The sequence below is a fragment of the Mobula hypostoma genome, chromosome 3, assembly GCF_963921235.1.
Source record: "Mobula hypostoma chromosome 3, sMobHyp1.1, whole genome shotgun sequence".
NCBI lineage: Eukaryota > Metazoa > Chordata > Chondrichthyes > Myliobatiformes > Myliobatidae > Mobula > Mobula hypostoma.
The window spans coordinates 152,650,804-152,722,892 of NC_086099.1; the positions used below are offsets into that span (position 1 = coordinate 152,650,804).

At 40.6% G+C, this 72,089-nt stretch overlaps 2 protein-coding genes across 2 annotated transcripts; one reads left to right on the forward strand and one right to left on the reverse strand.

The window, feature by feature from the left end:
• Positions 1 to 11,265: 11,265 nt before the first annotated feature.
• Positions 11,266 to 33,597, reverse strand: sec61b (SEC61 translocon subunit beta). Its single transcript, XM_063043903.1, has 4 exons — positions 33,445 to 33,597; positions 32,064 to 32,167; positions 23,919 to 24,020; positions 11,266 to 11,629 (listed from the first exon to the last, which is right to left on the reverse strand). The coding sequence occupies exons 1-4, from the start codon at positions 33,445 to 33,447 to the stop codon at positions 11,542 to 11,544; spliced, it is 297 nt and encodes a 98-aa protein (XP_062899973.1). The 5' UTR covers positions 33,448 to 33,597; the 3' UTR covers positions 11,266 to 11,541.
• A 160-nt stretch (positions 33,598 to 33,757) lies between these two features.
• Positions 33,758 to 36,658, forward strand: alg2 (ALG2 alpha-1,3/1,6-mannosyltransferase). The gene has a single exon (XM_063043902.1). The coding sequence runs from the start codon at positions 33,959 to 33,961 to the stop codon at positions 35,162 to 35,164; it is 1,206 nt and encodes a 401-aa protein (XP_062899972.1). The 5' UTR covers positions 33,758 to 33,958; the 3' UTR covers positions 35,165 to 36,658.
• The last annotated feature ends 35,431 nt before the right edge of the window (positions 36,659 to 72,089 follow it).

Here is a 72,089-nt window from a genome sequence, read left to right on the forward strand (position 1 = left end):
CTCATAATATCTTTTCAACGACACTCACCAAACTTCTCCCTATATCCGTCAACACCCTTAGCAAAACAAAACCTATTAAACTCTACCTTAAGTTTACCAGTGTCTTGGCTTCTAAATTCTTCTGTGGTAGCAAGTTCCACAGATTCACCATCCTCTGGCTGAAGAAATTTCTCTTCATTGTAGTTTTGCCTCACTCATAAAGAAGAGAAACATTAAAACAATTATGAGATATCTCCAGAGAACTTCTACCTGCTTCAGGAGTGAAAACACTTAATGAAATGAATGCAAGTTCAGGGAAAAAGGTTGAAACATGAATACACAATGAAGTGCAAATGTAAATCAGAATCAGGTTTAGCATCACTGGCGTATGTCGTGAAATTTGTTAACTGCGGCAGCAGTACAATGCAATAGATAAATATAGAATCATACAAACAAATAAATAAGTAAATCAATTAGAGTAGGTATATATATGTATATTAAATAGTTAGATTAAAAATAGAACAGAAACAGAAATAATATAAAAAAGTGAGGTAGTGTTCATGGGTTCAATGTCCATTTATGAATCAGATGGCAGAGGGGAAAAAGCTGTCCTGAATCACTAGGTGTGCACCTCCTTCCTGATGGTAACAATGAGAAGAGGGCGTGTTCTGTGTGATTGGCATCCTTAATATGGATCCTGTTTTTTTAAGGCACCGCTCCTTGAAGATATCTCGAATTCTATGGAGACTAGTACCTAAGATGGAGCTGATTAATTTTACAACTTTCTGTAGCTTCTTTGGGTCCTGTGCAATAGCACCCCCCCCCACATACCAGACAGTGATACTACCTGTCAGAATGCTCTCCACAGTATATCTGTAGAAGTTTTTGAGTGCTTTAGGTGACAAACTAAATCTCCTCAAACTCCTAATGAAATATAGCCGCTGTCTTGCCTTCTTTATAGCTGCATTGATATGTTGGGACCTGTTTAGATCCTCAGAGATCTTGACACCCTGGAACTTGAAATTGTTCACTCTCTCATCTTCAATGTTCAAAGGCTCATTTATTATCACAGTATACAACTTTGAAATTCTTCCTCTCTGGGTAGTCATGAAACCAAGAATGAAAAGAAAGGCAGCACGATAAACATCCCCTAAAACTCCCCTCCTGTCACAAAAACAGAACAAAATTGGAACTGCCACATTAACCCCCCCTCTGAAGTCCTCCTCCTGTACAAAAAAAAACCGAACAAAACAGAACAGGCACATCAACTCCCAAATCTCCCTCCCTGCACAAAAAATACAAGAAAGATCTGGCGAAAAACACAGAATATAACACTATAAGACTGAAAAATGGTGTATAGTCCAAGTCCGCATCCAAAACACAAAAAACCTGGGCAACACTGTCCAGGCATAGCAGCAGGTTCTCCCCTTTCCAGTAGAGTAGCAGAGCAATCCAAAGGCAGGCAGCTGGCATTCATTCTCTGCACTTGCTCGATGTTTCAATCTCCCTCATTACTTTTATCAGCTTACGCCACATGCCATAGCCTGCCTGCCATGAAGTTCACTCACGCTGCCCATCTCCCGGAATCTTTTTGGAGATTGCAGAGTGCTGAAACACCCAAACAATCTCCAAACTTCCGCATTCTCCTCGATGTATGAATCTCCCTCGTCATTTAATTGGTGAAATGGAATCGAACATCAGCTTGCACCCTGTCCTGCAGTCTGCCCACCATGAGGTTCCTGCACACTGCCTCTGCCTGCCAGAATTGTCTCGGAGACTGCAGAGTGCTGGAACACCCAGACGATCACCAAACTGCAAATCAAAGTTCATTTATTACCAAAGTGTATAATTCTTCAATTCTCTGGGTAGCCATGAAACCAAGAAAGGCAGCACCACCCACAAGTCCCTCCTCCCACACAAAAATAAAATCAAACAAAATGGATCAGGGCGCAGTGGCAGCTCTCCCTTCTCTGGTACATAGCAACGGATCAAAAGGCAAGCAACCGTCGCTCACCCTCTGAACTCGTTTTGATGCTTCAACCTCCCTTGTCATTTTAATTGGTGAACAATACAAGTTATTATCGTTTTGCACCCCATGCTGCCTGCTATTAAGTTCGTGCACTCTGCCTCTGCCTCCCGGAATCCTCTCAGAGACTGCAGAGTACTGAACCACCCAAACGATCTCCAAACAGCAAAACCCAGGCTCAAACACTTCCACAATCACATTCAAGATGAGAAACAAATGTAAAAGACATAAAAGAAGTGAAAAAGATAGTTTCATGATCTATCCAGAGGATGTTGACCAAAAGAATGTTGTACACAGACGCTATCTTGACTGGAAGTGATCCCTCCATGAGGATTAGTTTGTGTTCCCTTACTTACGTCCACAATCAGCTCTTTGGTCTTGATGATGTTGAATGCAAGGTTGTTGCTGCAGCACCACTCAACTAGCTGGTATATCTCACTCCCCTATGCCCACTTGTCTCCATCTGAGATTCTACCAGCATTGATTTTATCATCAGCAAATTTATAGCTGGCATTTGAGCTATACCGATCCACACAGTCATGGGTATAGAGAGAGTAGAACAGTGGGCTAAGCACACATCCCTGATGATTGTCATTGAGGAGAGATATTATCAATTTGCACAGGTACATCGTTACATACATTTGTTATGCATGTACAAGGATTTAAGTTTTTATTGGAATTCCAAGTTAAAGTTGCTGAACTACAATCTTAGACTATTTTTGTGAAGTAAATTACTCATTACTTGCTCAGTCATTACTTAATTTGTTTTTCTCTCAACAGCTTTAACTTCAGTTATTTCCCTCTTTGGGCATTCAAAAGAAAACTTCACAACAGGGAAAGATATACACAGTCCATCTAAAGAATGTATTTCAACAAATCATAAAATTGCAGAATAACATAGAAGGACAATTGGCTATAAAGTCAGTGATGGTTGGTCACCTGACTTGTTTGCTTCCCAAATACTCCAATATTCTCCCTCCTGTTCTGAGCAATAGATTCTATTATAATTTATGGACTCCAATGCAACAGAATTTGTAGAAGAGATTTCCACCTAAGCAAGAACATAATTTTCTAACTATTTATTTTTTATCTTACTATCTTGAAAACTATTTTGATAACCAGAAGGAATAATTTACCATCATTAAATATAAATTCCAGAATATTGAAGGCATTCTTAATTACCACATATCCTTCTCAGAAATTAAGAAAACAGCCTAAGCAATGCTGCCTTTAGTGAATGTATACAAACCAGTTCCTTATATACGACAGACTTGAGATCAGCAATAAAACAAATTTGACTGAGATAGATGTTGTTTTTATGTCAATGCAACATGTGATTAAAATTAATCAAATTTAAGGATCAAATTTTTAATTGTGATTTTAATTGCAATGTTTTTTTAAAATAAATCATTCAACTGTTCTAATATATTTTGTTATTTTTTTCCAAAATGTTGCAGTCTGCAATTTTCGGCATGAAATTGGCACAACCATTTATTTGCCATTCTGCCATCATACCCATACTCCTTTATATAAACCTTAAAATTTGTTATACTCAGTCTGGTGTGAACAACAAATTTCATGGGGGATTACATAGTCTTTTCTAGGAATATTTTTACCTTAATGTTTTAAAATTTGTATATTGCTCCTTTCACTACATGTCAAAGAGGTCAATGAAAGAACATAACTCTTGAGAATTGGTTGGAGATTTGTATGTTCATTTGCCATTGATTTGTAGATGTTGATAGTTTAAGTATAGTGGAGTATCTGCAAGTAACATTTAGAATATTTCATTTACCAGAACTGTCTAAGATATCATTAATATTCAGTACTCCTGTAAGTTTTCCATTTGAACTGAGTCAGGCAGAGATGAACTTATCTTAGGTTGCCCAGCAGGCAGTCAGTGTTATTGACAGTAGCCCTGGCAAGATGTTGCCTCTTGTACTCAGAATCAGGAGAGGAAGAAGATTAAAGGAAGTAGACAGAAGATTACAAATCATCTGATAAAAGAAAAAAAATTACACAACGGAAAACGTGATTTTCTACAGGAATTTTTGCAAGTAACACATGTCCCATAGATTTATATTTTCTTTTGCCCTAACAAACCTGAGTACTTTTCAAGCACATCTATCTTTACTGGTAAAATTTACAAAAAGATTGTAGGAAACTCCATTTTATAATCTATTTTAGAAAGGAAAATTGCTTACAGTTGATTTGATTTCCTACTATGGAACATACCACAATGGCATAGAAATAGTACAATATGTTTGAATGTTTGAGAGATTTTGGTGAGTTAAAATATTTCTTTTCTATCCTAGGAATGTGACTCCTTCTCTTTGATAATTGGCTAAAAATCATATTTGTACCTTAGAATAGATTCTGTTTTGTACCCCACCTTTTTAAAAAATGAATATTTATTAAATATAGAAAATTAAAACTACATGAGCCTGGAGTCATTTCTTTGAAGGGTGGTCAAATTTTGTGTTATCAATAGCTGTGGAATGCAATACCAACCAGGGTCAGTCTGAAAAATCTTTCAGCCCAGGAATAGCAATATTTATCTAATATTTAGGGTCAAGGCACAGGTTAAAGCAAAAAGCTCCACAAATAAAAATGGAAATTTTCAACAGGTGGGGATGCATCTGAGGAGAGAAACATAATAAAAATTTCAAGTCAATTACCATTCATCTGCTCTCACATCTTTGAATTGAGAGTGCGCCTAAATCCACTCTACTAAGGACTCTCAATGGGTAGCAAACAGATTTTATTCCAGTAGTATGGGTTACAGTCAAATCTAGGTCACTGAGGTGAAAGGATTAGGAATTAGGGCTCACACCATGATACTTCAAAAGTGGTGGAAAGGAAAGAACTAATTATTAAAATCCAAGTAACTTCTAAACAATTGTAGGATGCAACCCTGTCCATTGTCTGCTGTTTTAATTCCTACTGGGGATACAGTGAATCAGGATTTGGTTTACTTCCTGCACAATCAATATTCTGTATATGTAAACTGATTATAGTTAGTGAGACAGCATAATGACGCGTTCTATTATCTGAAGGGATAGCATTCTGGAAGAGAAACCTTCCTACAAGCAAAGTAATGAAATAACTGCTCGTCAAAACCACCCTCAAAACTGAAATTGAAACTCTGTAAAATAAAGCAGTGTGATGAGTTCCAAAAGAGAAATCTGGTTAAACTCAGCTTTAAGGGCCCTGGTGCTTACAAAAAGCTATTTTAATTCTGGATTCTCTTGTGAAATAAGTTTGCATTTCGCAAGAGGCTTGAACATGCTTCAAAACATTAACTACTTTCACTTTTCTATACAATTTTAAACATCAACAGAGATCATTTTAACTAGGTTCTTGCAAGTGTGGAGCAAACTAATTTAAATACAACCCCCCCAGTGGAATTAATATGTCTTTTAAATGACAAGCTAAGTGATCTCATTAACTCTCCATCTGGGAAATCCAGTAAATCTCTTCTATTCTCTTTTGGTTCTGGCCATCTCATCAGGTTATTACAATTGAAATGAAAACAAAGTTTTATTTGGAGATTGTCACACATTTTAGATTACGTATTTGTCTTTTTTCAGGATATCTTAGAATTTCATACTCTCTGCCAAAATAAGCTTTCAACTTGTACACAAATCCCATAATGAAGAACTGGCTCTCAGTGCTGTGGATAATTTCTAAGTAACAGAAGAATTTCTAATAATACAAAAACAAAAAAAAAAAATCACATTATCTTAAAGTGGAAAGGAGGAAAAATATCTTCTAAGGCTTTTTTGACCATCAGTCCCTCAGGAGGACAGCCTGGACTAAAGGGTACACATAACAAGGCGGAAAAAAAGTGCACAAAGGCCTACTCAAGACATTGGCCATTTTCTTCCAGATCTTGCGTATTCTTGATTTTTTAAACTTGAATCCCACTCTTCATATATATTTTCATTTACTTTGCAGATTAACAACCCAGTAAAAAAAAACATCTTTTTCGAAGGGGCTCTCAAGAACTCAGCACAAATTGAAACATCAGTTGGCAGTTATAATCCAAATGCTAAAGCTGGCAATTATTCCATGATAGCAATGTGCCAGATCTCTAAGGAATGGTAATTCCCATTCATACAATTAAGGGTCTCAATTATTAATATATTTGAAGCTTACGGGCTCATCTAGTACATTTTATCAAGCCTTGAAGGCTTTTCCAATGTATTCACAAGATCTCCTTCATACAAATGATTTTCTTGTCCAAAGCCGGTGGCTGTGAACTTGTTGATGTGACTGAATATTAATAATATAACTCCACCTTTTATATTTTCAGGTAGGAATGAAGCTCTCATATTAAGCAGTGAAATATTAATTTTTGGTATCCTATAATTCAAAATAATATTGGAATTAAAAAGACAATCAATGGCTTCCCATTTTTTTCCTCGAGAAAGATTAACTTCTACCAACCATTCCCAAATTCCATCAACAAAGTGGCAAAAAACTGGAATTGTAAAGTCCAGGAATTCCAGCATTTATTCCCAGCAACAAAGAGCACTTTGTGGAATATTTCCCCATTAGGATAGTGTACAACCTGGAAAGGAATTGTCAGATGGTTGTGTTACCCATGTGCTTGCTGTCTTTGCCTTTCATAGTGGCATAGATTGCAGGTTTGTGAATAACTGCACTTCATTTTGTAGATAATGCACACTAAAGGCATCGTGTGTCAGAGATAAAAGGCATCAACATTTGGGGTGGTTAAAGGCATCAGAAGTGACAATCAGCAATCCTCCTTTGGCTTAGACCAGGGGTCGGCAACCTTTTTGCCTCTGTGGGCCGGATTGCGTACTAATGAGCCGACGGTGGGCAAGATAAATGCCATTAAAACTTGAAATATGGGAATTATCCATTTAAATACATCTAGATATGTTTTGCCCCAAATTAATGAATAACGCATGCTAGAAAATCATTTGTGCTTAACCAAGAATGCCAATTAGTAATCAAAGAACTCAGTTTAGTTGCAATTTATTTCAATCAAGGCCTTTTGAATCTATTAAAAGGACACAAAGAATCTTTTAAACATAAAATGTATGAACATGATGCATTGAATAGAAGTAAATTAAGTATAATAAAACAGAAAATTTTAACGCAAAGTCGATAAATCTATGTGGAACTTGATGCTGTTTGTTGCTTGAAAGCTTCTCAATATTGGGTGTCAAACTTGTTGATGCCAAGAGCAAGACATTATCCAGATGGGCATCAGTCAGTCTTGTTCTCAAATAGTTCTTGGTGTGCTTCATTTTTGAAAATAATTGCTCACACAGATAAGCGCTGCCAAACAATGATGCCATCTTTTTTGCATGGTCCACTAAGTTAGGAAACTTCCCACTTGGATGAATATAGTAGGCAAGGGTATTTCCTTTATTTTCACTGCTTTCCTTGGCAAAAAATGATGTTTGTTTTCCGAAACTAGCCTTCATTCGCTCAACTTCATCTTTCCTTGCTTGCCCAGTAAACTTGTTAAAATTTTCACTATGGCGGGTCTCGTAATATTGCCTGATTATTTGCCACCTTCTTCACAGCAACATTTTCTAGGCAAATGAGACAAACTGGTTTCCCAGCTTGCTCGATGAAGAAGTAATCTAGTGTCCAAGTGGCTTGCAAATTTCGGCACTCAGTGTCTACCTTCCTGCATTTTGCATTGGAATTTTTTTCTTCGATTTTATTTCGAAACGCGAGTTATTCAAGAAGTATCGTACACACGTAAATATCTGGATATTTAGCGTGGATTTCTTGTTAAAATAGTGACCCTGTTTCTGTTTACAAATTTGAACAATCCCATCTGAAAACCTGTGCGTGCACGGAGAGCATCTAATACATATTAATAGGGTAGTCTGCCTTCCCGTCATTCGTATATACCAGTGTTTGGTTTGGAACAAAACGGAACCTGGGACCAGTGTAACAAGACGCCATGCATGTCCATCAGTGTGGTCGCGTGAAACACTCAGAATAAGGAAAAATCGCTCGCGGGCCGGATAAGCATAGTACTCCAATATTTGCTCGCCGGCCAGTCAAAATACCTTCGTGGGCCTGATCTGATCTGGTAGGTTGCCTACCCCTGGCTTAGGCAGTATCAAATTTCTTGAGAGCCATTGAAACTGCACCTATCCTGGTAAATGTTACTAATCATTGAGAAATAAAACAAGTACAGTAAAAAACATACTTGTAATATGATGGTTTTGGGCAATTGTATTTTCTGTGTGACAAGCTAGTTAATAGGTCTCCAAACTATGAATTTAAGGAAAAATGTGATGATTTAAATTTTTGTAGAACTGTTTCTATGAGAGTACAGAAATTTCTCTATTATCAAGTTCTTCATATTAATGTCATGGCCATTCTGTGCTTTGTATCGTCTATGTGTAAAAAAAAAATTAGCAAACAGTACACCACTCTCCAGTGGTTAGGAATACAATGTACTGGATTGCCCACAGTGCATTGTGCCCAACCCTTCCACTTTACAAAATTTAAAGTTTCCCAAGAATATGTATATCTTGTCATAATATAGTTTTTTTAAAAAAATGTATTGCAATGCACTGCTGTTGCAGATTTCACGACATGAACCAGTGCTATTAAACCTGATTCTTAGTTGGGTTCGTTTCATAAAACATGAAAGCTTGGTTCACGAGTTGTTATTTGCAAGGGGAAGAGAAACATATGCTAAGGAGGTGTCAATATTTCAGGTTGTTGAGCAATTTTTCAGAGAACAAGCACCAACATTCTTGCTTGTGCAACAGATGGGGCACCATTAATGACAGGACACCACCATGGAGTTATTACTTTCTTGAAATATTCAACATATTCACCATTTATTGTGTAACTCAAAAATGTAAGTGATCGACTGCACAAATCATTAAATACTGTTATCACAGTGGTAAATAAAATTAAGTCCCATGTTCTCAATTCTCAAGTATTTCAAGAACCTTGTATAGAGAAAGGTGAACAGTTTGAATGCTTGCTGTCCCACACAGAGGTCAGATGCCTCTCAAAAGGAAACTGCCTGAGACCCCTTTATGCACTTTGTGAAACTGAGAAAATACTTTATTGAAAGTAAATTTATTATCAAAGTACATATATAGCACTATATGTACACCACCCAGAGATTAATGTTCTTGTGGCCATGCTCAATGAATTCATAATAGAATAACCTCAGCAGAATCAATGAAAGACCACCTAACTTGGGCGTTCCACCAGAGCGCAGGAGACAACAAATGGCAAATGCAAAAATGGAGAAATAATACATTAGTAAATAAATATTCAATAAATATCAAGACAAAGAGTTCTTGTAAGTGAGTCTATAGTTTGTGGAAACATTTCAATGCTGGGGCAAGTGAAGTTATCCCCTTTGGTTCAAGAGCCTGATGGTTGTTTAGTAAACTGTCCTGAACCTGGTGGTCTGAGTCCTGAGGCTCCTGTTCCCTTTTCCTGAAGGCAGCAGCAAGAGAGCATGTCCTGGGTGGTGGGCGTCCCTGATGATGGAAGCTGCTTTCCTGTGACAGTGTTTCATGTAGATACACTCAACGGTATAGAAGGCTTTACCTGTGATGGGCCAGGCCATATCCACTACTTTTTGTAGGATCTTCCATTCAAGGGCATTTGTGTTTCCATAAGAGCCTATCAACATACTTTCCATTACACATCTATAGAAGTTTGTCAAAGTTTTAGATGGCATGCCAAATCTCTGCAAACTCTTAAAGCACTGCTATGAATTCTTTGTAATTGCACTTACCTGCTTTGGCCCAAGTCAGCTCCTTCAAAGTTGCTGACTATCTCCACCTCTGATCCTCCGATGATCGATAATCAGCTCCTTGATCTTGCTGATATTGAGTAAGAGATTGTTGCTATGGCACCACTCAGCCAGATTTTCAATCCTCCTCCTATATGCTGATTATCACTTTTGATTCTGCCTATGACAGTGATGTCATTATTAAACTTGAGCATGGCATGAGAGGTGTGCTTAGCCACACAACCTTGTGTTGCAACTGTGCCAATGGAGATCGTAGAGGTGGTGTTGTTGCCAATCCAGACTGACTGGGGGTCTGCATGTAAGGAAATCAAGGATCCAGTTGCACATGGAGGTAGAGGCCAAGGTCTTGGAGCTTATTGATTAGTTTTGAGGGGATGATGGTATTGGATACTGAGCTGTAGTCGATAAGGGCATCCCAATGTATGCATCTTTGCTGTCCAGATTTTCCAGGGTTGAGTGAAGAGCCAATGAGACGGCATCTGCTGTGGACCTGTAAATTGGAGTGGATCTCCTCCTTGTTCTTTAACTCTGCTGCTTGAATGGTGTAAACTGTGGCTGAAAATGGCCATGAGTATCAGCAGCACGTTCACTACATTGTGACTGATAATAACACATGGGTTCTCTTCACCTCTGCTCTCTCTTGACCCTCCATTCTTACAACAGAACTCACCGCTGCCAGTAAATGAGAAGATAGTAGTTTTTTGCAGTGTGAGAAAGAATGATTGTTCCATATGACACCATTACCCAGTAGTCTGAGCCAGTTCCATGCTTTGCATGTTTGGCTGCATGCAGGAGTGGCTCAATATTACTTTCTAAACTGATACATGCCCTAATTTAATAGTAGAAGTGGTTTACAAGCAACACAAGATCATTAATTTTTTTTTTCCCCATCACAGGGCTGTTGGTACTAGGGAATATAACACATTTCATCTGAGATTCTAATAGCAAATGTAATACACGCAGCTCTAATGACAGGTCACAGGTTGAAACATTCATTTTGGTCTATATGTGCTACCTAACACAATGAATATTTCCAGCATTTTCTCTTTTCATTTTCAGTTTTCACTTTCCAGAATACTTCATTTGCAAATCCAATTTAGATACAAAATTTCTAAAAATATATCTTTAGACCAACAATAGCTTACACTAGGATGAGCATATCTCAGTGCCACTTGAAAAATAACCGATAACTAATTCAAGGATATTTTCATCTACTTTGAATTGAACTGAGATCCTTTGAAGAAAAGATTCATGTTTATCCCTCTGTGATATCCAGTTCAGAGTACCTTTAACACAAATCTTAGTAAGGTGCAGTGACTGAATTATTTAACAATGCTAATGGATTAAATAAAAGCAACCTTTTCATGTGTTATACTATCAAAATATTACAAAATGCATCACATAGATGTATCTGTAGCATGGTATGCAAAGTAAATGAGTTTGTTAATGCCAAAAAAAAACACAATAGAGAGATAAGTAAGACTTGTTTCTTTAATGGAGAATACCAGTGAGCTGTTTTACAAAAATGTAAAACAAAGTTCAAAAAGACACTTTCAAAGACTTCAGAAATCAAACACTTCTTACTGAAATAAGTAAAAGAAGAGGTGCCACATGCAGTCTTTAGAAGATCTTCACTTTAATTTACATAAGCAGGATGTAATGTGTCAAAAATCAGTTCTCATAAAAATAGGTATTTGGTCCAGGATGAATGAATACATTAAGTTGACACTGGAGAAAGTTGCCGAGGTCTGGTCTATGAGCGAGTGTACTTGCCCCAGATGTGCAGCATAAATACTGAAGCGATGAACAGTAGGCTCATAACAAGCACTGGAACAGGCCCACTGAGAAGAGAGAGGAAGAAAAATCAATAGAAGCACATTTAATAGCACACACACAGCTTGTTTTTACTTCCAATATTAATGTAATGACAGTAATCCAAGGGACAAAAGAGACACCTAGTGGTGCAGCAAGAGTAGCCTGCATTGTCATTATGAATAAAGTACAACTTATTTCAACCTTCTCAGCTTAGGTAAAACTTGTTGAATCTAGAACAAGGCATGCATTGTTCTGAACTTAAAAGTTGGCATTTCTCCTTCTAAATAGACATACAAAATATTACATAAAACATGAACTTAAAACCCAATGACTTTTAGATAATTTTTTTATATTGTATACTTATAACCTGGACAAATTTTGAATTGGAAACTCAATCTCATAGCTCTCCTTTCATTTCCTTCTCCTGTGAAGTTAAGGTGAAGAGCACCCATCTACACTTCTGACACTACTTTACTTTAGCTTACAATCAGGCTTTGCCACAAAGCCTTAAGGTGTCCAGACCAAGATTTAATTAAAACTCAATAACAAAGGGAATAATTATCACAACATTGCATATTTTGCACAAGTAGTAAATCTTGGCCACATTCTAACCACAGACAAAGATGGTCCTATAATGATTCTCAACAGCTTATGACATTATATTTTAAGAGGCTAAATATAAAAGTCTAAACCTCATCCCACTGGATCATTTCAGAACCAGAACAATTCTGGTTGTATGTGATTTATCTGAAGTGGAGATACTTTTCAAAAAGTTGAAATAAATCTCAATGACAAAAAGTTCAAGTAACAACAACTTCAGCTTTAGAACACAAAGGCTGGCATCATGCAGCTAACTATAACTTATTGTGATAGTTCATATTCTTTTATGTTTGTTTAGTAAGGAATTTAAGCATAATATTAACAGATTTTATCTAAGCAAATTTTAAAATAGCAAAACCCAAAGTCAGTGACTTAAAGAATTATCCAGCACAGAAGATAGGAATTCAGACATCTTGCCTGCATCAAATGTCAAATTCCATGCTCTCTTCCTTTCAAATGCCCACATTCTCATTTTATTCACAATAATTAACTATTGCAGCAGAATGGAGCACAAATTGGATTCAGACAAAATGCAATGACACAATGATGTCAGCAGGCACAATTTCCTATTCTAAGAACAAACAACCATGGATCCAGGCAAAAATTCAAAGGAGGCATTTAAAACTCAAGTCCTTGTACATGACAGCTAGCTTGGAATTATGAATATGAAAGAAAAAGCTGTGTAAAAATAAACAGACTTTTGAACTAATTCCGAACTAAACATTCAAGTAGAAACCATTTAATTGACGTGAAATTTATTAGTTTGCTTTTTACCTTCAAACAATTTGCTCTAATTAAAATTTTTATTAAATCTGCCCCTTGTAAGGCATGAAAATGCCCGACACAGGCCTCTCATGGTCTGAGTCGATGTTCCCCCCTCTCCCTTCCTTTAAGTTATGGTTACTGATTAAATATATTCTGAATCTTAAAATGAAAACAATCACAGCTTTGACCAGTGAATGATACGTTTTTTTTTAGATCTTGACCTCATCTGACTTAATCAAGTTATTAGATGAAGAACGGACTTTGACATAAAGCTCCTGTTTCATTTCCCAAGTGTAGTACAATAAACACAAGGTATTGAAAGCCTCAGATCAATGAGTGCATATTCTTGGAAACACAGTCAAAGCTGATAAACTCATCTATCACTAACGTACAAATCCAAGCTACCATTTGACCTTCAAAAAAAAATACTGACAACACTCAATGAACATAATACTACCCTTAAGAGCAACAGATGCCACTTATCCAAATTATTTACTAAACTGAAATGAGTTAAGATGAACTCAGAAGTCAGACACCCACTAGAAGAGTATATATAGCCACTTAGTAAATGCTTAAAATTGACAGAAACAAAAAATAATCCCACCAGAGAGATGGAAGTAACATTTAAAGGCGTATACATCTAATTTTCCACTCCAGAAAGACACATTTTACAAATTTACTGTTGAAGACCTTCATAAGACTTTGGGGCCATGTAGAAAAGATCTTTGATGTTTACTGATGACAAAGACATCAGTCCACTGAAGCATGATTATCACAGGAAACTGGTAATTTAAAGAGAACACTTTCAGAACAGATGCTGATTACATGAATATAGGATACATTTAATATTAGGTAGATTAGGGTAATGTACCCCTAAAAATGTTTCCTTCATTTTGGAGGAACTATTGCACAGGATCGGAAGATGCCGCAGAAAGTTGCAAACTCAGCCATCTCCATCATGTGCATTGACCTCCTCAGCATGGAGGACATCTTCAAAAAGCGAGGCCTCAAAAAGGAGCCTTAATCCATAATTAAGGAGCCCAACACCTAGGAATACCCTCTTCTCATTGCTATCATCAAGAAGTGGTACAGGAGCATGAAGATGCACATTCAACGTTTTAGGAACAGCTTCTTCCCGTCCACCATCGAATTTCTCAACAATGAACCCATGAAAACTACCTTACTACTTTGTAAACTCATTTTTTGCACTACTTATTTTATATATATATTTCTTATTGTAATTCATAGTTTATTATGTATTTCACAACATACGCCAGTGATATTAAACCAATCTGATTCTGCATGTGCCTCAGCTGATCTGCTGCCAAAACCACATGGACTTGACTATTCCATAGGTGCCTGCTGACTTCTCCTTTTCCACCCAATGCAAAACTCATTGAAGCTCATTGGTGCTTCAATTCCAGTACCGTCTGTCTGCTATCTGTACTTGTTATCTCCTGTGCTTGAACTACAATGATTCCTGGTGAATGGTAACAACACTTAAAATTTGTTACTGATAGGCATTCTTCCATTTCAATAACTAGCATAAAACACTAAATCTCACTGCACCACTCTATTTTTTGGCCTTTTGCACATCCACAACTTTCATACCTTGACTACCACGCCTCCAACTATCTAGGTTTAAAATCTCTCCACTTCACTCTTCATCAAAGTTGCTCCTGAAAATTTATCACTTTAACCAAATTGTTGGTCACCTGTCCTAATATCTGTAATATAAATAGAATTAGTTTTTACAATACTCAAACGACATTTTTGTCAACTTAAAACTAGTTGTTGATCTCGAAGTAGAGATATTGGTGAGATTTAATCTGGAATACAAGAATTTCGCTCAATTCTGGAAACCATGGATTGGGACACATTTGGATGTTTGGTTTCCCGCTGCCTCCTCCCTCTCTAAATCCAGGATGTGAGTCATCCAGAGAAGACTACTGGCTGTCAGCTACCAACATTAAAAGATGTGTTCATTACCAGAGCGAAGAAAGGAGCTGAAAAAATTACTGTTAACTTCACCCATCCTAGCAGTCACCTATTCACCAAATTGTCATCAGTGAGACACTACAAGTCCATCACCACCAGGACTACATGTTATCTCCAAAGCATCTTTCCTGTAGCTATTCAGCTTCCTGCTCTCCTTGTTCTGTTGATATGCATTTAAGTTTGATTATTGACACTTGCACATGTGACTGTTCTGCTAAGTGATTGCTCATGGTTGCTTGCACTATTATCCTATAAATTGTTGGTTGCTATTGTGTTATCTGTTATGGTATTGTCCTTTGTTTTATGCTTGGCACCGAACTACAATCATTCCTGGTATGTTTTACATACTGGCAATAAAGTGATTCTGATACTGATTACCCGAAGTTTCAATAAAATAGTTAAAAATGTATTAAAAACTATTCAACTGGGTAACAAACTATGTATTTAAATGAAATGCAGAACAAAGTGAACACTAATACAGTACTATAAAACTGGGTATTGGTTCCTAATAGTTATTTACAGAGGAATTCATTCAGTGCAAGCTGCAATGATTGACAGTAAAGGAATAAAATCAGTGCAAGCACCCCTAGTGTAGATAAAGGACTGCTTTCATACATTACTTCCAATGCTTGCATCCTCCAAATCTTCATTTTCATTGTAACATTCAAGATGATTGCCGACCCTCAAATTCTTTGATGTTCCTAACTTGAGGTGTGAAATTATTTCATTTTCACTCCCGGCCATTTCTGACATTGCCAAGCCTCAGTGCTTGAAACGGTGAGCAAAACAGTTCTGATTTGTCTTAATGCTTATTTCTTGCCAACTATCAGTGACAGAAATCATTGTTTTTTTAAAAAAACAAACACGTAACTAATGCTGTTAAAAAACTGTTCACTCTAAGCAAGGTGTAGTGTCTAATATCACACAAGTGATGTGACTGATGCTTGGTAAAAACTATTCGCAACAGTCCCAATTAAGTGGCATAGTATCCCAAATAAACAAAGGGAATCGTGGATATTTTCTCTTTCTGTTTTTGTTCTTTAAGAGTTGTCCAAAGTAAGTGGCTAACCTAATTAACCAATGGACCAATTAACTGGAATGCACTGTATAAGCAAAATAGTTCCATTGTAATGAGTAGGTGCTGCCTCCCCCACCCTCCCAACCCCAACATGGACATGTTGCTCTAAAGTTACAATAAAGCCATGGAAAGTACCGAAAGTTATAAAAATTCATTCCCTTATCACCAAAGTCCATAAACTAATATATTTCATATTCAATAACTGTCCCTTAATTATATGAGGCTTTGTTTACAGCAAACTGAGTGAAATCTCCCTACTTATGTAATTAAAATTAGAAAAGCTATTCCTCGTACATCTTCCCTCCATCTCTGCCACCTGAGGCTCATCTGAAATGCTCTTCTACAAAACTGATTCTACAACATCAATGGAGGCCTGTAAATAAATATGTAAAAACTCCCATCATCAATCGCTATCGTCACAATGCAGTGCAAAATGCAGTATATAATGTAGCAGAGTGACTGATTTTTTTCCCCCCAGAGTTTTTGCTCTGTGAAAGGCACAGTAAATGTTCCTGAGTCAGAATGACTAACAGACATGCCATGGACTTCCCTTTCTTGCCATGGATTTTCAACTATCCACTCCATCTCATTGAAAAAAAAATGGTGTGGCACAATTTCATTAGCTTATCACTGAATAAATCTCACTATAAGCCAAAGACAGGCATCACGTACAAGACAATTCACTTAAAAAAAGTTAAACCACCAAATATAAAAGGTCACTAAATGTAGGAGTTGGAGACAGTTGTTTTTTTTTTCAGCTCATCAAAACGACATTACTAAATATCACCTTGCAGAACATCCCACTTTTATTTCTTTGAAACATTCAAGGCTGCATTGAGCAGGTTACTGCCCCAATCATAACCTACTGCATGGTTATGAAGTTCAAAATGCAAAATAATAATGCCATTTATTTGTAATTATGCTGCAATTTAGTTGTCAAGTTAAAAAGTAATATGCTTATGCAAGTCTCCCATATACTTGGCATCCTGCAATGCCGATCATTTAATTAGAAATTTATTAAATTAACATATTAATTTAATGTTGCATGGTAACTTCCTAAAATGCACTGGTTTACCAATGGCGCCAATGATCTGTTGAAGAGCAAAGTCCTCCAAGGATAAAAAAAAATTAAATATTCGACAGATTATAGTGCGTACAAAATAACTGATCTGCATAATTGCAAAAATTGATTTATTGTTAATTCTCAAGGCACTTTTCCATGTAACTGCAAGAAATGTAATACCTGCCTTTTACCTCTTCCCTTCTTACCATTTAGGCACCCAGAGTCCTTCTAGTGAGGTAGCAATTGAATTACATTTACCAATTTAGTACATTGCATTTCATGTTTATGACGTGATCTCCTCGACGCTGAAGAAATAAAATGCATTCTCAATGACCACTTAACAAAATACCTTAAAAGGTAACCTTGAGCTTCCAGTCTGTTTAACTGTCCATCCCACTCTGATCACTGTATTTGGCCTCCCACATTGTTCTGTTGGTCCGTCAAAAACCAACGTAAGTTTTAAGGCACAGCTCATCTGGAGCTCTGATGCAAGATTACCCACTTGTAAAACTAACTCAATTTGTTTGTCTCTGCACAAATTTTACCTGATCTGCTGCCTACTCCCAGAACTCTGTTTTATTTCAGTTTTCCAATAATTATTGTATTCTGCATCTCATTTGCAGCATGCAATTTTGTTCCTCACTCTTAAATTCACTCAGCAATTATGTTCAGATGGCACTTAATGTAATTCTAATCTGGATAACTTTTATCTACACTCTATCACATACATTCCCTTTATACTTGTCAGTCCTTTCTGTCGCCGAATTAAAACATGCTTGTTTCACTTTTCTAGTTCTGATGAAAGGTCGTCAACCGAAACATTATTTTTTCCTCTCCTTGGATGCTGACTAATCTGTGAAATATTTTGAGTATTTTGTTTTTGCTTCAGACTTTTAACGTCTGCAGGTTTCCTCTTTTCATCAGCATTTGGTCACCTTTGCAATCTTAAAACACATTTTTTTTTATAAAGCAATACCAACATTTAATCTTACATCGTATCCAATACATTTTTAAAAGAGTATCATTTCAAAAATCAAGCCTATGTATTTAACAATAGCTTCCATTATCAAAAGGCCATATTGAAAGTAGACTAGTCACACTGTGCTGCCTTCAACAAACTTTCAATTAAAAATACCAAAGACCTGAAACAGCTGTTCTTTTTAACGTTGACAGTGCTCATTGCAGGGAAGGAGTAAAAATAAGTTGCAAGATTTACTTGTAGAATTGCTAGTTACAGCTGTTTGATGCTCATTCATGCAATATCTCAGATACAGGAGATCTTAAAATCAATAAAGTGCTTTGCCAGTAAGAATCAGAAAAATAGCTCACTGAAAATATAATGCAAGAACACGAGAGCCTGTCAACAGCTGCAAATCCACCTTTGCATTCCACAGATTCTGCTGATCTGAGTTGTTACATTGTTTCTAACTTTTATTTACACTATTCACTGTTAGGCTAAGTAGTTAAATACTTTAATACTATGCCTAGGTAGTTTGGATTTTGCTGAGTGTTAGAAGACTCAGCATTAATACATCAGTCCCTTGCTTCATACTACTTTGGAGAGTGTTGATTCAATATGACGCTCTTGGTCCAGTATGTACCCACCTGTATTTTAACACAAAAAAGAGACATCTTCTTGGACTGCAAGCTGGGAACTGGCGAAAACCCCAGCTCTTTGCTAGTGCTGTTGCAACAATAGATCATGATCTCCTTGCCACTGAGGCAATGTGCAACTACTGGTGTCGCTTAGCGCCAAAACATGCTCCTTACGTCTGCTTCCAGGCAATGAGCACTGGCTTAGCATCACTTACTCTTTGTGTTGACAAATGCCCAGATAAGTTAGACTCTCTGACTGCCTCTTACTGGATATGATGCTAACTGCTGTCTCCCAATCTCAGTTGAGCTTGTTGCCAAAGAGGTATCTGGGGCAAAATATGCAGCCAGAGAAGGGTGTCAACAGTCTCCATCACCATTAAGCACATTGCAGTAAAACCTCCTGATTCAAAGGGTGAGTTATAGAGAAATACAGAATGGATACTTTAGCCCGAGTCCATGCCAACCACATTGTCCATCTAGCTAATCCTAAGTTTCCTGCGTTCAGCCTGTATCCCTCCAGAACCTATCCAAGTTCATCTTAGACCATAACACAGGACTCAAGCCATTTGGCCCATCGATTCTGCTCTGCCTTTTCATCATAGCTGATTTATTACAAGAAGAGAAAATCTGCAGATGCTGGAAATCCAAGCAGCACACACACAAAATGCTGGAGGAACTCAGCAGGCCAGGCAGCATCTATGGGAAAAAAAGAGTACAGTCGATATTTTGGGCCGAGACCCTTCGGCAGGACTGGAACAAAAAGCTGAGGACCAGATTTAAAAGGTGGGAGGGGAGAGAGAAAAACACAAGTTGATAGGTGAAACCTGAAGAGGGTGGGATGAAGTAAAGAGCTGGGAAGTTGATTGGTGAAAGTGATACAGGACTGGAGAAGAGGCAGTCTGATAGAAGAGATCAAAAAACCCATGGAAGAAAGAAACGGGGGAGGAGCACAAAAGGGAGGCGATGGGCAAGGAGATAAGGTGAGAGAGGGAAAAGGAGAATAGATCCCATTCTTTCACTTTCCTCTAACCTTTGACTCTTGACTATTCAAGAACCTATCAAGCTCCACTTTAAATATACGCAATGACTTGGCATCCATGGCCATCCATGGTAAAGAACTCCACAGATTAACCACTCTCTGGCTAAAGAAATCTCTTATCTCTGTTCTAAATCAATTCTGAGGCTGTGCTCTCTGGTCCTCGATTCCATCACTACAGGAAACATCGTTTCTATCTAGGCATTTCAATATTTGTAAGTTTCAATGAGATCCCCTCATTCTTCTATACTTCAGCGAATACAGGCCCAAAGCCATCAAACACTCCTCATACGCTTTCCAATGCCAGCACATCTTTTCTTAGATAAGGGCCCAAAACTGCTCATATTCCATGTGGTCTGACTAATCCCTTATAAAGTCTCAGCATTACATCCTTGAATTTACATTCTAGTCCTCTTGAAATGATTGCTAATATTGCATCTGCCTTCCTTACCGATGACCCAACCTGCAAGTTGACCTTTAGGGAATCCTGCACGAGGACTCCCAAGTCCCTTTGCACCTTTGATTTTGAATTATTTCCCCGTTAAAAAAATAATCTACACCTTTATTCCTTCTATCAAACTACATGAACATGCACTTCTCGACACTATATTCCATCTGCCACTTCCTTGCCCGTTCTCCTAATCTGTACAAGTCCTTCTGTAGACTCCTTTGTTTCCTTAAGACTAGCTGCACATCCACCTATTTTCATATCATCCACAAACTTGGCTACAAAGCCATCAATTTCATCATTGAAATCAATGACATAACATGAAAAGCATTCCCAACACTTGTCAAATCCGACCAACCCTGTGGAACACCATTTGTCACCAGCAGCCAACCATAAACCTCCCCTTTATTTGCACTTTGCCTCCTGCCAGTCAGCTAATCTTCTGTCTATGCTAATATCTTTCCCGTAGTTAACCAGCCTTATGTGTGGCATCTCGTCAAAGGTCTTCTAAAAATCCAAGTAAACAACATCCACTGACTAATTAAGTTTCTTAAACAATAATATTGTATTTGCCACAACCCTTTCTCTGGCAGCTCATTCCACATACTCACCATCCTGTGCGTGAAATAGTTGCCCCTCTGGTCCCTCTAAATCTTACCCTTCTTGCCCAAAATCTCTGCCCCTGAGTTATGGACTCCTCTACCCTGGGGGAAAAACAGTTATCATCCACTTTATCTATGCCTCTGTATTGGAGGGGTCGAGACAGCACTACCCACTACCTGGTCAGAAGACATGCCAGCTGCTAATCAAGGTTTGACCCCCTCCTCACCCATCAATGCACACCTAACCATTGGCCCCCTTAATTAGCCTTGTACTTGGCCTCGGGCAATTGGTCTTTGCAGTTTAACTCTGCAGGCATAGAGCCATTGCCCCCCGTCCCCTGTGAATTACCTGGGCTAGACCCTCCAGCCCTCCTGCACTAAAAGGGTGCCACGTGTGCTGGACTCACTCTCTTTGCCATCTCTGAGGGACCACCCTGCTTCACTCCAGGCTGAGAACCATGGAACGGCGCTGGAGAAACTGATGGTAAGCTATGCATTGAATAGGGTTGGGAGCGTTGATTATTGTCCCTAATAGCATAGAGCCGTGCCTGCACAGAGTCAAGGGGTGGCAGGTATCATATTGACTTTTCCCTTGGGGGTGTGGGGGTGCGCGCACGCTTTGTTCCCACGCAATTTTCCCACGTTTGTTATAATTGTCCACGTGTTTTATTGCCAATCCAACTTTTCCACAACTGCCGTAAATTGTGCGTGTTGCTTCTGTTGCCATTTCCCCACGTTTGCCTTCAGTAAACAAAATCTTCTACTACCAGGACTGTGTGTCCAGAGTCCTTGCCTTTGAGACCTACTGAACCTGTTTCTTCACTTACAACAGCCTCTCAGAATTTTAAACACTTTATAAGGCTGCCTCTCATTCTCCTGTGTTTCAAGAACTAAAGACCTTGCCTGGCCAACCTCTCCCTGTAAAGTATGATGTCCTCCCATACTGTTCTACATAATAAATGTTAAGATATTTTAATATTATCCACAATAATCTCAATATTATTAGGCCAAACTATGATCACGGTATACGATTCATATGGAAGACTGAAATCAAGGCGTAGGGAAAACCTGCTCATCAATAAGGAAGAAAAGGACTGACAAAAAAGTAGATTAACGTGTAAATATTGAAAACTAAATCAAATTAAACCTCAAAATAGATATGGCAATTTTAAATACAGTAAAATAAGAGTAGAAAGAAATAGAAATATGAATAGACTACCAGGGACCTCAACCCTGCCCTGTCGTTCAATGTTATCACTCTAACCTACGTTGGCTTCAATTTCAGTGCCTGATTAGACCTACTTCTAAATTTTTAGTTCCATTTATGACTCCCCACCATTCGTGTTTTTTTTAAACCTTTAATCCTAAATGTATTATTAGTCAGTATGTATATTGTAATATACAGGTTTAATAGAAGCACAGGAAGAGCACAAGGCCCTTTGCATTCTAGTCCATGCCTGCTCTATGTAAAACCACAACAGCAAATTAATAGCCTGAAGATTTTTGCAGTCTCATATTACAAACTGTTCAAGAGCATACATGTCTACCTCAAACTTACAGAAAGTACCAAAATCTGTCACTGAAGAACTATTTTCCTCCTTCCTCTTTCATATGTATTAAAAATATTACATTGATAAACCTTCCAAATGAAACATTTCACACAATGTAGCCATAAGTAAGTCACCCTCATGGAAATAGGAATTGACAGATCTCAGGGAAGAATTCAAGATTTCCCTCATAGCGGATTAACCATAGGATCACATTCTAGTTACCTCACCCTCCCTATTAAAAACAAATGATTTATCAACTTATTACTAATAAAAACACATCCCAATTGTTTCCACTTCAAGCATGGCTTCCATTTTGATCAACTGAAAATTTTCAGCTTTCTCAGAACAGCAAAAATCACATGGCAACACTTCCATCATTGTGTGTTTTAAAAAACGAAGTAGAAATGAAGATCATATTTTTTTTAATTTTCAGTTTCAGAGGGGAAATATGCAGTACAATGCAAATTTAAAAGATGATTATGAAATATAGTTAAACAAACCCTGGATTGTAAATTACCAATCAATGAGAGATACTCCTATTAAACTGGATCCTTTTACTATTAAAAAGGACCATGACATCAGCTTCAAATGCCAATTCTAAACAAATACATGCTCATGGTATCAGCAATCATTGTTTCATGATTAAAGAAAAGCAAAATGGATAATGAAAAATGAAGAGGACTTTATAGATATTAGAATATTTACTAACATACTTAAGCAGACTTTCAGACAATACAATCTTACTTAGCTAAAGGATGAACACTCTATTGCAGCGGTCCCCAACCACCATGTGCTACCGGGCCGTGAGGAAACGATATGAGTCAGCTGCACCTTTCCTCATTCCCTGTCACACCCACTGCTGAACTTGAACATAGGGTGTCCAACTGTCCCGTATTTGCCAGAACATCCCGTATATTGGGCTAAATTAGTTTGTCCCATACGGGACTGCCCTGGTCCCGTATTTCCCCTGCTAAGGTAGAGCATTCCTATGAAATCTTTCGTGCAGAAATGGTGTGAAGCGAAAAAGCAATTACCATTAAGTTATATGGGAAAAATTTTTCAGCATTCCCAGACCCAAAAAATGACCTACCAAATCATACCAAATAATACATAAAACCTAAAATAACACTAACATATAGTAAAAGCAGGGATGATATGATAAATACACAGCCTATATAAAGTAGAAATAATGTATGTACAGTGTAGTTGGGAAGATTAAGACAAAACCGATTTGTGGGGGGAAAAAATCGGCACGTTACGCGCATGCGCACATGCGCATATCACAAGCACACGTCACGCATGTGCACACAGGTGCCCGCACAAGACTTCATGGTCATGGTAGTCTTGCCTGAGGTAAAGTGTCCCAGGATTTGACTGCTACTTTTGTCCCTTATTTGGGAGTGAGAAAGTTGGCAACCCTAACTATAAAAGACATGTTGAGGTGAGTTTAATCCTACTTGAACACCCACCCCGGTCGGCCGGTCTGCAAGAATACTGTCAATATTAAACCGGTCCGCGGTGCAAAAAAGGTTGGGGACCCCTGCTCTATTGTGATTCAGTGTCCAGAACATGCACTTACACTTTAAGCCCAGGAGAATCCTCTGTATAGAATCGCCACATTCCCCCTGTACCCGTAGAGGTAGTTCGACCAGCTCGGCTCACTGCACTATTGGCAGCTTTCCTGGGGAGGTAAAGGGGAGTTTGGGGAGGGAAGAGAGAAATAAGCTCCACATCACATTGTCATCTTTCAATTACTACAGCAAAGGTATTCACATGTATCTTTTACCAAAGATTATAGTAATTTCGATACAATCAAAATAATTTCTGATAGAATATATATTTATAATTCCATTTACTTTTAATTACAAAATCACAGCTGAAAATATACAAAAATAAATTACACATAGAATACTGCTTCGTTTCTCTGAACTGGGTAAAAATTAAAGCTTTGTTAAAAGCTATACATGTACAAAAATGGAAAGACAGCAATGCAGAATGGGGATATCTTTACATATCACACAGTAGCGACAGGTTTGAGGAAGTTCCATTCAATCCCCACTCTAAACTATCTTGAACATACAAGATGTGATTTCCCATGTTGATTGGGCAAGAAGGGATGAAATGAAAGGAAGTAGCATCAGTAACATTAGGGCTTGACACAACTTGATCCTGGGTCCAATGCTGTTAATGAAGGAAACAGTATTAAAAATACGGAAAGAAGCTGGCAGTGGTAATGGATGGAGTGGGAAAAGGGAGTAGCAATTGTCCACTAAAGCATGATCTCCAGTCTTGTGACACATAATTACTGCCCATTCACCCCATTTGACCTGACTTTATTCTATTACAATGTCTCTCCATCCTTCTCACCACCTTCTCTACAACTTAAAATATCCCTTTTATATAAAGCAACACACATAAAAGTTGCTGGTGAACGCAGCAGGCCAGGCAGCATCTCTAGGAAGAGGTACAGTCGACGTTTCAGGCCGAGACCCTTCGTCAGGACTAACTGAAGGAACAGTTAGTAAGAGATTTGAAAGTGGGAGGGGGAGGGGGAGATCCGAAATGATAGGAGAAGACAGGAGGGGGAGGGATGGAGCCAAGAGCTGGACAGGTGATTGGCAAAGGGGATATGAGAGGATCATGGGACAGGAGGCCAAGGGAGAAAGAAAAGGGGGAGGGGGGGAACCCAGAGGATGGGCAAGGGATATAGTGAGAGGGACAGAGGGAGAAAAAGGAGAGAGAGAAAAAGAATGGGGTATGAGGGGGAGGTGGGGCATTAACGCAAGTTTGAGAAGTCAATGTTCATGCCATCAGGTTGGAGGCTACCCAGACGGAATATAAGGTGTTGTTCCTCCAACCTGAGTGTGGCTTCATCTTTACAGGCCCCCTCGTACCCCATCCGTTATTTATTTATATACACACATTCTTTTTCTCTCTCTCCTTTTTCTCCCTCTGTCCCTCTCACTATACCCCTTGCCCATCCCCTGGGCTTCCCCCCCCCTTTTCTTTCTCCCTAGGCCTCCTGTCCCATGATCCTCTCATATTCCTTTTGCCAATCAACTGTCCAGCTCTTGGCTCTATCCCTCCCCCTCCTGTCTTACCCTATCATTTTGGATCTCCCCCTCCCCCTCCCACTTTCAAATCTCTTACTAGCTCTTCTTTCAGTTAATCCTGACGAAGGGTCTCGGCCCAAAACGTCGACTGTACCTCTTACTAGAGATGCTGCCTGGCCTGCTGCGTTCACCAGCAACTTTTATGTATGTTGCTTGAATTTCCACCATCTGCAGATTTCCTCGTGTTTGCCTTCTATATAAATCTCTATTTCCCAGTTCTGACCAGTCTCTAACCTGAAATGTTAACTGCTTTCCTATTACCAGATCCCACCTAACTAGCAGTGCTTTTGCAATATTTTGCTTTCACTTTAGATTTCTATAATCTGTAGCATCTAACTTTCACTCTTTGTTGCTATACCAAAAACTATCCCTGCAGTAGAGAGGATGGCGGGGCGGGGTGGGGAAGAGTGGAGTGGTAAATACAAACTAAAAGTTAAAGCCATGCCTCTGTTACGAATCCTGTAAAAGATGGCAACAAACTGGGTCTGTAGTATTCCCCTGGGATCTAAATAACTACATTATCTTCAATCCCAGGCAGATGCATCAGACAGCAATTGTCAGATCCAATAAGGGCTATTTTATCTCTTTCTGCCATTTAGCTGAGAAATTCCACTTACTTTAACAGGATCAGTATCACTAATGCAGGATGGAGCACCACTTCTGTAGACAGGAGACCTAACGAGTGATAGCCCTCAGGACTTAATCCCTGTTCTTCCCTTACATCAAAATTTGCTGCTGTTAAGTAAAGATCTGCATATAGATGGCAGTTTCATAACCTCAAGATGTCTTGAAGCCAATGAAATACTTTTGAAATGCAGTCGCTTCTTTTTAAATATAGCAAAATTCTCAGAAAGAATCAATATGTAGGCAAAATGTGAAGTTCTCTATATTGTGACAAGCATTGTAACAGCCTGTGAAACTAAAGCATCAACATATTACCTCCACAAATTCTGGAGAATGCTTCAGGATGCAAATAATGACACGTCAATCAACATTAAAAGGTAATGCAAGATGGCCCAACCATATCCAAGTTCCGCCAACTCTGCAGTACAGAACAATTGCAGAGTGCAGAAATTAATTGTTAAATTAACAACATTTACAAAGACCCACACTTAGTGGCCACTAGGTACCTTCTGTACCTAATTAAGTGACCACTATGCTGCTCATGCCCTTCAAGATTCAAGATTCGATGAGTTGTGAGTTCAGAGATGCTATTCTGCACAGCACTATTGTAATGTGTGGTTATTTGAGTTACTGTTGCTTTCCTATCAGCTTGAACAGTCTCAAACTAGAGAAAATCTGCAGATGCTGGAAATCCAAGCAACAAAATGCTGGGGGAACTCAGCAGGCATCTATGGAAAAGAGTACAGTTGACGTTTTGGGCCGAAACTCTTTGTCAGGACTGGAGGAAAAAAAACTGAGGAGTAGATGTAAAACGGTGGGGGAGGGGAGAGAGAAACACAAGCTAATAGGTGCCACCTGGAGGGGGAAGGAGAAGTAAAGAGCTGGGAAGTTGATTGATTAGAGATACTGGGCTGGAGAAAGGGGGAATCTGATGGAAGAGGACAGAAGGCCATGGGAGAAAGATAAGGGGGAGGAGCACCAGAAGGAGGGGACGAGTGGGCAAGGAGATAAGGTGAGAGAGGGAAAAAGGCATGGGGAATGGTGAGGGGATGGGGGGAAGGAGGCATTACTGGAAGTTTGAAAAATTGGTGTTCATGCCATCAGGTTGGAGGCTACCCAGACGGAATATAAGGTGTCGTTCTGTCAGCATGAGTGTGGCCTCATCACGACCCATTTTAATTCCACTTCCCATTTCGACATGTGTATCCATGGCCTGCTCCACTGTTGTGATGAGACCACACTCAGGTTGGTGGAACAACATCTTATATTCTGTCTGGGTAGCCCCCAAACTGAAGGCATGAGCATCGATGTCTTGAACTTCTGGTATTGCCCACCCTCTTTCACCATTTTCCATCCTCCTTTCCCTCTCTCACCTTATCTCCTTGCCTGTCCTTCACCTCCTTCTGATGCTCCCCCCGCCTTTTCATTCTCCCATGGCCTTCTGTCCTCTTCTATCAGACTCCTCCTCCTCCAGTCCTGTATCTCCTTCACCAATCAATTTCCCAGCTCTACTTCATCCCTCCTCCTCCACCTATCACCTTGTGTTTCTCTCTCCCCTCCGCCCACCTTTTAAATCTACTCCTCAGCTTTTTGTCTCCAGTCTTGATGAAGGGTCTCGGCTCAAAACATCAACTGTACCATTTTCCATAGATGCCTGCGTGTGTGCGTGCGTGCATCTCTCCCTCGAACAGCCTGACCATGCTTCTCTGACCTCTCATCAATAAGGAGCTTTCACCCACAGGACTGCTCCCCAGGGGATGTATTTTTGTTTTCAAACCTTTCTCTAAAGACAGCTCTGCGTGAAAATCCAAGATCAGCAGTTTCTGAGATGCTCAAACCACTTCCATCTAGCACCATTCCATGGTCAAAGTCATCTGGACCATGTCTCTTGCTCATTCTGATGTTTAGTCTGAACAACTGAACCTCTTGACCACTGCATGCTTTTATGCATTGAGTTACTACCACATGATTGACTGATGAGATATTTGCATTAAGGAGCAGGTATACCTAATAAAGTGGCTAAGTGTATTTATCCTTGAGGGACAAATGCACTGAGGTGCTTCAGATTTGAACTTTCACTCCACTCAACTCCCACCTGAAGGCCCTTAAATCTTATTTTAAGGAGCTGCTGAGGCATCGTTGAGCAGGAATGACCAAGGACAAAAAAGCAATACGTTATAAAATTACCACCATCACCTTCATGCAGCTTTTGTTCAACTGCAGAAAAGGGTATTCCAAGGTCAAAACCCCAGACCTGGCACAGAATATTTCCTACATGCTTCTGCAACCTTGTTAAATGACAGCAAGCACTTCAGTGCATTGAAAAGAAACATCAATGATGTTTCCCTCGAAATCCTTCAACTCCATGGCAGAGCTAAGTTAACCACAATCACATCCTGACCCAGGTTAACATCCTGCATTGGGAAACTCTAGTTACATTTAACATGGCTGAATCGGCAGACAGCATCAGCCACATGCCTGATACCAGATGGACAGAATCTGATCAACACCTTTCTGAATGACCCAAAAAACAAACTGCTGGAGAAATCCAAAAGGTCAGTAACTCTAATGCTCAGATGTATTGTCACAATTCAAACCGTTGAGCATTCCTTCGCCTCCATAGATGCTGCCCGACCTGCTAAGTACCTCCATAAGTTTGTTTTTGCTCCAGATTCCAATATCTGCAGTCTCCTGTGTCTCCGTCCTGAATGAGTCCTTGAAATCCCTGGCAACTAAGTAGTGGAGAAAAAACATTGAGGATGGTCTTAAAAATTAAACTTCTCATCCCTTCAAGCATTACCTGCCTTATTAGGGAAATAATCTACAGTTTCTACATTGGCTTCATTCCGAACGCAAAAGCAGGGTTGAATCAACCCATCCTGCCCATACTAGGTATCCAATGGATATTCAATTAACAGGTCAAACCTTTCAGAATCGCACTGCTCCCCACATTGGAAGAAAAAGTGCAAGCATAAAGTTAAGCTTGTGGCTTTTTCAATTTCTAAGCATACTAGTTGAATCTGACCTGACTTTATTGCAGAAAGGCACAATAAATTCTTTGATTAAATAGCCAGAAACAACTACAGCAGCAATACCCCAAATTACAGGGTCATACTGTATGTAAAGGCCATTTCAATTATCCAATGAAACAAAAAAAGGCATCTTTTAACAACTAGTTGTCATGTAAATCTTCAATGTATTCTGACATTGAAGCTCTTAAATGACAAGGGTGTCAAAATTCCTTAACTCACAGAAAATGCCTTCTTGGATTCAAAATTGATGAATAGCACTTGAAATGTGCAATGTTTGACAATGCAATATTAAGAGCAACAAACACAAAAGAACTCAATCTCAACATACAATACTAATGATGTTAACATGGCAACAAGGTGCAATAATAAACAGCAATCCAAAATTGAATAAAATTAGCTTTTTAAAAATTTGAGTTGAAAATGCTATAGATATTTTAAAGTCTAACCTTAACGTTGTTACAATTGGATGTTAAAAAGCAATCTAGATCAACAGCTGATGGCAGCGCTAACCTGCAGAAATTGAACTACATAAAACTGGTTTATTTTTCCTCCTATCTTGATCTTCAAAATGTCCCTCTCACCCCTCCCCCCCATCAACAGCAGCACTAAGCAAAACAAATAAATGTTAATTTTTAACTCTTCCAGCATTCAGGACAACTAAAATATAGTGCCTCAAGAAGGCCACATCCATTATAAAGGACAATCACCATCTGGGACATACCCTCTTCTCATTACTACCAACAAGGAGGTACGGGAGCCAGAAAAAAACACACCCTATATTTTAAGAACAACTTTCCTCCACCGGATTTCTGAATGGTCCATGAACACTATTTCACTATTCCTCTTTTGCTCTACTTACTGCACCTTCCACCAATTTTGATCTAGCACTGCTGCCACAAAACAAAATTCACAACATACATCAGTAACAATACATTTGGTTGATTCTATCCAGAATAAATATTAATGTATCACAATTTGCTCATTTAAATATTTAAGAATTATTCAAATATGATACATTAAATCTAGTTATAAACTATGGTATTGTGAAGAAGTCAGTGACACGGAGAAACACTGACCTATCAGTAACTGTTTCACAATTTGATATTCCTCAGAAGGAAAGCGCATACTGCCAGTCATATTTAACTGTTTCATAACACCAACTGAAATGTTTAGTTTTGTCTGCCTAATACTTTAGAAAAGCTTTAGTCTCTCAATTCAGTTCCACAATATTACAAACCAGTCTGCCTAGCCCAATATATGAAGAGACACAAAAAAAGTAACTGCATATTGATTTGACTATTAGTCAGTCCAAAGACAGGAACACACGATAAAAAACCTCAGTGGGCCAGATTCTTCCCAAATGAGGTGAGTATGAAAGGTTTCCCAGTTGAATTAATGCAGTACTTTCCACAAATGTCGGCAAACATCCATCACTCAGTCTAAATACTTGTGTGCAAGCCAAAATAATGCAAGCAGACCATGGTCACAATCATAATTAGAACCAACCTTTCCACATCAGATATCCCCATGTATAATTCCACCTAATCAGATGACAGCAATTGTTAATGGAAGCACAGATTTTTGCTTTTTGGTGTCATCAAAAGATATATGTGGACATCATTGTAGTGTAGCGGTTAGCACAACAATACTAGAGGTCGGGGCTTTCTTAAGTTCAATTCCGGCGTCATTCTGTACGTCCTCCCCATGGAATGTGTGGGTTTTCTCTGGGAGGTCTAGTTTCCTCCCACCGTCGAAAGGGGTACCAGATAGGTTAAGTGGTCATTGTAAATTGTCCCGTGATTAGGTTGGGATTAATCAAGGCTGCGGGGTTGCTGGGGCAGTATGGCTGGAAGGGCCCACTCCACGCAGTATTGCTAAATAAATAAATATACTTTCACATTGCTGAAATCACTTACTTCAGCACAGTCTTGAAGCAGAGATTTTATGGTAAGTACTATTAAGTCAATCTTTATTTAAGGAAACATAATGCCTCCTATTCAGCCCACGGGTTTTATTATTTTAGTGAAATACATTTACAATGACATAATGCAATCTTTAATCTTACTAATCTGTTTCTCACATTTATGACAAAATACTAATTGCTCCTTATTCTTTGATGCAGTCCCTAGATTGAGCATAATTGTCTGATTTTGAGAGCTTTGAAGTAGCTGATCAAATCAGTGTGGGAACCACAGATGCTTGTACAAATAGGCAGGCAGCAACTGATAGGGCAGGAGGCATATAGTTTGTGAAATGATCTGCTTTGAGGTTCTTAATATCATCGCAACTGCTCCTCTTCCACATTGAGCAGTTATGGGCCTAAGATTGAAGAGGTCAGTGGGAATATTGTATTTCTCTCAGGAGGCTTTGAGCACAATCTTTAACCTGTTCCTCTGTACACCTGGTAAACTCTTCCCAAGACAAAGTTTCTGGTAAACTCTTTCCAAGACAAAGTTTCTGTTTCTTGAGTCACCATAACTATCAATTCTGAACTCAAAATTAAATGTAAATGTGAGAAACTCTGCAGATGCTGGAAGTCAAAGCAACACACACAAGATGCTGGAGGAATTCTGTAGGTCAGTCAGCCTCTATGGAAATGAATAAACAGTCGATGTTTCAGGCTGAGACTCTTCTTCAGGACTGGAAAGGAAGGGGGAAGACACCAGAATGAAAGGGTGGGGGAAGGGGAAAGAGGATAGCTGTAAGGTGATAGGGGAAGCCAGGTGGGTGGGAAAGGCAAAGGGCTGGAGAAGAATGAATCTGAAAGAAGAGGAGTATGGACCATAGGAGAAAGGGAAGGAGCGGACCCAGGGGGAAGTGATAGGCAGGTGAGAAGAGGTAAAAGGCCAGAGTGGGAAGAGGAAAAAGGGAGGGGGAGGAAAAAAAAGGATAGAGAAATTGATATTTATGCCATCAGGTTGATGTTGTAAGTAATATTATTTCAAAACTACTTACCTCTGCCTCACTGTGGATCCACCACCAGCAGCCCGGGGAGCCACTGCTTTACTAGGTGATCGGCTGGAGGCACCAACATTTGTTGCACTTGCCGCTGGTCCAGGCTGAAAGGGTCAAAGCAAGGTATTAGCACAAAGAGAGTAAAATGTTCTTGCCATTTATAGACAGTAAATAATAATGCAGATCCAAAATCTAACCTCCTAGTATAGTAGGTTTCCATCATCTCTTAAAAGTACAGTGTTCCTTTTCTACCGAAGTTGTGAATAAAGTGGTCTAACAAGTAACAGTCATGGAGGGAAACTGAATAATCAAAATAAACTGAGCAACACGCAAAATACACAAGGTCCTGCAGATGCTGAAAACCTTCAGCAACCAACACTGAGTCTTGTGTTTAATCAAAATAAATTAATCCATCCTATTTGAAACTGTGAATTGCCATAGTTTGCAAGGTTAAGACTTACAACTCCATCCAGTTAAATTAAGTAATCACTTTGTATTGTTAAGTGGAAGTTAATGTTGATCTACATTCTTGGAGCACATCGTCTGTTTTACTTCACATAACAAAGACAGGCTTTATTTTAATATATTTCCTCAAGGAAATAGTAAATTAAATATGAAATGTGATCCTAGTTAGCTTTTTTGTTTTAAAAATAAACTACATGCCAGCACTCAAAATAGAACAGGCATGCAAGAACAACAGCTACAAGATCACCTTATTGCACGCTGTTTCTCATTTTACACTGAGCAACTAAGAAAATGTCTCCTCCAAAAGATGGTTTGTCTAATGGTATAGTACTCTGTATTGCAATGATTGTCAGTCAAAGTTACTTGTTCAAGACCAAGATAGAACCACACCTTCAATATTAGTTGAGTCACGAAATATAACTGTGCAGATCCCTTCCCCAGAACAAGAAACCTATTACAAATACAAGAACGCACAGAGATAATAAAATACACGCACATTTACAATCAAACACTAAGTTCCCTTCATTTCGCGAGTTATTCAATTGACAATGTTCACACTGTGGATAAATAAAATGCACTAAAGGACATCTAGATGCTTGCTATTGCTGACGTGGCATTACCGCAACCAAGTTTCTTCATCAGTTTACCTAAACAAAAAGACGTCAGAAACACACGTTCGTTTCCCCCCTAGGTATACAAACGGCTGAGAAAGACATGGAAATCACTTCTATAAGCCGGACAGCGGTTGGTTCGGGGAGGCCCCGAAATCACTGTTCCCTGCTGGGGAGAAGTGAAGGCCCTGCCTGTTCCGGCTGTCTGCTATCCGTTAAGGCAGGTTTTGCCACCCCCTCCCCGGGATTCTGGCCGACCCACAGACCGCGTCTCCAGAGATACCCCGTTCTGGAAGTCCACAAACCATGATAACGTCGCTGTCTGTCGGAGCCCGGCTCCCTCACACGGTGTACGAGTGACGACCCGATCCGGACCGCCCGAAAGCAAGCTGCCGAAAGTGGCCACGACTCACTAATCAGGACCCCTGCCTCTGCCTGGGAGCCTTCACGTCGCCTGAGCAATCAAATTAGAAAAATACATTTAAACATTAAGGGGAAAATCACATCAGTCATATTTTTTAAACTTGTTCGCCTGTAACTTCATTGAATTTATAGTATGTACAGGATAATCAACCTCGTTATGACTTGCTCTTTATTATCCCTTTGCCTGCATTTTCTCTGTATCCGGTTTTTTTAATCTTGACTACTTTAGTGCAGCGTGTAATAATTTAATCTGTATGCAAGACACTCGTTTCACAGCGCCTCGGCACTTGTGGCAATGGTCCTTTATTTTTCCTCAGGCTCCGCTGAGGACAGCGTAGTCGGCTGAGGACCCCCCGGGCTGCAGGGGGAGACGGGCCGAGTGCCGGCTGGCCGGCCATGGTGAGTGTGGTATTCTTGCACCCCGACCTGGGCATCGGCGGGGCTGAGCGGCTGGTGCTGGACGCGGCGCTGGCGTTGCGCCGCCGCGGCTTACAGGTGCAAATCTGGACGGCTCACCACGACCCGGCGCGCTGCTTCAGCGAGAGCCTGGACCCGGAGCTGCGGGTACAGTGCGCCGGCGACTGGCTGCCCCGCAGTGTGCTGGGCCGCGGGCACGCCATCTGCGCCGTCCTGCGGATGCTCTTCGTCGCCTTCTACCTGGTCTTCCTGAGCGGCGAACAGTTCGATGTGGTCTTCTGCGACCAGGTCTCGGCCTGCCTGCCCGTCCTCAAGCTGTGCCGGCGCCCGAAGCGAGTCTTCTTCTACTGCCACTTCCCCGACCTGCTGCTGACCCACAGGCGGACCGCAGTCAAGCGGCTGTACCGGCGGCCCCTCGACTGGCTGGAGGAGGTCACCACCGGCCTGGCGGACCAGATAGTCGTCAATAGTAAGTTCACGGCCGGTGTCTTCAAGCGCACCTTCAAGTCGCTGGCCCACCTGGAGCTCGACGTGCTGTACCCGTCGCTGAACTTCGCCGCTTTGGACCGGGAGCCCACGGGCTTCGACACCCCGCTGCTTCCTGATAAGGAGCTCATTTTCCTCTCCATCAACCGGTTCGAGCGGAAGAAGAACCTGGCTCTGGGCCTGGAGGCCTTACACGCCCTGCGCGCCAGGTTGGCCTGGGCCGACTGGCAGAAGGTGCACCTTGTCCTGGCTGGCGGCTACGACAAGAGGCTGGAGGAAAACGTGGAATATTACAGCGATTTGCAGGAACTGGCGGCCCGGTTGGAGCTGACCGACAATGTGACTTTCGTCAGGTCGTTCACGGACGATCAGAAGGTTTGGCTTCTTCGCCGCTGCTGCTGCGTGTTGTACACCCCAAGCAACGAGCACTTCGGCATTGTGCCTCTGGAGGCCATGTACACCCGGCGCCCGGTCATCGCCGCCAATTCGGGAGGGCCATTGGAGTCAGTCCAGGACCGGGTCACCGGCTTCCTGTGTGAGCCGTCACCCAGCTGCTTCGCTGAAGCCATGGAGAAAATTGTCAGGACCCCTGAATTACGGGCAAAAATGGGAGCCGCTGGCAGAACTCGAGTACTCCAAACATTTTCTACAGATGCCTTCGAAGAACAGTTATATCGCTATATATGCAGTTTAGCATAATGAAACTTGCAACACTGGAATGTAATTGCGGTGTTATTGTAGTCGCAATCAGACACACTGATTGAAAACAATATTCCTTTCAATAGCTGGCGCAGGTAAATCACAACAATACGGCAGGATAGTTTGGGGCTCTTGTTAAGGTTTAAGGTGAAATGAACGGTAGTGGAAATGGCCAGCAAAAGGGCAGGTGGAATTTTGGACCAGAAGGAAAACAGAGGTATCGCAGAAAGAGTGGGATCCATCTTGGAGATGAGATGAGGGGATTCTTTGGACTGGCAGAAATGGCGGAAATTTAGCTGACAACATGAAAAGTTCTTCATGTAAACAATTAAATATTTTTAAAATGGCTAACATTTTGTGAGCTAAAATAATAAGTGTACTGCAATGATACTTCGTCGTTATTTTGAAATGTCAAATGCAATGTTACATAAGTCCTTTTCATTACCAAAGAAGCAACCTCAAATTCTTTATTTTATTTAAAATAAAATTCACTCACCCCACTGTTTACTAGGCGTGATTTATATACTTGCCCACCGTATTTTTCCAACTTTAGATTTATTTCAGAATGACTGGTTGTTGCCAGAGCATATCAACATTCATAGCATATTCAGAGCACATCTTTGCCAGTTATCCCTTCAACCAGCAGAGCCGGTAGTATTGTTTCTCCACTCAGTGAAGCTCTGTGGCTTACTCTGTTATTTGGTACTGTTGAAGTCCTCTCATCTAAATCCTTACATTGGTTGAGGTGACCCGACTCCCAGCTGTTCTTGTTGAATGCTCTTGGCATACCTATGCCTTCATTGTTGTCAGTCAAGCATAACCTGCTGCTTTTAATGATTTAGATGCTTTTTCTGTTGGAACCATTTTTGAAAGGCTCCTTACTAAGGGGACAGTAATGTTAATGGATACATGGAACTGTTTGTTGTAGAAGTTACATTTAACATTAACCTTATTACAATCAGTGGTTTCTGTTGAATGGAAATCAAAATAAAATTGTAATCATGAGAAATGACTCTGAAAATATATTTCTATTAATCCTTGTTTCAAAAACCTTTTGCCACTCAGACCAATATGGAGAAATTAGTCAAATTGTCTGTATTTCATTAAATTGAAACAAAAATCAACAACAGTGTCTTACTTTGAACCAAACAATTGTTTGAAAAATTACTTGTAGCATGGTGCTCTTTACAACTGCATTCCTACTTGTCATTAACAGTACAATATGTTCATGAGTAATTAGATTGGTAATCTTAGATTTTCTGTTTCTCTCTGGATTGACAATTCCTGCTTTTTAATAATTTCATGTGTAGTCAGTGAGGTAACTTTGAATCCACTATTTCTGAATCGTAGGACCAAACACTTCAATTACTAAGTGCAAAACTAAATATAAAAGCTACAAGGATTATAAATGTTATCTTTAGTAAATCTGTGAGATTAATGCTCAAGGCTAAATGGGATTTGTTGAAAATTAAAAGCAATAAATGAATTTTAACCTGTGGAGGATGAGTTGTTTTATTACTGCTTCAGGGTAACTATTTATACATTTCTTGTACAAATGCAGTTTTACGTTTTGGAGGATTAGTTTTGCCACACTCCATATTCTTTTATACTAGAAGAAACTAAGTTTTAAAAAAACTTGTATCAGATCAGCAATGATATGAAATGAGGAAATGAAACTAAATTCTGCCCTAAAAAAAGATCTGTCTCAGCTATTCTTGCCAAATACAGCTCTGCAATATGTAGCAAATGTGTAAGTAAATTATTCTAATCTTTAATGGAAGTAATTTTAAAATAAGTGCTTAGTGACTATTCTATGTGAAATCATTCTACAATTACTTTATTAAACCACACACACACACTCCCTTGTTTACAGAGTTTAGGGAAGGTTCATGGAATCTGTTCCTCTCAAAAATTGCTTTATCTTACAAAGAAACAGATGAGGAAAGGATTTTATTTAACCCAAGATTCTCAGTGTGCTCAGGGAAATTAGAAAAAAGCATAATTTTTAAAATAAAGTCTCACTTGTTTAAGATGAAACTGAGAAAGAGTTAAGAATCTAGCGTTTTTATCCCTAGAACTGCGGAAGCTGAATTAAAGTTTATCTCGGCCTTGGATATACAATATTCAGATTCTGGATCTTACTGAGTGACTGAACAAACTCAGCAGGTCATAATAACCTGCTGCTATTCAAATGTTTGATGTTGGGGCACCCAAATCTACACAGCATTCTACTTAGTCTAGTTCAGGGTTTGATGGAATATTCATTGCTTGCCCAAATGTGTGGAGTTCTGAAGATGATCATGCTGCCAGCTCTCTGCTTTATTGGCACACCGTCCAATGCCTGATAAGTTGACACAGAATATCTCAGTGCTGAAATGCACTGCAGTAACTTGCCAAGGCTTCCTTTTCAAACCTATAACATGTATCCTGTACAGTTAGAAGACGAGTAACATGTAAATAGGAAGGCCACTAGCAATATTTCCCCCTTATTAACTATCACCATAGTTACATTGCATCCCTTTGTCATTGCTAGATCAAAATCCTGGAGATCCCTGAAATAGTAGCACCTGCACAAGGTTTGCTGGCTTCAAGGTCACTCTCCATCACCTTTAAGATCAATTGTGAATGGTAAAATACAGATATTAGAAATGCTGGACATATGTTACAGGAAATGGTGCTAAATTTCAGACCACTGATCTTTCATTACCATTTGTTTCATGGTCATAGAACACTACACAGAAAAAGGCCTTGGGGCCCATCTAGTCCATGCCCTGCCATTAATGTGCTTAGTCCCATGGACCTGCACCCGGACCATAGTCCTCCATACCCTTAAATGTTGAAATTGACCCTGCATCCATCATTTACACTAGCAGCTCATTCTACACTATCATCACCCTCTGAAGATGTTCCCCTTAAACACTTCACCATTCACCAGTAAACCATGATCACTAGTTGCAGTCACACCCAACCTCAGTGGAAAAAGCCCGCTATACCCCTCATGATTTTGTATACCTCTATCAAATCTCCCCTTAATCTATATTCTAAGGAATAAAGTCCTAACCTATTGAACCCTTCCTTATAACTAAGGTCCTCAAATCCTGGCAACATCCTGTACATTTTCTCTGCACTCTTACGATCTTATTTTGATTACCGAGGGCACCATGGTAGTGTAGCGGTTAGCGTGATGCTATTACAGCCCGGGGTGTTCCGGAGATTGGAGTTCAATTCTGGTGCTGATCTGTAAGGTGTCCACTATCGTTTGTAGGATTTTCTGTTCAAGGGCATTGGTATTTCTATACTAGGCTGTGATGCAGCCAGTCACTACACAGCTATAGAAGTTTTAGATGTCAGGCCTAATCTTCGCAAACTCTTAAAGGAGTAAAGACGTTGCAGAACTTTCCCTGTAATTGCATTTCTGTGCTGTGCCCAGGACAGGTCCTCTGAATTATTAACAATGAGGAATTTAAAGTTGCTGACCCTCTCCACTGATCCTCTGATGAGGACTGGCTCATGGGCCTCTGCTTTCCTTCTACTATCAGCTCCTTGGCCTTGCTGATATTGAGTAAGAGGTTGTTGTTATGGGAAGACTCAGCCAGATTTTCAGTCTCCCTCCCATATGCTGATTCATCGCCACCTTTGTTTTGGCCTAAGACAGTTGCGTTGTAAGCAAACTTGAATGTGGCTTTGGAGTTGTGCTTAGCCACACAGACATAAATGTAAAGCAAAGAGCAGGGGGATAAGCACACAGCCTTGTGCAACTGTGCTGATGGAGATTGAGGAAGAGATGTCGTCAATCCAAACTGACTGGGGCGTGGACAGTGAGGGTTCAATTGCACAAGGAGACATTGAAGCCAAAGTCTTAAAGATTACTGATTAGTTTTGAGGGGATGATGGTATTGAATGCCGAGCTGTAGTTAATAAAGAGCATCCTGATATTTGCATCATTGCTGGTTCCAAGGTTAAGTGAAGAGCCAATGAAATGTAATCTGCTGTTGCCTGCTGTGATGGTAGGCAAACTGGAGCTGATCCAAGTCACTTCTCAGGCAGGAGTTGATATGTTTCATCACCAACTTCCCAAAATACTCCATCACCATGGATGTAAGTGCTACTGGATGATAGTCATTGAGGCAGGTTATAACATTCTTCTTAGGCGCTGGTATAATTGAAGCCTGCTTGACGCAGGTGGGTACAATGGACTGCTGAAGCAAAATGTTAAAGACCTCAGTGAGCACTCCAGTCAGTTGATCAGCACAGGTACTACCTGGCCAGGTACTCTCAGGTGCTTTCTATGGGTTCACTCACCTGTTCACATGTCAGCCTCAGTGAGTGAAATCACAGAACCATCAAGGGCTGTGGGAGTTTGTGATAGTTCCTCCATGTTTTGATGGTCAAAGTTAGCATAGAAGGCATTGACCTCATCTGGAAGTTAAGCTCTGTTGTCACCTACGTTGCTTGATTTAACTTTATAAGAGGTTATAGTATCCAAATCCTGCCTCAACTGTTGAGCATCATTCATTGATTCAAGTTTAGTCTGGAATTACCACTTCGCCCATGAATTGGCTTTCTGGAGATCGTACCGGTTCCACTTATAACTTCCTTGGTCACCAGACGTGAATGCCTCTGATCTGGCCCTCAGCAAATTGCGAACCTCGTGGTTATCTAAGGCTTCGGGTTGGGGAAGATTGAATGATTTTATGGGGGTGCATTCATCTACAACTGTTCTAATAAAGTCTTGGACAACCACCATGTATTCATTCAGATCTACAGGTAAGTGGCCCAGTCCAGACTCGAAACTACCCCACACCTGTTCCTCTGCCTCCTGCAACCGCCTTTTTGTTGTCCTAATCTCTGAAGCTTTGCTCTTTTAGCCTCTGCCTGTATTCAGTTAGGAGAATGACAGTAAACTGATCAGATTTATGAAAACACAGTCTGGACATTCCTTACCTTGGTATATGTGTATATTATGTGTATATTATGTGTGTTGGGACCCCAGGTGTTACAGGTTCAAATAAGCCTGCTGAACACTCGACTATGATTTGTAATATATAAGGATGGACTGTTTTTGTTTGGAAATGGCATCATGCAATATCTTAAGCGCTTGATTATAGTCGGCCACTGGTGGTATATAAACTGTGGTCAGGATTATGGAGAACTCCTTAGGTAAGTAGAACGGACAGTATTTGAATGTTAAGTGTTCAAGGTCGTGGGAACACGAGTTTGACAAAACCACCACATTGGAGCACCACTCAGAGTTTATCAGGAAACATATATCTCCACCTTTTGTCTTTTCCAAATCAGCCGTTCAATCCATTCTTTCTTTCTTTTCAAATCTTTTTATTATTTTTATCCAAAATAAACACGAGTACATTGAAGTAAACAACACTTACAATGTCTCAAGAAAAAAAACATTGTTTAAAGATTGAAAAACTTTTGTGATGAAAAAAACCCCCTACTAAGCAAGAAAAGTGGGGAACAAAGAAAAAAAACCCATTAGGTGTTCAACCCCAGAGCCATGTGTCATACATAAAGCTTCTAAAGATAAACATCAAACCGCCAGCAAAAAAAGTACCAAAAAATTTACAATTAAATCGTGGAGAATCCATTAATTAACTCAAATGATAATAACGAGCAAATGAACCCCACCTTTTCTCAAAATCAAACATAGGTTCAAAGGTTCGACTTCTAATGTTCTCCAAACTAAGACATAGCATCACTTGAGAGAACCATTATGACAAAATGGGAGCCATTGTATCCTTCCACTTCAACAAAATGGCCCTCCTAGCTATCAATGTAACAAATGCAATAACATGTTGGTCAGACACAGAGATACCATGGATATTTTGAGGAATTATTCCAAAAAGCACAGTTAATTTGTTAGGTTGTAAATTAATTTTAAGTGCTTTAGAAATTGTTGAAAAAACTGACTTCCAGAACTGTTCCAGTATAGAACAGGACCAAAGCATGTATGTCAGTATAGCTGTCTCAGTTTTACATCTTTCACAATAACTATCATCATTAGGGAATATTTTAGACAATCTCTCCTTCGTCAAATGGTAACGATGTACAGTTTTCAATTGAATCAGTGAATGACTAGCAGATCGAAGAAGAGTTAACCAGCTTCAGAATCCACATCCAATCTTCCGTCGTAAAAGTCAAATTGAGTTCCTTTTCCCAATCTTGTTTAATCTTAAATAAAGGATGCTTATCCCATTGTAATAGTGAATTATAAATTCTTTATAAAGCCAATTTTGTTCCTTTGCTAGACTCTATGAAATAGAAACATAGAAAATAGGTGCAGGAGTAGGCCATTCAGCCCTTCAAGCCTGCACCGCCATTTATTATGATCATGGCTGATCATCCAACTCAGAACCCTGCACCAGCCTTCCCTCCATACCCCATGATCCCCGTAGCCACAGGGGCCATATCTAACTTCCTCTTAAATATAGCCAATGAACTGGCCTCAACTGTTTCCTGTGGCAGAGAATTCCACAGATTCACCACTCTCTGTGTGAAGAAGTTTTTCCTAATCTCAGTCCTAAAAGGCTTCCCCCTTATCCTCAAACTGTGACCCCTTGTTCTGGACTTCCCCAACATCGGGAACAATCTTCCTGCATCTAGCCTGTCCAATCCCTTTAGGATTTTATACGTTTCAATCAGATCCCCCCTCAATCTTCTAAATTCCAACGAGTACAAGCCTAGTTCATCCAGTCTTTCTTCATATGAAAGTCCTGCCATCCCAGGAATCAATCTGGTGAACCTTCTTTGTACTCCCTCTATGGCAAGGATGTCTTTCCTCAGATTAGGGGACCAAAACTGCACACAATACTCCAGGTGTGGTCTCACCAAGGCCTTGTACAACTGCAGTAGTACCTCCCTGCTCCTGTACTCGAATCCTCTCGCTATAAATGCCAGCATACCATTCGCCTTTTTCACCGCCTGCTGTACCTGCATGCCCACTTTCAATGACTGGTGTATAATGACACCCAGGTCTCGTTGCACCTCCCCTTTTCCTAATCGGCCACCATTCAGATAATAATCTGTTTTCCTATTTTTGCCACCAAAGTGGATAACTTCACATTTATCCACATTAAATTGCATCTGCCATGAATTTGCCCACTCACCCAACCTATCCAAGTCACCCTACATCCTCTTAACATCCTCCTCACAGCTAACACTGCCTCCCAGCTTCGTGTCATCCGCAAACTTGGAGATGCTGCATTTAATTCCCTCATCCAAGTCATTAACAAATATTGTAAACAACTGGGGTCCCAGCACTGAGCCTTGCGGTACCCCACTAGTCACTGCCTGCCATTCTGAAAAGGTCCCGTTTATTCCCACTCTTTGCTTCCTGTCTGGTAACCAATTCTCTATCCACATCAATACCTTACCCCCAATACTGTGTGCTTTAAGTTTGCACACTAATCTCCTGTGTGGGACCTTGTCAAAAGCCTTTTGAAAATCCAAATATACCACATCCACTGGTTCTCCCCTATCCACTCTGCTAGTTACATCCTCAAAAAATTCTATGAGATTCGTCAGACATGATTTTCCTTTCACAAATCCATGCTGACTTTGTCCGATCATTTCACCGCTTTCCAAATGTGCTGTTATCACACCTTTGATAACTGACTCCAGCAGTTTCCCCACCACCGACGTTAGGCTAACCGGTCTATAATTCCCCGGTTTCTCTCTCCCTCCTTTTTTAAAAAGTGGGGTTACATTAGCCACCCTCCAATCCTCAGGAACTAGTTCAGAATCTAACGAGTTTTGAAAAATTATCACTAGTGCATCCACTATTTCTTGGGCTACTTCCTTAAGCACTCTGGGATGCAGACCATCTGGCCCTGGGGATTTACCTGCCTTTAATCCCTTCAATTTACCTAACACCACTTCCCTACTAACATGTATTTCGCTCAGTTCCTCCATCTCACTGGACCGTCTGTCCCCTACTATTTCTGGAAGATTATTTATGTCCTCCTTAGTGAAGACAGAACCAAAGTAATTATTCAATTGGTCTGCCATGTCCTTGCTCCCCATAATCAATTCACCTGTTTCTGTCTGCAGGGGACCTACATTTGTCTTTACCAGTCTTTTCCTTTTTACATATCTATAAAAGCTTTTACAGTCAGTTTTTATGTTCCCTGCCAGTTTTCTCTCATAATCTTTTTTCCCCTTCCTAATTAAGCCCTTTGTCCTCCTCTGCTGAACTCTGAATTTCTCCCAGTCCTCAGGTGAGCCACTTTTTCTGGCTAATTTGTATGCTTCTTCTTTGGAATTGATACTATCCCTAATTTCTCTTGTCAGCCACGGGTGAACTACCTTCCTTGATTTATTCTTTTGCCAAACTGGGATGAACAATTGTTGTAGTTCATCCATGCAATCTTTAAATGCTTGCCATTGCATATCCACCGTCAATCCTTTAAGTGTCATTTGCCAATCTATCTTAGCTAATTCACGTCTCATACCTTCAAAGTTACCCCTCTTTAAGTTCAGAACCTTTGTTTCTGAATTAACTATGTCACTCTCCATCTTAATGAAGAATTCCACCATATTATGCTCACTCTTACCCAAGGGGCCTCTCACTACAAGATTGCTAATTAACCCTTCCTCATTGCTCAAAACCCAGTCTAGAATAGCCTGCTCTCTAGTTGGTTCCTCGACATGTTGGTTCAAAAAACCATCCCGCATACATTCCAAGAAGTCCTCTTCCTCAGCACCTTTACCAATTTGGTTCACCCAATCTACATGTAGATTGAAGTCACCCATTATAACTGCTGTTCTTTTATTGCACACATTTCTAATTTCCTGTTTAATACCATCTCCGACCTCACTACTACCGTTAGGTGGCCTGTACACAACTCCCACCAGCGTTTTCTGCCCTTTAGTAGGTGGAGTCCACTTACTTTTTCACTTATTGGTCGCATCCATATAGTCAAAGTGATGATTTACCAAAATTTTTATATCTATTTCAGAATATCCCTGCTTTTTTGACTAAGAAGTTTTTTGATTGGATTCATTCTATTATTTTATCTTTTATCTGGAATAATCAAAGACCAAGAATTAGTAAATGTCATTTACAAAAATTGAAAAGAGATGGAGGTCTTGCTTTGCCTAACTTAAGAATGTATTATTGGGCTGTTAATGTGTGATATATGTCCTTTTGGTTATATTGGGTTGATAAGAAGGCCTATCTGAGTAGATATGGTATTGAAAGCTGTGAAACAGTTTTTTAACCTCATTATTGGGAGCTGCTTTGCCTATACAATTAGCTAAAGTTGCTAACTTAAACTTATGCCCTGTGATTAAGCGTTCTTTACAAACTTGGCTTCAGTTCCGCAATTTTTTTAAATCTTAAAAAATTTAAGCTTTGTAGTTTAATTTATCGAAACTACTTTAAGCCTTCTTTGAGTGATCCAATTTTTCTACTTTGGAAAAATAAAGGTATTAATTCTTTTTTGGATTTATTTAAAGAAGGTAGACTGATGTCCTTTGAACAATTAGTTGATAAATATTCTCTTTCATACTTATGCTCTTTACAATATCTCCAACTTAGACATTTCTTACAAAAATATTTAAGTAATTTTCCTTACATATTGGATGCTGACCTGTTAGATACTATTATGAGTATGAACCCTTCAATGAAGGGTTCCATTGGAAGTTTGATCCATTCTGCTAGTTGAGAAGCCTTTGGATCTGATTGCAGTATCTAGCGTGCTAGGAGTATGCCACATCTCATTCAAACATAGGATACAACAATCTCTCATTTCCCTCCAATACAGTAACCTTGCCTTCAGGTCCTCAATTTTGTTCTCCAGCAAATGCGCCTTTCTTAACAAAATACTGGATAGAGGGGTTCTCATCCCCCTGTGTTTCAGCCCGGCTTTGAATCCCCAAGCTCCTGCCTTATTTCCGGCCATGGCGATAAACCTTTTTCTGCTTAAAGGTGTCATATCTGCTTGGTCTGCCAAGTCCTTCAGAAGATTGTGAGATCTGTAGGTCAGCAAGTTGATTTAAAAGTACATTGCTTAAAGGAAATTTACATGCTGAAAACATTTGCTTTCATAAATTAATGTATAAATCAAATGCATTCATTTATGAAGGCCAACGTGCCAGAAGCTTTCTTTACAACCTTATCTATGACACGACTTTCAAGAAAATATATTTCTGTAATCCCAGATCCCTTTGTTCCACTGCATTCTTCAGTGCCCTATAGCTCATTGTGAAAGACCTAGCCTGGTTTGTCCCCCCAGAGTGCAACACCTCACACTTGTCTGCATTAAATTCCACCTGCCATTTTTCAGCCCAGTTTTCCAGCTGGTCCAGACCTCACCGCAAGCTTTGATAATCTTCCTTGCTGTCCACTACATTCCCAGTCTTGGTGTCATTCACAAATTTGCTGATCCAGTTTACCACATTATCATCTATATTGTTGATAGACATGACAAACAACAATAGACCCAGCACTGATTCCCGCAGCACACGACTAGTCACAGAACTCCAGTCAGAGAGGTAACCATCTATTACCACTCTCTGGCTTCAACCGCGAAGCCAATGTCTAATCCAATTTACTACCTCATGTTGAATGCAGAGCGACTGAAACTTCTTGACCAACCTCCCATGCGGGACCTTGTCAATGGCCTTGCTAAGGTCCACGTAGACAACATCCACTGCTTTGCCTTCTTCAGCTTTCCTGGTAACTTCCTCAAAAAGCTATACAAGGTTGATTAGACATGACCTATCATGCACAAAGCTATGTTGAATATTCCTAATCAGTTTCTGTCTATCCAAATACTTATACTATGTATCCAGTCCTTTAGAATACCTCCCAATAACTTTCCCACTACTGATGTAGGCTCACCAGCCCATCATTTCCTGGCTTATTCTTAAAGCCTTTCTTAGATAACAGAACAACGCTAGCAATCCTCCAATCCTCTGGCACTTCACCTGTTACTAAGGACATTGTAAATACTTCTGCTAGGGCCCCAGCAATTTCTACACTAGCCTCCCACAAGGCCAGAGGGAACACCTTGTCAGGCCCTGAAGATTTATCCACTCCAATTTGCCTCGACAGCGAATACCTCCTCCTCTCTAATCTGTATAGGATCCATGACCTTTCTGCTGCCTTGCTTCACTTCGATAGATTCTGTGTCCATCTCCCAAGTAAATACAGATGCAAAAAATCCATTTAAGATCTCCCCCATCTCTTTTGGCTCCACTCATAGATTAGTACTGTGGTCTTCCAGAGGACCAATTTCGTCCCTTGTTTTCCTTTTGCTCTTAACATATCAGTAGGATTCTCCTTCACCTTGTCTGCCAGAACAACATCATGTCTTCTTTTAGCTCTCCTGATTTGCTTCTTAAGTTTTCTCTTGCATTTCTTGTACTCCTTAAGTACCTCATTTGTTCTGGCCCGCCTGTACCTGCTATGTATCTCCTTTTTCTTAACCAGGGCCTCTATACCTCTCAAATCCTAATGTTCCCTAAACCCTTTTATCCTTGCCTTTTATTCTGACAGGAACTTGCAAACTCTGTACTCTCAAAATTCTAATTTTGAAGGCCTCCCACTTTCCAAGTACACCTTTCCAGAGAACAACCTGTTCCAATCCACCTTTGCTAGATCCTTTCTCCAATTTAGAATCTCAAACCAAGGACCAGACCTAACTTTTTCCATAATTACCTTGAATCTAATGGCATTATGATCACTAGATGCAAAGTGTTCCCTTACACAAACTTCTGTAACCTGTCTCGCTCATTCCCTAATAGATTTAGTATTGCACTCCTAGCTGGGACTTCTATGTATTAATTAAGGAAACTTTCCTGAACATGGTTGACAAACTCTTTCCCATCCAGCTATTTTACAGTATGGAAATCCCAGTCAATATGTAGAAAATTAAATTCACTTACTATCACAACCTTATATTTCTTACAATAGTCTGTGATCGCTACAAATTTGCTCCTTGAAATCCGACAGACTGTTGGGTGGTCCATAATATAATCCAAGTAACGTGGTCATACCTTTCTTATTCCTCAGTTCTGCACAAAGCCTCACTCTAGTCTGTCCTGATTGAGCACTGTCGTGACATTTTCCCTGACTCTTAATACCACCCCTCCTCCTTCAATCCCTCCTGCTCTATCTTGTCTAAAACAACGGAACCCTGGAATATTGAGCTGCCATCTCTGCTCCTCCTACAACGAAGTCTCACTAATGGCTATAATGTCATAATTCCATGCGCTGATCCGTGCCCTAAGCTCGTCTGCTTTTCCTACAATATTCCTTGCATTGAAATGTACGCAGTTCAGAACAGTAGTCCCATCATGCTCGACCTTTTGATTCCTGACTTTATAGGTAGGCTTAATAACATGTCTCCACAACCACACCACTATCTATTCTGGCACTCATGTTCCCATCCCACTCAACTGTATTTTAACCCTGCACCCCACCCCCCCCAAACCCTGTGCAGTAGCAGCAAAATTTCCTGCCAGGATATTAGTCCCCTCCAGTTCAGGTGCAAACTTTCCTTTCCATGGAAGAGAGTCCAATAATCCAAAAACCTGAAGCCCTCCTTCCTGCACCATCTCCTTAGGCACGTGTTAAACTGTGTGAACTTCTCATTTCTGGCCTCACTAGCACGTGGTACAGGTAGCAATCCTGAGATCACTACCCTGGAGGTCATGTCCTTTAACTTAGCACTTAACTCTCTGAACTCACTTTGCAGGACCTCATCACCCCTCCTATCCATGTCATTGGTGCCAATGTGGACAACAGCTTCAGGCTGCTCAGCCTTTCACTTAAGATTGCAGTGGACTCAATCCCAGATGTCCCTGACCTCCTTTCTGTCACTCTAACCAACAAAACTTTACAGCTTGCCTCTTCTTCCCCTATTCCCTTCTGAGCCACAGAGTCAGACTCAATGCCAGGAACCTGACTGTTGTGGCTTTCCTCTGTTAGGTCATTTCCACCCCCCACCCCACGAATATCCAGAATGGTGTACTTGTTGAGGGGAACAGCTACAGGGGTACTCTGCACTGGCTGCCTATCCCTTTCCCCCTCCTGGTCGTCACCTGGTTACCTGTGTCCTGCACCTTGAATGTAACTACCTCCCTGTATGTCCTGTCTATCAACACCCTCAGCCTCTCGAATGATCCAGGATTCATTCAGGTCCAGCTCCAACTCCTTAATACAGTCTGTTAGAAGCTGCAACTCAATGTACTTCCTTCAAGTGTAGTTGTTAGGGACTCTGGGGGTCTCCTCAACTTCCCACAAGAGGAGCATTCTACTATCCTGCTTAGCATCCTCACTGCTCTAAATGTGCAAGAAAGAAAGAAAGAACAGTTACTGAAAAAAAATCTACCTACTGCCTACGCCTCTCCTCGCTAAAGCCTCAACTCCCGATTCTAACACTGGCTCACTCACACACTGGCCGCTTCTATCCACAATGGTCCACTTAAACTTAACTTCTTTTTATTTGATTTTGCCAAGTGCTTTATTATGCACAATCCAATGTCTCCTTGGGAAATATGGCATGCAAATTATGGCGACTGCCTCCACTTGCTTCTTTTAAACTTTCTCTCCCTCTATGCAAGCCAATGTCTCTCGGGAACTATGGCACACAAAGTATGCCAACTGGCTCTGCTCACTTCTTTTAAAGACTCACTCACTCCCTCTATGCAGTCTGATGCTTCCTCGGGAAGTGTGACATGCAAACATACTTAAGCATCTGCAGTATTTTTTTTGGGACAATGATGCTAACCTTGCAAGCAAGGCCAATGTATTGTTATTAAAAACAATGTAAAAGGTGCATCATGTTATTTGAAGCACTTAAGAATTTCAAAGTACATTTATTATCAAAGTATGTATACAGCAGGCAGCTGGAGCAGGGATCCAATTGCAGACCCAGTGCTGTGCACACAGTGATATTAATTAAGTAACAAATCCCAAGGTGCAAATAAAGTCGGCGTCAAAGTTCAGGCAGAGATCAAAACATCCAGAGAAATCCAAAAACCAGAATAGGGAAACAGGCAGAGTCGATATTCAGACAGAGAGAGTACAGATACAAATGCTGGAAAGGCTCAGGAAAATTCACTGGTACAATCTGGCAACAAACAGGTGAAAACACAGGACTGAAATACCCTGAGCAATAAACAGAAAGGCAGATGATAGGTGGAGCACAATGAGACAGAAGTGGCAGCAAAACTGGTAATAATGAGAAATAGGTGAGAGAGAGTACTCTGTAATACAGGGGCCGGAGTAGAGCTGGGGGGTGGGGGAGACAGGAGCACATGGCGATACAAAACCACACACCGTCAGCTAGGGGGGAGAAACACACAAAAGACTTCAACTGGAGGTACTGACAGTACCCCTCCCCCCCCCCCCCACAGACCCCTCCTGGCGTCACAGCAGGTAGAGCTGGGTGCTGGCGATGGAAGTCCCTGATGAGAGAGGGTCCAGGATGTTACCAGCGGGGACCCAGCACCTCTCCTCAGGACCGTAGCCCTCCCAGTTCACAAGGTACTGGAGGCCACAGCCCCATCGATGAAGTCCAGCAGTCGACGCACCACGAAGGCCTCTGACCCATCGATAAGCCGTGGAGGAGTTGGGGTTTGGGAACCGGAGACAGGGGTGGCTCATGAAAGGATTGATGCGGGACACACGCAAGGTAGGATGAAAGGGCGGAGAGAGGAGGGCAGCTTGAGACGGTCGGCAGTAGGGCTGATGACTTTAGCAATAGGAAAGGGGCCGATGAAACAGGGGCGAGTTTGCAGGAAGCCACCTTGAGGGGCAGGTCTTGGGTTGAAAGCCACACACGCTGTCCCTGGTGGTAACGTGGGGCCTTGGCAGTCAGCTTGACGCTTGATCCTAGCAGAGGCACGGAGAAGGGCAAAGCAAATGTGCCTCCAAGTCCACTGACAACGGCAGATGAATGCCTCAGCAGATGGAATGCCAACCTCCTCCTCCTCCTCCTCCTTCTGGGCAGCAAACAGTGGAGGCTGGTAGCCAAGGCAGCACTCGAAAGGGGACAGACCAATGGATGAGGACGGATGAGAGTTTATGGTGTACTCAGCCCAGGGTAGCTGCTGACTCCATGCAGAAAGGTTCTGGGAGACCAGACACCACAATACTGTCTCTAGCTGTTGGTTGGCCCGATTGGTCTGTGGGTGGAATCTAGAAGACAGACTCATGGGGGCACCCAGAAGATTACAGAATGCCCTACAGAAGTTGGATGTGAATTGAGGGCCACTGTCTGACACAACATCTACACATAAACCATGCAATTTAAAAACATGCAGTACGAGTAATTTGGCTGTTTCTTTGGCTGAGGGGAGTTTAGGTAAAGGAATGAAGTGTACAGACTAGGAGAAACAAACAACTACTGTGAGAATGGTGGTATTACCATCCGATGGGGGAAGACCGGTGACAAAATCCAGGGCAATGTGGGACCAGGGTCTCTTGGGGGGTAGACAGGGGTTGTAACAGACCAGCAGGTGACTGGTTAAAGTCCTTGCCTTGAGCACAGACCAAGCAGGCTGAGATAAAGTTGCAGATGTCATCTCCCATGGAGGGCTACCAGAACCGCTGAAGGCCTGAGTACACTTAGTTCCAGAGTGACAGGATAACCAGGAAGAATGACCCCACTGCAATACCTGTGAGCAGACAGAGCTGGGAACATAAACACGGTTAGTGGGGCATTGACGAGGGGCTGCCTCGCTCTGTTGAGCAGCTTGCACCTTGGCTTCAATGTCCCATTGCACTGCACCCACGAGACAGTGAGTAGGGAAGATGACATCGGATACCTCAGAGGAAGGAAATCTTTGGGAGAGGGCATTAGGTTTTCCATCCTTGGAACCGGGGCGGAAGGACAGTAAAATTGAAATTTGAGAAAAACAGGGACCAACGAGCTTGACGGAAGTTGAGGCGCTTGGCCATACGGATATATTCCAGATTCTTGTGATCAGTCCAGACTAAGAATGGCACCTTTGCTCTCTCCAGCCAATGCCTCCACTCCTCCACAGCTAGCTTCATAGCCAGCAACTCCTAGTTTCCGACATCGAAATTCCGCTCCGTGGGAGTGAGGCAGTGAGAGAAGGCGGTGCAGGGGTGTATCTTCTCATCTTTGGCCTAGCGCTGAGAGAGAACAGTTCCTACACAAATCTCAGATGCATCCGCCTCCACAATGAACTGCGGGTCAGTGTTCGGTTGAATCAGGATGGGGGCAGAGGTGAAACGTTCCTTCAGGTCAGGGAGTGCTTCTTCAGCAGCAGGAGACCAGGAGAATCTGACAGCGGATGAGACAAGAGCAGTGAGTGGTGCAGCCAGTGTACTGTAATTTCTCATGAAGCAGCAATAGAAGTTAGCAAAGCCCAAGAAGCGTTGCAACTCCCAACAAGTCAAGGTTTGGGACCACTTGACCACCTCCCTGACCTTCTGGCGGTCCGTCTGAATGGAACTGCCTGAAATTACTTACCCCAGGAAGGAGACTATTGCGATGAAACTCACATTTCTCAGCCTTCACAAAGAGCTGGTTCTCCAGAAGGTGCTGGAGAACTCTGCAGACATGACCTGTGTGTTCAGCAAGGGACTTAGAGAGAAAAAAAATCAAAATGTTGTCGAGATATACAAAAACAAATTGGTTCAGCATGTCCCTGAGAACGTCATTTACCAGGGCTTGGAAGATGGCGGGGGCACTGGTGAGACCGAATGGCATGACCAGATACTCGTAATGGCCTGAGGTGGTGTTGAAGGCCGTCTTCCACTCATCCCATTCGCAGATGCGGACAAGATGGTAGGCGTTATGGAGATAAAGCTTGGTGAAAACTGAGGCTCCTTGCAGTTCAAATGCCGAGGTCATGAGCAGAAGAGGGTAGTGGTTCTTAACCGTGACTTCATTCAGTCCCTGGTAATCAATTCATGGATGCAAGGAGGCATCCTTCTTTTCAACAAAGAAAAAACTAGCACCAGCAGGGGAGGAAGACAGCTGGATGATGCCTGCCGCCAGAGACTCTTGAATGTACTCATTCATGGCTTCTGTTTCAGGTATGGACAGGGAATACAGGCGGCCCCTTGGGGGAGATGTGCCAGGCAAGAGGTCAATGGTGCAATCATATGGACGATGAGGCGGCAGGGAAGTGGCCCAGGACTTGCTGAACATAGCCTTGAGGTCCATGTATTCAGGAGGGACGGCACTAAGGTCCTGAAATCCTTGGGGGGGATCTGAGCATTGCGGAGGCAGTGGGAGTGACAGAATGGGCTCCAACCTACAAGCTTGTGACTGAGCCAGTCGATGTGGGGTTGTGTTTAACTAACCAGGGATGGCCCAGGACAATGGGAGCTTGAGGAGAGTCAATAACATAAAGGGTTAACTGTTCATGATGGTTGTCGGATAAACTGAGATTCACCGGGGCCGTCACATGGGCGATGTTAGCCAATCTCTGACTGTTCAAGATGTTGGCCATTAATGGTGACTGGAGAGCAGATATGGGTATCTCCCACTGGGCAGCCAAGCCGGAATTGATAAAACACCCCTCCGCACCAGAATCGTCAAAGACAGAGACTTTTCGCCGTTGGACGCCCCACTCCAGGGAAGTAGGTATGAGAGTGAGTGGTATAGAGGAGGGCTGGACAGGGGTCACACTCACCAGTACTCCTTATCCTACTGGTGAGCGCTGGCTTTTACTGGGCAGGTGGAGATGAAGTGGTCTGGTTGGCCACAGTACAAACAGGAGCGGGTGCTGATTCTCCTTTGTCTTTCAGTCAGCGTCAGGCGGGTACAGTCAACCTTCGTAGCTTCGGGGTCTGGAACAGGAATTCTAGACGGGGGCAAATGGCAGGGCGATGTAGACTGACAAGGAGCTTGGAACTCACCCCGTGCCCCCAGGGACCCTCTGGAACCCCTTCCTCTGCAGCGCTGCTGAAGGCGAATATCAATACGGATGGCCAAACTCACCAGGGCTTCAAAGGTGACAAGAAGGTCCTGGGTGACCAGCTCATCTTTGATGTCTTCAGAGAGGCCACTCAGGAAGGTGTCGTACTGTGCCTCTGAGTTCCAGCTGCCTGGAGGTGGCTAGGGTCTGGAACGTTATGGCGTAATCTGACACAGATCTGTGCCCCTGGTGTATGTGCAGCATTTCACAGGCAGCCTCTCTCCATGGTTGGAGTGATCAAACACTTTTCTCATCTCCTCAGAAAATAACTGAAAACTGATACAGACAGCTGTTCCCCATTCTCTCGCCCGACAGACAGTTGGGTGATGACATAGGCCACCTTGGCTCGATCAGTCGGAAATGTTGGTCGTAATTCAAAAATGAGGGTGCACTAGGAAAGAAAAGAGCGGCAGGTACCGGGCTCGCCTGAGTACCTTTCTAGAGGAGGCAGACAGGGCTCTTGGACAGGGGGAGTAAGCGAGAATGTGGAGGGCAAGGCAGAAGATGCAATCACAGAATGTTGATGGATGTTCTGGGACAGCTGGAGTGATTGAGTCTGGGCCACAAGATCGGCTACATTGGCAGAAAGTGACTCCACTGCCGTGAACACAGAGTCCAGCTGGTTCTGGTGTCTCCCCAGCATCACTCCCTGTTGATCCAGGGCAGCTCTCAGATGACCAGGGCCTGTTGGATTCATTCTGGCCAGATTGTACTGTCAGGACACTGGAGCAGGGATCCAATCACAGACCCAGTACTGTGCACAGTGATATTAATTGAGTAACAAATCCCAAGGTGCAAAGTCAGCATCAAAGTTCAGGCAGAGATCAAAACATCCAGAGAAATCCAAAAACCAGAATCAGGAAACAGGCAGAGTCAATATTCAGATGGACAGAGTACAATCCCAAGGTGCAAACAAAGTCAGCACCGAAGTTTAGGCAGTAATCAAAACATCCAGAGAAATCAAAAACCAGAATTGGGAAACAGGCAGAGTCAATATTCAGATGGACAGAGTCCAGATACAAAAGTTGGAAAGGCCCAGGAAAATTCACTGCACAATCTGGCAACAAACAGGTGAAAACACAGGACTGAAATACACTAAGCAATAAACAGAGAGGCAGATGATAGGTGGAGCACAATGAGACACAGGTGGCTGCAATACAGGTGATAATGAGAAACAGGTGAGAGACGGAGTACTCAGTAATACAGGGGCTGGAGTAGAGCAGGAGTGGGGACAGGAGCACATGGCAATACAAAACCACAGACTGACAGCTAGGGGGAAAACACACAATAAGACAGAGTTCAACTGGAGGTACTGACAGTATACTGTATAGAACCTTGAGATTTGTCTTCTTGCAGGCAGCCTCAAAACAAAGACACGCAATAGAATCCCTTAAAAAAGCCCACACAACAAAAATCGTCAGATACTCAATGTGCAAAAAGAAAGAACGAAGTGAGTCCACAGTCACAGAACCAGTTAGTGCTGAGGCAAGTGCTGATGGTTACATGCCAAAGCTGCAGTCAGTTCAGCGCCAAAGTGATTAAAACTCGAGGAGTAGTGAGCTAAACACCATTTCAAACTGTGCAAATGGTAGAAGACAAAGTAAACAAAAACACACAGGACATGAACTGCAGAGTTTGTGGAAGTGAGTCCACAACTGTGGAGCCCATTCAGCACTGAGGCAAGTGAAACTCATCCAATGATTGCCAATGAACACCTGCTCCTGGACATGAGGGCGTGGGACCCAAGACTCCTGCTCCTCCTGCCTGATAGTAGTAACAAGAAGAGAGGGAGACGTGTCAAATGCAGCCTGACAACGCTGAACAGTTGTACGTTTTCTGCTCTCATCCTTGACGATTCTAATCTTGCTTGATGCTTTCGTCGGTGTGGAGTAATGGAACCGACCACAGGTTCGACTTCTGGCAACAGGCCTCAGCATAGTATCCAACCCCAGCAATAGCCACCCTGACCATAACCCAAACAACAGGAATTCTGCAGATGCTGGAAATTCAAGCAACATACATCAAAGTTGCTGGTGAACGCAGCAGGCCAAGCAGCATCTATAGGAAGAGGCCATAACCCCACTCCCGAGAGTCTAGTTCACCGCATCCCCTGAGATTGTAAAAGTGAAGAGATCATCTCCAAGTCTCTCCTTATCTTAATAGCTGAAACACAACTACAATTGCATTTAAAGCAGATCCAAGGGAGTAATTTTTTAAAGTTGACATTCAAACGATTTAAAGCTAAAAGGGGAAATGAGTAAAATTTTAAAAAAAGATATCTGCAGATACCAGAAATCTAAATTAAAAATAGAAGATACAGAGAATACTCAGCAGGTCAGGCCTTATCTGTGGAAAATGAAACAGGGTTGAAGACCTTTTATTGGAACTGGGGGGGAGACAAAAGGAGCTCATGAACATGCAAGAAGAGCTGGGGAGGTAAAGGGAAGTCTCTGTAATGTAAACCCGGGATGAGCATGGGGATAAACTGGACAATGAGTGAAGGGGGCAGTTAGAGAGAGAGTCAGCACAGGGGCACCTTGCTCTAATTATCAAAGTAAACTTTATTCATAATAAAAAAATGCCAGAATAAACTATGCAATGCCTTTTCATTCTTATACCCATAGACAATGGATGTAATGTTGAAATTGTATAAGGCATTGGTAAGGCTAAATTTGGAGTATTGTGTACAGTTCTGGTCACCGAATTATAGGAAAGATGTCAATAAAATTGATAGAGTACAGAGGAGATTTACTAGAATGTTGCTTGGGTTTCATCTCCTAAATTACAGAGAAAGGTTGAACAAGTTAGGTCTTTATTCTTCGGAGCGTAGAAGGTTGAGAGGGGACTTGATAGAGGTGTTTAAAATTATGAGGGGGATTGATAGATTTGACATGGATAGGCTTTTTCCATTGAGAGTGGGGAGATTCAAACAAGAGGACATGAGTTGAGAGTTAAAGGGCAAAAGTTTAGGGGTAACATGAGGGGGAACTTCTTTACTCAGAGAGTGGTAGCCGTGTGGAACGAGCTTCCAGCAGAAGTGGTTGAGGCAGGTTCCATGTTGTTGTTTAAAGTTAAATTGGATAGATATATGGACAGGAAAGGAATGGAGGGTTATGGGCCGAGTGCAGGTCGGTGGGACTAGGTGAGGGTAAGAGTTCAGCACGGACTAGAACGGCCGAGATGGCCTGTTTCCGTGCTGTAATTGTTATATGGTTATATGGTTAATTAGTGTTCAATTGCATTCCTTGTTCTAGATCGACTCAGGAAAGGAGAAATCTGTCAGGATCCTCTATAGTCTCACATGTATCAAATCAAGTTGCCACAGTAGAGTAGTGATTATCTCAACACTATTACAGATCGGGGTGTTGGAGTTTAGAGTTCAATTTCAGCACCATCTGTAAGGAATTTGTACGTTCTCCCCGTGACTGCGTGGGTTTCCTCTAGGTGCTCTGGTATCCTTGCACACCCCAAAGACATACCGGTTAGTGGGTTAATTGGTCATTGTAAATTGTCTGATTAGGCTAGGGTTAAAATAGCTGGGTTGCTAGGTGGTGATGCTCTTCTTAAATATGAATGATACTATTCATCTCAACCATTACTTTTTTTATTATTATTAAAGACCAACAAAAAATACATTAAGGTTATCAAGTCAATATGTCAATATGTACAACGAAGAATTAAATTAGCAAACAACTGATTAACAAAGCTAAGCAATATATCAATAATAATAAGAAAAAATAAAGTGTTAAGAATATTTTTGAAGACAAAAAGAAAGAATAAAAAGAACCCCTACTAACTGAAAAAAACTGGAAAAAAACCCATTGGGAGCACAACCCTGGAGCTATACGTCATACAAGCATCCGTAAAAGAAAAACAACAATCCGCCAACTCACATCCACTTAAACAAAAATCGGAAGGAAACCATATTAATTAACTGAAATCAGATGATAGTAGTGGGCAAATGAACCCCACCTTTTCTCAAAATCAAAACGAGGAGCAAAAGTTCGACTTCTGATTTTCTCTAAATTAAGACATTGTATCACCTGAGAGAACCATTGTATCAAAGTAGAAGCAGAAGCATCTTTCCATTTCAACAAAGTAGCCCTTCTGGCCAATAATGTAATGAATGCAATTACATATTAGTCTGAAAGAGAAATACCATGAATAGATTGAGGGATTATACCAAACAAAACTGTCAATTTATTAGGTTGTAAATTAATTTTTAAAACTTTAGAAATTGTAGAGAAAATAGATTTCCAAAAATGTTTCAATACAGAACACGACCAAAACATATGTGTCAGTGTAGCTGTCTCGGTTTTACATCTATCACACTGACTTGTTGTAGCAAATTCTATTTTCCAACCTCTCTAAATAAAGAAATTTCTCCCCAATTTTCTTTAGCATTTAGCTAAAAATCATTGCAATGCAAAACAGGGGATACAATCATTCTCCAGTCATCCAATTTCCATGCACCTAAAGGATGTGTACTTAGTCCACTGCTCTCTTTGCTCTACACTCATGACTGGGCTAGGCACAGCTCAAATGGCATCAATAAATTTGCGAATGACACAGCTATTGTTGGCAGAATTTCAGATGGTGACAAGGAGGCGTACAGGAATGAGCTAGATCAGCTGATTGAGTAGTGTTGCAACAAGTGGTGCACTCAGTGTAAGTAAGTTCAAGGAATTGTGGACTTCAGAAAGGGGATGCCAAAGAAACACATATCACTCCTCATTGAGGGGATCAGCAGTGGAAAGTGTGAACAGTTTCAAGTTCCTGGGTGTCAACGTCTCTGAACACCTAACTTGGGCCCAACATACTGATGCAACTTCAAAGAAGGCACAACAGCAACTATATTTCATTAGGAGTTTGAGGAAAAACTTAGTATGTCACCAAAGACGCTCACAATTTTCTACAGATAAACTGTGGAGAGCGTTCTATCTGGTTGCATCACCATTCGGTATGGAGGGGGCACTGAACTGGATTGGAAAAAGCTGCAGAAAGTTGCAAACTCAGCCAACTCCATCATGGGTATTAACCTTCCCAGCATCGAAGACATCTCCAAAAGGCAATGTCTCAAAAAGATGACATCCATCTTTAAGGACTCCCATCACCCAGGAAATGGCCTCTTCTCATTGCTACCATCAAGGAGGAGATATAGGGGCCTGAAGACCCACACTCAACATTTTAGGAACATCTTCTTGCCCTCTGCCATCAGATTTCTGAATGAACAATGAACCCATGTACACAATCTCATTATTTTTTCTGCTCTCTTTTTGCACAACTTAATTAATTTATATCTATTTCATAGTGTAATTCATAGTTATATCATTATTATGTATTGCAATGTTCTGCTGCTGCTAAACCACAAATTACACAAATATGCCAGTGATATTAAACCTGATCCTGATCCTGATTCTGATTCTGACCCCCAAACAAAAAAAAACAGTAAATTTCCTGCTCCTGATCAGTCCCAATGTCAGACTGGAACTCAATACTGGAAGTTAACCAAGAGTAATACAAATTGAATTGTTCCTGGACATTTCTATATTTCGAGTTTGGAGTTTTTGGCCTTCAAGCACAGGTATCTCCAACCACTGGTTTTTGCTCAGTATCTGAAGTATAAAGAATTGCAGGGCGCTTTCTATCCATTTCACATGTGATCTTTATGTCATCAAGAAATGTTCATCCACAAGGACAAGTACTCTTGGAGTTGGTGCAAGTTGTACAAACTGTAACTATACAATTAGAATTGGTTTTCAAATAACTTGAGCACATACCAAAATTATATTGATAATTTTGCAAATATGAAAGTCATATCTCTTCCAAGTCAGAGCACACAGTGAATTTTAAGCAGAAATTTACATTAGGATTAGAGAGGTTGTATAACAATGACCTGATCAAGATTTACTTCAGCTTTATTTAATTCATGCAAATTAGCCTCTTCCTATTCCATGAGTGATATACTTACCGAACATAACCAGGTTCTTGTGTTTCTAATTCATGCAGATAAGGCAAAATGTATTCAGCAGACTGCTTGCAGTTTTCTGTTGGCAAATGAAATATTACCTAAAATTCTTCATTCATTTATGACTTGTCTGCTGTCTGGAGAAATTGTATCTCCCTGCCTCAGGAGATTGCTTTATTTGGTGTTCTATTAAAACATATTAAAAAGTAGATTTTTCCTGAGTATGATAGGATATTTTTTATTAAGTATACCATGTGACAGGAGCAATGTTGTAATGTGTAAATGAAATAATACCTGTCACACATATCTTTTATTAAATGTTTTTTTAATGTCTTCATTTATGAGACTGAGCCAGGGAATTACTGTATGAACGATAGGCACGTTCAATAATTATTTTGGCTGTGAATCTGAAAAAAAAGTCTTAATTTGTTTAAAACTTTCAACAGAATAAATTTATCTAATTGTGCTATGCAGTTATATGAGAATATCACACAGTACATTTTCCAAATAGTAAGGTCACCTTTCAAAAGTGTAGACTCTTACTTAATGTGAATTACAATAAAATGGAAAATGGTTTAGTTAACAGTCATGACACAGATATGGTACCCATGTGAAGCTACATATCTAATAAGTACCTACAATTGACAGGCAGCCTTGCTCCCACGTACACAATTCTGTTTCATCTTGGCAATGCATTCCACCCAGATTTTGATCCATTAGTACTGTGGTACTAATGCTGGTGTTCAGCAAATACACGCATACTGCTCCCTTCTCCAAAAATCATTCTTAACAGCATGTTCATTATGTACTTGTGTGATAATCTTCAAAGGTCTCCTCCTGGTCCAAGTTCACTGCAATTGTCCAAACTTCTAAGTTTCATTATTTTCAGGTAATCTTAACCAACAATTAAACGGACAACATTGCAGTCACCCTTTTTCTTAAAAGACCATATCTATGCCTGACTTTTTGTCAGCTTTGTAGAACAATCCATGTTTCAACCCTTCCCTGGTAAACCTACCCAACTCTTCCTCTGCCACATTGATGACTGCATTGGTGCTGCTTCCTACACCCATGCTGAGCTTGTCAATTTCATCAACTTTGCCTCCAACATCCACCCTGCCCTAAATTCACTTGGTCTATTTTTAACACCTCTCTCCCCTTTGTCCATCTCTGATGTAATTTATAAACCTACCAATTCCCACGGCTATCTTTCTTTCCAGGACATCAGAGATTGTCTCCTTCTTCAAAGGATGGGGTTTCCTTTCCTCCGCCATTGATGCTGCCCTCACTGCCCCTCCTCCATTTCCAGGACATCTGCGCTCACTCTATCTTCCTGCAGCCTCAATAGGGATAGAGTTCCTCTTGTTCTAACCAAGCATCGCATGACGCTTTGCATCCAACACCTTATTCTCCACATGTCCACCATCTCCAAAGGTATCCTACCACCAAATACATCTTTACCACCCCCTACTCTCCGCTTCCTCAGGGATCATTCCCTCCATTATTCCTTTGTCCATTCGGCCCATTGCTCATATTCCTCCTGGGACCTATCCCTGCAAGTGGCCAAAGTGCTACACCTACCCATTCACCTCCATTCAAGGCCCCAAACAGTCCTTTCAGTTAGGCAATACTTCAACTGCGAATCTGTTGGGGTCATAATTTGTATCCAGTGCTCCCAATATGGCTTCCTCTACATTGGTGAGACTAGTTGCTCTGTTGTGCATCTCTGTTCCATCTGCCAAATGCAGAGTTTTCCAGTGGCCAAACATTTTAATTCCCATTTCATTCCTCTCCAACACATGGGTCCATGGCCTCCTCTTGTGCAACAATGAGGCCACTCTCAGGGTGGAGAAGTAACCTGATGGCATGAGCATTGACTTCTCCTTCCAGTAAAAAGAGATTTCCCTCCCCCTTCCCTCTTCTTCTATTCCCCATCTTACTTCTTCTCACTTGCCTATCACCTCCCCCCCGGTGTCCCTCCTTCTTCTCTTTCTTCCATAGTCCACTCTCCTCTCCCATCAGATTCCTTCCTCTCCAGTCCTTTACCTTTCCCACCCAGCTGTCTTCATCTATTAACCTTCTAGCTATCTTCCTTACCCTCCCCCACCCTTTTCTTTCAGTGTCTCCCCTCTTCCTTTCCAGTCCCGAAGGGTCTGGGCCTGAAACTTTGTTTATTCATTTGCATAAATGTTGCCTGACCTGTCGAGTTCCTCCAGCATTTTGTGTGTGTTGCTTTGGAATTCCAGGATCTGCACAACCTCTTTTGTTTTTAGCTTTGTTACTGATGGGACATAGTCAAAACCAGTTCAGATTGATTGCACACATCAGTCTGAACTGGCCTTCAACACTTAAGAGAAGTTTAGATAGGTACATGAATGGGAGGGGTTTGGAGAGCTATTGTCTGGGTATAGGTCAATGGGACTAGGTAGTTTAAATGGTGAGGTAGGGACTAGATGGGCTGAAGAGTTTTTTCTGTGCTATAGTTTTCTATGACTCTATACTGTGTTAGACAGGATTTTAGTTTGATGCTTCATCTGTTAGCATCTCTGATGATGCAAACATCCCCAGTGACACACTGGAGTTTTGGATCAGGTTAGCTGTCTACATCCAGCAAATAGATTCTGGTTCTTAATACTCACAAACACTGAATAATTGCAACTTTCCTGAAGCTCCTTGAACTCTCTTCCAACTTAAAACCAAGCCACATTTTGCAAGCAGTTGCTTGATTAACATATCACAATCTTTCTCAGATATATTGCCTACAAAAACTGTTGGAGTCTCCTTCCTTAGTCCAATATGCTTTCCAACTAGGGGTCCTGAGGTTGGTATCAACACCTGTTTGTCCCTTATTTGACAACGGTTCATGGGGTACAGCATGGAGACAGTTGTGGTATCATCCAGTACAGTTTTCAATTCGCTTTCAATTGGCTTCATTGCGGTGGATGTGGCATGCAAATTGTGGATGGATCCTCCAATCAAGCTGTAGTTGTCTTACAAAGTCACATCCCCACAATGCTGGTCCTTCTGTTTTTACCATGCACAAGCTCAATGTAGCTGGTTGGTTGTTGTATTTCACTGTTACAAATGTCATTCCCACAGGAGTTATCTTTTCTGGAGCATAAGTTCTTAGTTGGATATCTGCAAGCTTCAGTTTAGTATTTTTGAAATGCAGTTCAAACTCATTTTGTGGGATGACTGGAACAGCCAAACCAGTGTCCAATTCCATTTTAATTAATTTGCTGTACACTTCTGGTGTAAGCCATATTGCTTGTCTGTTGTTAATTTACACATGGTAAATCTCAGGGCTACACAGTCCTCATCACTCTCATCATGATCAAATTTTTCATCAACAGCATGGAGATCAGTGCTCTTTTTGAAACTGCAACTTGACTTTTTAGCTTTTTCTCTTCCCTGAATAGTCCATTTAATTTTGTCTGCCCAACCTGTTCTTTGTATGTGTCCTACTTTGTTGCATTTTCTGCAAATTTCACCTTTAAATCTGCATTTGTTTGGTGTATGTTGGTCCTTGATAACACAATTTGTTCAGCCAGGCTGGTTTCTGTTCAGACATTGCAATTTTGTTCAAGCTCACTTTCATTCCTGACTGCAACTCAGTTGCATCTCTGTCTGTGGTTTCCATTGAAACAAGGATTGCAACTGCTCTTTTTAATATAAATTGTGCTTCAGTTAGAAGCCATTTTTAAATTCCACAAACGAAACAATCTCCTAGAGTATCATTAAGCCCATTACCAAACTGACAATACTCAGACAATCTTTTCATTTCAGTCATGTAATGCTTTTTGTGTGGGGGTTGGGTTTGATGTTTCTCTGTGAACAACTTTCATGTTCTTTATTTCATGGCTATCTGGGGAAGATGAATCTCAGAGTTGTATATGGATACATACATTGATAATAAATGAGTGTTTGATCCTTTGAAATGGACTCCCTTTCTTTGTGATTCTGTTATGAAACCTACAACATTCTGCAATCAACAATGGTTTCAGCTCTAAAGGTTCCTGTATTATTTTGACAATATCCACAAATCTCATTTCTGCTGGTTTGGTAGGAGCAGTTAAACTTCAAAGCAAGCTGTATGCCTTTAAATACAATTCACTCTGCAAAATTGGTTGTTTAATTTGCTTCAAAATATTGTTCAATCTGTTCAATATATAAAATCCAGTTATCTGTTGTGTAATGAAATGCATCAATCCTTTCCAAATATGTAACCATTTCTGTTACTTTTAAAGAGTACTCACTCTTTTTGAATACACAAATACTTCATTTTTTTAACTTCTTTTAAAAATACAATTGTGTCTTCCCTTCCGAAGAACATGCGCTGCACTGCATTTAAAAAAAAACTCAACCCTCTCTGCATGTGCTGGGCTGCATGTTTTCTTGCCGTTTTTTTTTTAACTTGAACATTTTTCTGCACAACAACAGGTTGTTCTCGGGTTCATTTTTAAAATACTTTATTCCCAACAATATGTTTTTTTAACTTCAAAACAGTAAACTAGTTCAAAGGAAGACACGGGAGTCCGCAATGTGAGTCCAACTATGGGTTTACTTTAAGCGAGGACATGCACTTATCACATGGTAGCACAGGTCCTCCTGCCCTGGCAGCATCCTTTTAAATTTTCTCAGTACTCTTTGAATCTTATTTACATCCTTCCTGTAGGTAGGTGAGCAAAATTGCACACAATGACCCAAATTAGGCCTTGCCAACATCTTATCCAGCTTCAACAATAGATATGTAGATATATTAAGATCCAACTGCAAACTCAAAGGAGATCGAAGTGTTCACTAATATCCTATTATCTCACTTTGGAGAAACCGGTTGTTGTTAATACATTTGGATTGTCAGAAGGCCTCAGTTTGGCACCACACAAGAGGTTAATAAACAAAAATTGAGCATGTGTAATTGAAAATAACATTCTAACATTGAGTAAGGATTTGTTAATGGACAGAAGAAGAGAGAGTAGGATTTAACATGTCATTTTTGGATTTGGATGGTGTGACTTGGATTATCACAATGATCCATATCAGTAATTTTAATGGGCCACTAAATACAATACATTTATGTTTCTTAATGCTACAAAGTGTTAGTTGTGAAGAGAATAAGACATAAACAGGCAAACTGAATGGGTGAAGAAAGGGTAGTTGGGAATACAATATGGAAAAATAGAGGTCATCCACTTTATAGGGAAATGAAACTGAAAGGCAGATTTTAAAAATTTGTTAGTCATTGAAAGATATTGTTCTTCAGAGGTACTTACATGTACTTGTACATGATCACTGAAATTTAATGTGCAGGTACAGAAAACAGTTAGGAAGGGATATATTATGTCGGCCTTTCTTTGCAAGACAATTTGGCTACAACATTGCCAAATCTTGATGGAATGCAATTGTAGCTTCAAGTTTCAGCAGATATGGTGTCAGACTAGGTGCTGAGAAGGGCAATGTTCTGAAGAGGAGATGAAGTGACCTTTGTGGTGCATAGGATAAGTGGCCTCATGCTGGGTTCACAATTAAACCCATTACCGTCGATGCACTCTGTCTGGTTATGCTGAGAAAACGACCAGAGATGTGGGTGCAGTCGGGAAAGTGATGGCCAGATGTTGTTTTCTACATTTCACCTTTGCCATAGCTGAATGTCAAGTAGTGCACCGAATGAGTTAAGGGGTGAAGTTTGAATGCAGAGAAGTGAAATTAAAAGGAACTGGGCTGGAGGGCATCCGTTAAAAAGGAGATATTGGGTCGGCTGGGATAATTTCCTCTGGAGCAAAGGAGGTTTAGGATTGACCTTCTAGAGGTTTAATAAGTAATATTGGGCATAGATAACCACAGTCATTTTCCCGGAGAAGGGGAATCTAAAACTACAGGGCACCGGTTGAAGGAGAGAGAAGGAAAGCAGACCCGAGCTTAAGTTTTTCCGCGCAGAGCCTGATGGATATACAGACCAACCTGCCACAGGAGATGGTGGAGGTGGGTACAAATGCATTGTTTAAAAAGTATTTGGACAGGTACATGAACAATAAAGGTTCAGACTTTCAAGGGATAGGGGCCAAATGCAGACATCTCACCCTGCAAAAACTCATTTCATGGAGTTAGCACCCACCCCCACCCCCCAGTCGACCTCCAAGGGTGTATGTAATACTTTGTTTAGTGACTTTGTCTAATCTGTAAACCAAGTTGGGTATATGCAGAAAATGTGACATTAAAATATGTACTTATATTGTATTATATTATCATGTTTATTCTTTTTTTGTAATTTATTTTTTATTGAATTAACAGACAGAAAGATGAGCACGTACACTAGAAAACAGAATACTGCAGTGCTACATTTATTCTATCCTAAGTGAATGCTGGACCATTTCTCCAGCAATGGAAAAGAGACTAGAAGCAGCTGAATTATGGTTCTACAGGAGAATGTTAAAAATATCATGGACCACACACACATCAAATGAAGAAGTTCTTAGAAGAGCCCAAGCAGTTCGATCACTCATACCAACAATAAGAGAAAGACAACTCAGATTCCTAGGACACATCATGCGGAAAGATGAACTAGAAAAACTCATACTCCCTGGAAAGATTGAGGGGAGTAAACCTAGAAGAAGACCTCGGCTTATGTACATCAAAAGCATAGCCAGGAGGCTACACATTGAGGAAATGGAAGTCATCCAAAAAACGAAGGCTAGATCTATATGGGAAACCAAGTTCCGCAAAGTCCGCATCAGATATGGTACGCAGACAGACAGATTGAATTTCATCAGCAAACATTTCCATAACATGTATTTCAGATACTGTACATATATATCATATAATCATATTTGTCACAAATCTCCACATAATATTTATCTGAGGTATACATTTATAGAAAAGAGAGGAAAGAAGGAACAATTGAAAGAAGAAAACTATGTACAGAGTAGGAAGTGATTTTTTTTTTTACAACATATTCATTGACTTGTGAGAATAAAATCAGGCCTATGAGGTGTTACATAGTTAAACCATTTTTTCCATTATGAATAAAATTGTTCCAACTTATGATTAACAGATGCTGTTATCTTCTCCATTTTGTAAATGTCCATTGTAATTTCCATCCATACATTTAAAGTTGGGGTCTCCTGTGATAACCATTTCCTGGTAAGGGTCTTTTTACCAGCCAGCAGTAGTACATTCATTCTCTTTTCAAGCATTCTTGAGGTATGTATCCAAAATATATGGTCTTACTCTCTAAGGGTATTTCACATTTAAAGATGTCTTGTAGGGCATTATGTATCCCACTCCAATAATCTTTGATAACGGAGCATTCCCAGAAAATATAATAATGGTTTGCATTTTGATTTCCACAATTTCTCCAGCAGACAGGGGGTTACTATCATAACAGGATTTCTGAGAGGGTGTAATAAAATATCTTATCAAGTTTTCCCACCCAAACTCCCTCCATTTCTGTGAACTGGTACACTTCCATTGATACCTCCATATTATTGTCCAGTCTTCCTCAGATATTATTATCCCTCCTTCCTTCTCCCATTTTGTTTTAATGTATGAAGTCGAATGTGTTTTAAGATTTGACAAACCCTTATACACACTTGAAATTATTCTACTACCGTTGTCTGAATTATATGCTTTTCTAAATAGCTCTATCAGACATGTACTTGCCTTGGTTACATTTTTAACCGTCCTATTAACATACTGTCACATCTGTAAATACCAGTAAAAGTCTTGTTTTTCTAATAACTGTTTCTCTTTGAGCATTTCAAAACTGAACAGTGTTCCTTCTTTCATTATATTGCAAATAGCTGTTATTCCTTTAGCTGTCCAGTCCTTAAATCTAGCACCCAGTTCATTCGGCGTAAAATCCGAGTCATATGCAAAACATTTAAGAATTGCAATGTCTCTCTCTAGTTTATATTCTTTTATAATAGTTTTCTATATTCTAAGAGTCCATTTCACCCACGGATTATCAACAGTATTTATGTAACTTTGTAGGCTGTTATCAGCCAAAATTGCCTGTATGGGGATGGAAAATATCCTCTCCTCAATGTTTTTCCATTGAGCGTCATATGATGGGTTACATCAGCATATCACAGCTCTCAACTGTGCTACAAAATAATAATCTCTAAGAGAAGGTAGGCCCCCACCCCCTTTTCCTTGGCTAATTCCAAAGTTTTCAGATGAACTCTAGGCCTTTTACCTTGCCATATATATCTTGATAACATTTTGTTCCATTCATTGAATTGATTCTGATTAATGTCTATTGGTAGGGTCTGAAACAGATATAATAGGCTGGGCAATATATTCATTTTAATCGATTCAATCCTTGAACTGAGACTAAAAAAAGGAATCAGGTTCCATCTTGTTATATCTTCCTTAATTTTTTATATATAGGCTGATAATTGCATTCTGATAATTTTAACTTGGCATCTTTGTTGACATGGACAAGTTGAGCAAAAGGGACAGTTTCCATGAAGCAGAATTAGCAGTACAAGGAACTCCACTGTAACACAGCGGCTTGCAATCATGAAGATTATGTAGTGCCCAAGGTAGATCAATAGTGAAAAAGTGTACAGCTGGGATGAAGCATGCCACTGCTTTCGAAGGAATAAATAGAACACAACGATCTTAAAGGAATATTTATTACATTAGTTATTATTGATGTTCAGAGTTAATCCAAGGTTAATGAAAATCATATTGTTATTTTGTTCTCATTTTACTGCAGTTAGATCTATTAAATGTAGATCCTTACCATACTAACCAACCTTATTATCTTGGAAGAACGTTAAGTTTTATTGCAGCAATAAAATACATTTCTTCTTTAGTCTGTTGTTAACTTTATTATTCCCACAAATAGGTGAAACGTGATTAACATGATTATAATTCAGCCAGGGCTTTGGGTTTTATTTTTATGCAGCAAAAGTTCAGATTCAATTATTTTTAATAGATCTATCAATGATAGAAAATGCCAAAAGGGTATGTTAAAGTGAGTATTTATGGAGCGTGCCATCAAAGGACTATTTATTACAGGCTATGATGTTTTGATTTCTATGGACTGTATTTATATACAAAACAAGCTCCTCCAATGAGAAAATTTATAATATTACATTGTTACATTTCAGCAAGTGATGTTAGAATAAAGCACATTATCACTGCAGTATCACAAACACAGGAGTAATACAGTATATCACCACTAAAATCTTAAATAAACAAACATTTCATTAAATGCACTTAAACAACAAAATCAATCAAGAAGGGTTTTTATGTGAGCTGTATTCAAATGCACTTTTTTGTTACAATTATTCCAATCTCAAACTAACATGATCACTGTGCTAATGTGCAACAACTCTCCTCTGTGTCACAGAATAATTCATATCTTTGCAGAAACATGGTGTGTTATGTGGGCCACTTCCAACAAGTTCAATTAATGATTTCACAAGTAAATTTACTTATGCAAACACATGCTTGTGTGGAGTTACAAATCAGCCATGCTCTCATGGTTTAGCTGACTGGTAAAGCCAGTTTGAGTGGCTGAATGGCCAATTCCAGTCTCCATGTTCCTTTACATGGCACAATTCAGTCGTAAAAGCAATCAGCAAGTCTATTCAAACATGCCCGATGGGCTGTCATTAGGTCACATAATTTTCCTTGCCCCCTAGAAATCCAGCATAGTCACTGCCGTAACCAATGCATTAGTGGCTATGCTTAGCATTGCTGACTGCCACCACCTCACAGCTGCAGTGAGCCCAGTGTTATAATTCTGCGCCAAGTATAACATCAGGCTCACGCATGCTACGTGTTGCAGAAGTAAAGTCCAATCTCTTCTATGGTTAGAGTCACTTGTGCTCTAAACAACATAAAGCCAGAAAATTCTAATAATACAACAACATGGTATTGTAAGGAATATATTCTAGGCCTCTTTTATTTATGAGTTGCAGTAAAAAGGGTGATCCCGTCTTGGGATCAATTTACGTTCTGTTATCCTGTATTCTGCATTCTATTATTGCTTTACATTTGTAATACCTCAATGCACTGATGCAATGAAATTATCTCTAAAATTGGCATAAAAAACAAAGTTTTTCACTGTCCCTTGGTACAATAAACCACTTACAATCATTAATTTTGTTCCTTCTCCCAACACACTAATTATTTATGATTTAGGTGCAGCAAGTTGGTCACATTGGAATAGGCCTGACCTGAATGGCCAGAACTCAGCATGAAAACCACCATTAAATTGTGTCTTGTTCTGGGAACTGAGGATGAGATTTGGCTCTGCCCCTTCCTGAGCCTGTTCCACCACTCAGCTGGAACATGGCCCATCTGACTTTTAATTTCAGATGAGGACATGTCCTGCCAGAGAAATTACATGTGGACTAAAATTTAAAATGGCACTTGTTCTCCTCTGGAAGTGGCAACTTATTATTCAATGTGGCAAGGCCTACCTTCCTGAGCTGCCTCAGGTTAAGAAACATTCCTCCATTTCTAAATTTTACAGATAGGAGTAATAAACAAATCTGGGAAGAGCTTGCAAAGGACAATTTTCTATTTAACAGATTTTGTAGTGACTATATAATCTACTGTCAAGGATTCAGTTTGATATTCTACAGTGGGCCTTAGCCCCAAAATCATCAGTGAATTTTTCTTAGTCTGTCCTACTTACCCGCCAGTGACATTAAACATACAAATAAGATGGTGAATAACAACAAACTCAAAGCATGTTTGTCTATTATCTCATTTGTCTATTCTCTCGTATTATATTTCTCACATTGTATTCCATTGTATGTTTGGTTCATCACATTTATACTTTTAAGGATATTCAGAGTTTTCTGATGATTCTGCCATAGTTGGATGCATCAGCAAGGGAGATGAGCTACGGGAAGAAACTTTGTCACATGGTGTGAGCAGAATTATCTGCAGCTTAATGTGAAAAAGACTAAGGAGCTGGTGGTGGACCTGAGGAGGGCTAAGGCACTGGTGACCCCTGTTTCCATCCGGGGGTCAGTATGGACATGGTGGAGGATTACAAATACCTGGGGATACGAATTGACAATAAACTGGACTGGTCAAAGAACACTGAGGCTGTCTACAAGAAGGGTCAGAGCCGTCTCTATTTCCTGAGGAGACTGAGGTCCTTTAACATCTGCCGGACGATGCTGAGGATGTTCTACCAATCTGTGGTGGCCAGTGCTATCATGTTTACTGTTGTGTGCTGGGGCAGCAGGCTGAGGGTAGCAGACACCAACAGAATCAACAAACTCATTCGTAAGGCCAGTGATGTTGTGGGGACGGAACTGGACTCTCTCACGGTGGTGTCTGAAAAGAGGATGCTGTCTAAGTTGCATGCCATCTTGGACAATGTCTCCCATCCACTACATAATGTACTGGGTGGGCACAGGAGTACATTCAGCCAGAGACTCATTCCACCGAGATGCAACACAGAGCGTCATAGGAAGTCATTCCTGCCTGTGGCCATCAAACTTTACAACTCCACCCTTGGAGGGTCAGACACCCTGAGCCAATAGGCTGGTCCTGGACTTATTTCCTGGCATAATTTACATATTACTATTTAATTATTTATGGTTTTATTACTAATTAATTATTTATAGTGCAACTGTAGTGAAAACCAATTTCCCCCGGGATCAATAAAGTATGACTATGACTATATGCAGCTCGAACAGACCCTTCCAGCCCAACAAACTGCATTGTCCAGCAACCCATCTATTTAATCCTAGCCTAACCACAGGACAATTTACAATGAACAATTAACCTGCTAACCAGTACGTCTTTGGACTGTGTACACTGGAGGAAACTCTCTCATGGGAAGAACGCACAAATAATTAGAGTTAGAGGCATCAGAGAAACGTTAAAAATATTTAACCTTTTTGTCATTACTATGTCAAATGTATTTCCCATCAATGGGGAATGCACTAAACACTCACATTCATCTGCAATGCCATATTATGCATTGAAATGCTTTTAGGTCAAATACAACAGATGGCTCCGCTTTTTCTTCTGGGATATTGTATAATGATGTGAATTCACTGTTAAAAACAGTGACGGGTGATTTACTTTCAAAAACTGCTAAGCATAAAACCGGTAGTCAGCTATCTAGTTGACGCCCAGATGTTCAAACATGAATGGGATAGAATTTCTGGCAAACTTTAATACCAATTCCAAAGATTCTTTTAAAAAAGATGCTATGGAGATGCCATCTCACAAAAGTACCACAAACTCCACATTGGAGAGCCACCAGACACTCATACACTTCAATTCCAGACAGAGCTTTGATTTACTGATCACAAGTCACATACTCCTATATGACTTGCATTGAAATGGAGCACATTATGTTCCAAGACACTTTGAAAGCAATAAAATATAACTTAAGTGTAGTTGCTATTGCAGTTAATATGGAAGATTATTTAAAGTTCAAAAAGTTCAAAGCACATTTATTATCAAAGTATGTATACATTATAGAACCTTGAAGTTCATCTGCTAATGGTTCAGTTTGGTTCGGATCAAGCAAACCTTTTTTAAGGGTTGTAGGGGCGCCTATGCACGTCTTGGGCTAGTGAGGCCTGGTGGTGCCCATCGCTCTCCAGGCCAGACCACAGCCGATGTCCTCCAACTCGGTGGCCCTCCCTGGTCTCGAACTTGTGACCATTGTAGTTCTTCCGGGAACTCCTCTGCCCTGGCCTCGTGACTTTGTCGACAAGGCTCTTCACCAGTGGTGCCATGTTAGCAGCACTCCCACATGTCGTTTAGCCCACCAGCTAAAGCGGTGTACGGGGGTGTTGCAATTGGAGGTAGATGTGAGAGATTTAGGAGATGGATGAGGACACGTGATGCCCGTCCATGCCACAAGGTAGAGTCAGCTGCCAGATATCAAAAGGTAATCTCTATCCAGAATGCCCTACACCCCCTAACAGGCTGCCACAAAACAAAGAAACTCAAAGGCAAACCCAATATATGTATGAAAAAAAACTGTCTATCACCTAATGTGCAGAGAATAAAAGAGCACATCATGCACATAAGAAAATAAAAGAA

What these genes read in the sequence shown, in the direction of transcription:
- sec61b (XM_063043903.1), bottom strand. An exon ending in GGATCCACAGTGAGGCAGAG is followed by an intron (nt 24,021 to 32,063) that starts GTAAGTAGTTTT and finishes TTACCTCCCCAG; the next exon opens with GAAAGCTGCCAATAGTGCAG. An exon ending in GATTCTCCTGGGCTTAAAGT is followed by an intron (nt 11,630 to 23,918) that starts GTAAGTGCATGT and finishes CTCTCTTCTCAG; the next exon opens with TGGGCCTGTTCCAGTGCTTG.
- alg2 (XM_063043902.1), top strand. Translation starts at nt 33,959, where the DNA reads ATGGTGAGTGTGGTATTCTTGCACCCCGACCTGGGCATCGGCGGGGCT.